At 44.4% G+C, this 72,089-nt stretch overlaps 1 protein-coding gene across 11 annotated transcripts; it reads left to right on the forward strand.

The window, feature by feature from the left end:
* Positions 1-46,180: 46,180 nt before the first annotated feature.
* LOC109763699 (uncharacterized) lies at positions 46,181-52,289 on the forward strand. Of its 11 annotated transcripts, XR_012190168.1 has the most exons (11): positions 46,808-46,955; positions 47,055-47,208; positions 47,583-47,717; positions 47,850-48,000; positions 48,198-48,260; positions 48,348-48,446; positions 48,592-48,684; positions 49,292-49,408; positions 49,789-49,881; positions 51,369-51,449; positions 51,903-52,289. XR_012190168.1 is itself a non-coding variant. In XM_073505815.1 (10 exons), the coding sequence occupies exons 2-6, from the start codon at positions 47,129-47,131 to the stop codon at positions 48,631-48,633; spliced, it is 435 nt and encodes a 144-aa protein (XP_073361916.1). In that variant the 5' UTR covers positions 46,200-46,955; positions 47,055-47,128; the 3' UTR covers positions 48,634-48,684; positions 49,292-49,408; positions 49,789-49,881; positions 51,369-51,449; positions 51,903-52,289. The 11 variants fall into 11 exon arrangements, 10 of the variants coding, with proteins under 10 accessions (XP_073361921.1, XP_020178148.2, XP_073361916.1 ...); XM_073505815.1 differs by lacking the exon at positions 47,583-47,717 and having other exon boundaries at positions 46,200-46,955; XM_073505816.1 differs by lacking the exon at positions 47,583-47,717 and having other exon boundaries at positions 46,200-46,955; positions 49,794-49,881.
* Positions 52,290-72,089: the final 19,800 nt, after the last annotated feature.

A 72,089-nucleotide genomic window follows, 5' to 3' on the forward strand; every position in this document is an offset into this window, starting at 1 on the left:
CTATTTGGCTGGTTTCCTTTTTCAGGACAAAAACAAGGAACGAGTTTTGGGATTATGCACCGGCACCGGCAAGAACGGAGTAGGACAGTTGGCAAGCAATACATTGAGCTCTTCTTATTGATAAAGCCAGTAATAATCAAACTAGAAAGGAAAAGAAAAAAGACAAAGAAAAATATCTGCACGAATCTTCGCGTAACATCAATGGCATAGGACCTAGATGTGCATTACTTAGAGCACATCTAGATGTGCTTTAGCAATACTGTCAAACAAAACCCCTAATCATCATTGCAAACAACGCATAGAACATGGCTAATGTGACAACCACAACTACACATGCTAGTTCCTTCTTGTCTCTTGCTTTCATCTGTTGCCTGTGATTGATTCTTTCTTGCTTCATCATACTGATTGTACATTCCAGATCAGCCAGTTTCTTCTTCAGCTTTATGTTATCTTCTGCGAGCTTGGTGATAACACTCTGAGCCCTGCCATGCCATTCTTCATCCAGCCAGCTAACAAAGGCACAAGCCTCATATCCCTGCCAATGTTAAATAGTATTCTGGATGAGCGGTGGCATTAACTGAAGTAAAATGATGAACTTAATTAGCACTAACCTCTAAGGGGCAACTGAGAAACCGCCTGCCAATGTCGAATCCCTCTGTGCATACACGTTGAGCGGGAGTGTGCCCGCGCGCACAACTCAGCTTTTGGTACTTCTCGGTGGCGCAATACTCGGAGTCAAACTCGTGTTGTGGGATTCTGGAGTCAAGCTCCAGATCCGGCGACAGATCGCTTTCCTTGGGGGGGGGGTCATATGTAACGCCCACGATGCGGCTATATCTCTCACGTGTCGAGGCACGACTTAGAGGCATAACCGCATTGTAGGTTTTGTCGCAAGAAGGGTCATCTTCACACAATCCCATGTAATGAACAAGAATGGGATAAAGAGTTGGCTTACAATCGCCACTTCACACAGTACATAAATAAATTCATACATCATTCAAGATGCACACATAGACCGACTACGGTCAAATCCAAATAAAAAGAAGATAACCCCAAATGCTAGATCCCTGATCGTCCCAACTGGGCTCCACTACTGATCATCAGGAAACGAAACATAGTAACGACCAAGTTCTTCATCGAGCTCTCACTTGAGCTGGGTAGCATCGCCCGCACTGGTATCATTGGCACCTGCAACTGTTTGGAAGCATCTGGTGAGTCACGAGGACTCAGCAATCTCACACCCGCGAGATCAAGACTATTTAAGCTTATGGGTAGGAGAAGGTAGTGAGGTGGAGCTGCAGCAAGCACTAAGCATATATGGTGGCGAACATACGCAAATAAGAGCGAGAAGAGGATCAACGCAACGGTCGCGAAGCTAGAAATGATCAAGAAGTGATCCTGAAACTGCTTACGCTCATACATAACCCAAACCGTGTTCACTTCCCAGACTCCGCCGAACAGAGGCCATCACGGCTACACACGCGGTTGATGCATTTTAATTATGTTAAGTTTCAAGTTCTCTACAATCGGACATTAACAAATTCCCATATGCCACATAACCGCGGGCACGGCTCTCAAAAGTTTATACCCTGTAGGGGTGTCCCAACTTAGCCCATTATAAGCTCTTACGGTCAACGAAGGATATTCCTTCTCCCGGGAAGACCCGATCAGTCTCGGAATCCCAGTTTACAAGACATTTCAACAATGGTAAAACAAGACCAGCAAAGCCACCCGATGTGCCGACAAATCCCGATAGGAGTTGCACATATCTCGTTCTCAGGGCACACCGGATGAGACATCCTACGAGTAAAACCAGACCTCAAGTTTCCCCAAGGTGGCCCGCAGTCTACTCGGTTCGGACCAGCATTCAGAGGAGCACTGGCCCAGGGGGGATAAAATAAAGATGACCCTCGGGCTCCGGAAACCCAAGGGAAAAAGGCTTAGGTAGGCAAATGGTAAAACCAAGGTTGGGCCTTGCTGGAGGAGTTTTATTCAAAGCGAACTGTCAAGGGGGTCCCATAAATCACCCAACCGCGTAAGGAACGCAAAATCAAGGAACATAACACCGGTATGACAGAAACTAGGGCGGCAAGAGTGGAACAAAACACCAGGCATAAGGCCGAGCCTTCCACCCTTTACCAAGTATATAGATGCATTAATTAAATAAGAGATATTGTGATATCCAACATAAACATGATCCAACATGGAGCAAACTTCATCTTCACCTGCAACTAGCAACGCTATAAGAGGGGCTGAGCAAAAGCGGTAACATAGCCAAACAACGGTTTGCTAGGAAGGGTGAAAAGGTTAGAGGCTGACATGGCAAATTTGGGAGGCATGGTAAACAGGTGATAGGTAGCGCAGCGTAGCGATAGAACGAAGCAACTAGCAAGCAAAGATAGAAGTGATATCGAGGGCAATGGTCATCTTGCCTGAGATCCCGCAAGGAACAAGAACGAGTCCATGAAGAAGACAAACGGACGTAGTCGAACGAATCCTCACAATCGCAACGTAACCGGAACTATCAAGGAGAAGCGCAACCGGAAAGAAGGAAACATCATGGTAAACAACCATCACATAAACATGGCATGATGCACAACCAAGTATGATGCATGTCCGGTTTAAATATGCATAGCATGGCAAAGTGCAACAAACAATACTACAAGTTAAGTGGAGCTCAATATGCAACGAGTTGCATATTGAAGAAACACCACATTTAATTATTTAGTTAACTCTCGGTTATGTACCCAACGATATTAAATGTTATTCAACATGGCAAGGGGTGAAGCATAAGAAAACTACCTATGTAGGCAAGTTTAAATGAGGCCGGAAATAACAAACAACAAGTCCGGAAAATCCCCATGTGCATATAGCAATTTAAATGCAAACACGATTTTAAACATTTAAATGTTGTTATCATGATGCGAATGACATATGCAAGTTTTAAGCAATTTTATGAAAATGTTGACATGAGCATGATATGAGACATTTGTCGCCATGGCGGAAGGGAAAGGGTGCCACGGCGGCGAAACGGAAATGGATCCACGGCAACATCCCGATGATCCGACAACTCATCGAGATGTCGGTGCGAACGAAAGTGTGGATGTGCAGAACATGCAAAAGATGGTGGGGTGATCCCGATTACCGGGTTCCCACGGGTCGACGCATGGCAACCGAGGATGACCGTGCAAGCGACAAATTCGAACACGGTGCAAAGGCGAGCATCTCATACAACATGCATGCATTCGTTCACGGGCGTCGTCTCGGGGTTATACCTTTGAAGCGTGCATTTCGGAACGGATCAAGTTCGGTACGATGTAGAGGAAGTACTCGTTCACGGGTCGTCGTGGGAAGTAGTTGTTCACATCGCGACGGTATTGGAAGTAGTCATTCTCATGATGGTAGTGGAAGTAGTGGTACACGGCCGTGGTGGAAGTAGTCGGGTTCCTTGTTGTACTTGCGTTTCGGTGTGGTACTTAGCGATTCCAGGATGTAGAGGTACACTTGTCGTAGCCGAGTGGTCGTTCACGTATCACCGTGGTGTAGTCGTACTTGGCGTCCGCATCAACATGTCCATGATGGACAAACAAACCAATAGAGACCGAAGGCAGCAGGGTGCGAGGCAAAGCTTGAGCGGTGGGAATGGCATGGGCGTGCAACAGAGCAAAGGGGGCGCCGGGGCTCGTGGGCAGCATGGACGGGCAGAAGGCGCTCGGGATCGAGCTCCACTCGATCCAGAGCATGGATGCGGGTGCGGGACGGAGGTGGAGGCCCAACGATGTCAGCGGCTTAGGCCTCCATGGGGCGGTGAAGGATGAAGTGGCCGGCGTCGGCCTTGGCACGAAGCAGGGGAGGCGGAGCTCCTGCTCGGGGAGGTGCGGCGAGGGGAACCGCGTGGACGAGGACGAGACGCAGACTAGGCGGCGAGAGCCCATCTCCGACGATGGTGGCGGCGCTGGAGCGGCTTGCGCGAGGGCGGAGATCAACCGAGGCGCTGCAGTAGTGGCGCCAGGGGACGAGAACGGCGGCGATCGGGCGCGAGCACTCCTTCTCTCTTCTTGGTGGCACAGGAGGGCATGAGAGGGTGAGAGCGAGGGGTCAGAGAGAGATGGTGGCGCTGCGGGGAAGCGAGAGGGAGAGATCGGGAGGAGGGATAGTGAGCGAGCGACGGGTTCGGGCGCTGCGTGTGTGAGTGGCGGCGGTGTGGGAGGACGACAGGGAGAGGAGGAGATCGGGTGAGGGCATCGGGCTAGGGTTAGCAGCGGGGGCTTGGCCTCTAGGAGCAAATGGGTCGGCCTGCTGGGAGGACCAAGTGGCCAGCTGGGCTTCTCTTCTCTCTCTCTTATTTCCTTTTAGCAGAAAAGTATTAGAGAGAAGAAAAAGAAAGATAGGGTTAGGGAAAGAATTTGCGCATGCGGGTAATTTTCCCGGACTCACAAAAATGTGCTTGTTCCGAGAAAATAGAAAAGGCCATGGTTGAAAGATTTAAATTCAAACTCATTTGATTTAAATACAAATGATTTGAACTAGGACAAGGTTTAGGAGTGGCCAACATGTTGAGATTTTTGGTGGAGCTCCGGAAAGTGAAGAAAGAATTTAGGGCAAAGTTTGGAGACCAAACTTGAAGCAGAAAAGGCACAGAATTATTTTGCAAGTGTGTTATGGTTAATTCCAAAGTTAATGGAATATTTTAATATAGCTCCCTAATAATATTGGGAGATTTTTATATGTTGTAAAGAGAAATCACCATGTGCATTTCCCTCGATTTAAATGGAGCGAAGATCCATGCAATTTATTTAGTTGAGTTTTTAAAAAGGGTTGCATGATGACATGATGCAATGCAAGAGATGCAACAAACAAAACAAATCACACGACGAAACTCAGAGCATCTGGAAGTCTTCTGGAGCGTCGGTCTCGGGGCGTTACATCATACTTTGATGAGTGCAGCTCTAGTTACCGCGAGTTACATGAATATTGCATGGATCAAATGTCAGAAGGTCATCATGGTTTGCTAGTCCACTACAACAGAGATCATTTCCGACACGATGCTGGTTCCATCAATGTGAGTTTTGAGGACTTACATCTCTTCTTCAACTTCAACGTGCTCGATGCCACTCTTGTTAGATGCCTGATTTTGTAAGTACTTCACAAACTCTGATCAACTTCTCCATACAAAGCTGTAAATGATAAACAGCTAACTGCATTTTATTCCTATCAGGGGATTGAACGCGCGGAGAAGAAAAAGGGAGAGTGTGTATTTCATAGATCCTGCATTAGCAAATGGCACAACATTAGATGGTAAGGACCGACGGGACTAGGACGTTAACACGGTCGTCCGTATCTTTGAAAACACGTCCCATGCAGAATCATTTCTATGACCATATCATGAACGGTAAGTCAAATAAACAACCACGCATACACTGATTATCTTTCAGATTTCGACATCACTTATAAGTTCACAGCTTTCCTAATATGTAGCAATCACTGGATATTGGTATTCATTGTTCCTCTCAGAGAGTCAACAAACGCTCAGGATCTGGCGGATGTTCAACAATTCTTGGATAGGTATTGAATTCTATAATGTTGAAATTAATTTAAATTCAAATCTAGTTCAATAATTGATGTTGTCAAAATTCATCATCATTTGCAGTGTGCTCGCATTGTGGAAAATAAAACCAGGGAACCTGTTCAAGAGGGAACTACCTCTGCAGCACGAGATTGTTTCTCCGGTAACACACCGAAATCCATTATTTTCGGAAAATTTATACAACAGTCTGCAAATACCTTTCCTTACGCTAGTCAAATGTTCAAGCTTCTAAATAAACCTCTTTCTATTTTGTCCAAAAGAAAAAATAATACATCTAACACCGGTTAGGTTGTTCCTAACAGGACAAATGCATGACTAATTTTGTACAAAAAATTTCAGTGTCCTCAGCAAGAAGCAGGGACCAACCTTTGTGGATACTATGTTTGCAGACACATGATCTCCATCTGCAAATCTGCTGATAGTTGTGATGATCCTCGCGAATTAGTACCAATAAGTCTATCTTAATTAATATCTTCTACTCCACTCATATGGCACATTCTGATCTTAAAAATACTGCAGCTCATCATAAAACCGAGAACCCCTGAACCGCTCCCGGCTGGTGAATTGCTGATGGTTCGGAGATTTATCAGCGACTTCTTACTGGATCACTACATCAATCCCACTGGTGATAATGAAGATTTCAGCATGCGTTCTCCTGAAACATTGAGTAAGAGTTAGCCGCTAAACATATAACGCATGGATCCATTGTTTTCCATATGATGAGGTCTTCGTATTTTGTACACTATGATTAATTATGTAATGCATATATATGTGTGGACAAATCATTCATATTTATCTACCATATGTTCAATTACAATTGTTGCGAAATCTGATGAATGTTCTTCCTATGGACACTATTTGTTCAATTGAATATTGTGGCGATTTTGCTTTTTGCATGCCGATTAAAAATGGGATATTTTTGTTTATTTGTTCAATTGAATATTGTGGCGAATTTGCTTTTTACGTGCCGATTCAAAATGGAATATTTTTGTTTTAACCTGGAAATTGCTCCACACAGGGTTCAACTAAATGAGTGTGTGCGATCCACATCGGAAAGCATACGTCAATCGTAGTGGAACCGTCGGTGATACACAGAAGATCGCAAACGATTTGCAACGCTACTACGTGTGTGTAGGGTCTCCGGGACCATTTGTGATATTGGGTTATCGCACACGAGAACTGGGAGTAAACCGTGCCCAATGCAAAATACAATCCCAGTCGTAATTTTTTCAGGAAACGTGTGGGATCCCAAACGAAAAGCACACGTCACTCTTGTGGCAACCGTCAGTGATACCAACAAATCATAAACTGCCTGCAGCACTTGTATGTGTGCGAAGGGGATCCTGAACCGTTTGTGATAGAACATTATCGCAGACGGTAATTAATTGTTGGCAAACGTGTGCGATGGAGTCTAGCATGGCAGACGGGTTACGCAGAAAACTCATGTGAGATGGGGCACAAATCGCACACAGTTCATATGTTGGCCCGTGTGCCTTACATACTGTTTCCCAAACGGTTCGTTACGATAGACCATATGGTTTCACTGCATCATTAGAAATACTTAATCACCGATACGACATGTGCGAAAGAATTTAGTGTGTGCGGCATCGCACACGATTACATTTTGGAAGGCCTCTGGATCACTGCTCCATATCCCCGACGGTTTCTGGGTCGTGTGGGATGGACACCCTATTGCACACACTCACTTGGCGACGGTCCCAAATGCCATCGCGGAAAGGGGTTAAAAACCATTTGTATAGCACCGACGCGTACCAGTGTGTATACATATATGCCGTGACTCTTTCCATAGCTCCCTAATGTATCATCGTTCTCAATCTCGAACGTTGTTCTCTACACCATCTATTCTTGATCTCTCATGAAGTCCCTATCACACACACACGATGACTCGCTTCCCTTGTGTCTCTGTACATAGGCCAATTTCGAACAACGTCAACATTGTCTCCCTATCTATATGCCACTTATGGACACAAACGACCCCTCTCTCCCCCTCTTTTCCTCTCTCTCTCTCCGTCGCTAGCTCTCTCTCTCTCTCTCTCTCGATCTCACACCCCTCTCCCACACACACTCGATGTCTCTTCCAAATAGTCTGCTCCCCGCCCGCACCCATGCTATCCCTCTACTACACATGCCTTTGTCTCTCTTTGACACACATGTCACACCATTCCCCCTTCCCTTATACTAGGTTTACATCATTAGTGGTCTCTCTACTCCACATACACACACTGCCTCTCACACACAAACGCGCGCACAAACACACACAGACACACACAAACACCCATCTATCTAGATCCTTCTTTTAAGACACACACACCTGCATCTTCTCTCCAGCTCTAGGTATGTATATATCCCCCCCCTCTCTAGCTCAGATGCACACCAAAATTCTCCCTCTCTCTAACTCACACATCTCTCCCCATATCCGCATGTGTATCTCACACACTCACTCTCTGATTATGTCTATGTGTCTCCACGTTACACAACACAAAGCCCCATGTACATGTCTCTCTCTATCCTCCACACACATAGACACAAAGAATCTCTTATCATTGCCTCAGTCTCTAGACATATCACACACGCACACTATCTCTCTCTCTCTCTCGCAAACAAGCTCAACAAGGGTTTCCCCGTGAATAACTTACCATCTATTCATCAATAGTCGTGGCAGTACGGCGAACATCAGACGTGAAAAAGAATAAATCTACACGTGTGTAGACAACCTAGTATGACTACTAGGACTAGAGCAAGCCGAAAGCGCGCCGCCGTCACCCCCTCCTTATCGGCGACGGGAAAACCTTTGTTTTACATAGTCGAGAAGTCATTGTGCTAAGCCCTCACATGCTGAGCCGTTGAATAGAATGTAGATCCTAGTTTATGGAAACAAGTATCGATAATACGTTTGTATCTCCATACTTATATTTCTTCTCTTATAAAAAACCGAGTTGGTGATGATGGTATGCGTGCCATCTTGCAATAGACCGTCTGATCTATATCTGACGGATGGAGATTAAACTAAAAGATACCCTCACCTCTCTCCACATTTGCAGACAAAGGCCTTCCCTCGTTCATCCTTACATCCAACAACCTCATTGTTGAGCAATTAAAAAAGGAAGCCTCTGGAACAAACTAGCCTGGTGGCCGCTGTCGGCGTCGTCCATCCCCTTGCCTCCGCTCAGTCTGACCACCAATCACCACCACGCCCCACTCCTCTTCACCGTATATCCTCTTTCTCGAGATATCATTAGTTTTTACACATGGGATTACCCCCGCATGGGTCAATCACAACAAGTGTTTTATAAAAAAAAGCATCTTGATGTTCCGTGCAATGCACGGACATCTTGCTAGTACTCCTATAGAAGACTAAGTTGGTGATGATGGTGTGTCTGCCATCCGTCATTTCTAACCATTAGATCTACATCTAACGACTGTGAGGTAAGTTGTTGCCTTTTCTCACCAACATCCCACTTCTCTATGAATTTGCAGAAAAACCCATAATTAGTATCTTAAAACCAACCACACCCCTCCCTCACCTCACCAAAATAGCCCAAGGAATATTTTCTGATTGAAACATAATATATCTCTAGTGATATATGTATATCAAAATTAGAGTGTTTTGTATCAAGTTTGTGAATAAGTATTATTCTAATTATGATCAGTTGCAACGCACGTGAACATTGCTAGTATTTCCAACCATGCAAAAATGGTAGTATTCCCATAGTTTTGAGTTTTCCATCAAGACATTAGTCACTCATGGTTGATATTTACTTTCAATCACGTACACATAGGCACTATGTAACTAGCCCTGCTTATTGGCTTCCAAAGCTTAACTTTCACTCATACTTACAATATGTAGAGTATTTAACAAAAAACTACCACTTTCAACCAGCCCTAGGAAGAAACTATTATACAAAAAATAGCAAAAAATACCCAAAATTTCTTAATCCCTGCCAAAAACTACTCCTAGTGCCGATTAGGCTCATTTAACCCTGTTTATGACAGGGTTGGCCCACACGTCCGTGCTGACGAGGCAGCTTAAACCAACACATTTTGTTTGACCATTGACACGAGGGACCCACATCTGACCTTCTATCCTGTTATATTCCCCCTCAAATCATTATTTTTCCTGAACATTACTTCAAACAGTACTGATGCGTGTCGTCGGTGGCGCCGGTGATGAGCAAGTTGGCCGCCACTCCGCCGGACAGGCCGGACGCCGTGCTGGCCTCCGCACGGGTTGGAAGGCTGGCCCGAGCATGACTCACGCGCGAGCAAGCCGTCGCGCCGCCATGCCAATCTAGCTAGCAAACCTTGCAGACAAGCAGCTGGAGGGAGCTATCTTGGCTACCTAGTGGCCGCGAGCGCCGGACGGAGCTGGCATCTGGGCTGCCGCAAGATGGGCTCCGCACCGCCGGCGGTTTTGACCTCGCCTTTTGCCGGCGGCGGTAGCTGCGTCTCATGGCCGAGGATGACTAGGTGGACGGGCCGGAAGTAGGAGTTCACTCGGGGATTTTTGTGCAGACTTACATGTAGGTACCACAAGTCATAACGCCTAACTTGCCGGTCGAATAGAAGGCGTTGACTTAAGAGGCGACATGGGTTGAAACGTGCCTATAACGACACTTTGTAGAGTAGTCGTTTCTTGGTAGGGCTGGTTTGTAAGGGCATGTATAATGGTTGATAAGGTAGTCTTATCTTAAGTCTGCCACGTATGCAAGTGGTAGTAGTTTCTTGGCAGTGGTTTCTTGTAAGGAACAATGTACTACTAGCGACAAAAGGAGATTCTAGGTTGCGTTGTACTCCAACGAGTACTACTAGTGGTCGCGGGAGTGTATACCTCGTTTTGTGGGTTCGATCCTGGCCGAACGCACGGCGGCCTTTTTTTAAATAGTACTCCACAAAACAAGGTAGTTTGATTTTTTAAGTCGAACGGACGTGTCGCACCACAATCTGGGTGCACTCGATAGCCCAGCCACGTGAACGGGGTTTCCTTCCCATCATCTCGTGGCTCGCGTGCTCGCCCTAGCCTCACCTCGTTTGCAGCTTCCTCATCAGCTAGTACTACCTTCATCCTGGTTTCTTGGTCCCCATTGTATATTGTGTCAAATTTTGACTATAGATTGAACTAAAAAAACGTTCATGCATGTTACCAAAAATTATATCATTGAAAACTATGTTGAAATACGAATCCAACGATATAATTTTTGTTGACATGCATTAACATTTTTTTAGCTAAATATTTGGTCAAAATGTGACACGAACTACAAAGGTGACCTATAAACCAGGACGGAGGTAGTAGCATATTTAAACTAGCGCCTTCCAATTAAGCTCGAGGAGCCGGAAAAGCCTGGCGTGGCATTGGGAACTGTGCAATATGGCTATGTACGTAAAGTGCTAGTACTCTACTACTCTGTAGCTTGTGGCATTGCACGCATGGACTTCACTCCATTATCGGCTCTATAAAAGAAATTCCTCTTGACGTGATTTTTTTGTTTTGAAACAGAGGCAAAAGCTTTGCCTCATATCATTCATAAAGAAGGAACTACTAACAAAGTTCGACGAGATCCATTACACCTCCACAAATGGAAGCGAAAAGCCTAGTCTCGCTGTATCAAATAACTCAAATGTTCTTCCCCCGCAGTGACCGTCGTTGATAAACAGGCTGCTAGTGTGTGCGTGAGAGGAGCGGTTGAGTTGGCAGCTACGCTCTTGAATAGAGCACCGAGAGAGTACCCACTACGCAGGTGTACTTTCCCTGCATTGATAGTACAGCAATGGTTCTAGAGAACAGTACTACCCTCCACTTCCAATAGTAGCTCCTTGGCCCTGAGATTCAAGAGTTCAAAACTAGTGCACGATACTAGAAGTACAGTACATCGCACTACTACTTGACAAAGTAGTACTAGTACTACTACAGTATGAGTATGTAGTAAATAATAGCCTCACCCCTTCGCTAATAAGGAATGATCGAGGAGCTACAGTTGGAAGGGACGAGGCCCTGTGGTTACTACACTCTTATCTCCTCCTCGCTAGTTCCCCTCCCCCCAAAGAGAAGGCAGTTCATCGCTGCTCCCATGGATTCGCCAGGCGGTTCTCCTCCTCGTCGGGGCTAGGAGAACTTGGACGATGATCCTTTGGGAGAAATCGCACGCCGCTCCGACGTCCTCACTGCCGCAAGACTCGGTGCTTCCTGCACCAACTTTTTCAAGACAGTGCTTAAACAGGCTTGGGAAAAGGCCATCCTTGTTGGTCTTCCATGCGTCCTCAAGGAGAAGGTTCTTCTATGGGACAATCCTTCGAACAGTCCACCGCTCCCTGGTCATGGTTGCACGTTGACTCCGCTAGAGTTGCCGACGTTGAGAGGTAGTCGGATTTTGTCCGATGAGCAGGTCAGTCATGGAGTTTGATCATGTAGTACTTAGTTATTCCATTTCCATCCCGTAATTTCTCCGCTGCCCATCGTCTTATATATAGGTCTGGGTCGGTGCCAACGAAGATTGGCTTGCATACCTCCGGCCGGATACAACCATCATTTTGCACAACATCCACAGCAGTGCGGCCGTTCCTGTAGACCCCTTCTCCACCATTGGGATCGGCCTTCCGGACTGGCTGGGCTTGAATACGTATGATGACGCCAACATGAGATTGAAGAAGATAGCAATTGCGGACTTGCCGACAAAGCGGCGTGGCTACAATGATTACTATCTCATCGCGGTGTTCGACATAAGGATTGCCATCAATACAAGAGGCAGTAACGGCAGACAGGGCAGAGGCTGGCGCATGTTGGCCGCGGCAAATTTGTACCCCTACACGTTTGAAGACGCCGTGTTCCATCTAGGCCGCATCTTCGCGGTGACAAGCCAGGGGGCTTGTTTCATCTGGTTGCCATTCTACGGTACAGGAGATTACAAATGGAATGCACAAACCATCATTTGCATCCCTAACGGTACTCCATTATTTTGCAGGGACCAGTCATCCCCCGATCCAAAATAAGATCGCCGATCCTGGATGTGCATTTGCATCCACGATTCGGTCTAACCTGGAACCTTCCAACTGACTTTGGCATATTGGGATCAACTATCTTAGCAGTCGTTACCCATGGTACCACTGATGTGCAACATGGTCACACAATCTACCATGATCGAACCTTCACCATCTACCCAGGTATTCCATTTAGTATTATATTTTTAACCCTCTCGCCTTCTCTTTCGTTGTTGTACTACTTACTAGTACTAGTAGGAGTACTTTTTACCTTGGAGGACGCGTATAGCTAACTAGGCCCTTGATGACCCACAAGTATAGGGGATCAATTGTATCTCTTTTCGATAAGTAAGAGTGTCGAACCCAATGAGGAGCACAAGGAAAGGACAAGTAGTTTTCAGTAAGGTAATGTTTGCAAGTGCTGAAACTATAAGTAGCGAGTAGCTTGATAACAAGAAAATTTGTAACGAGCAAGTAACGATAGTAGCAATAAGTATGCAGCAAGGTAGCCGAATACTTTTGAGGCAAAGGACAGGCCAAAACAGTCTCTTATGATAAGTAAAGCGTTCCTGAGGGTACACGGAAATTTCATCTAGTCACTTTCATCATGTTGGTTTGATTTGTGTTCGCTACTTTGATAATTTGATATGTGGGTGGACCGGTGCTTAGGTGCTGTTCTTACTTGAAAAAACCTCCTACTTATGATTAACCCTCCCGCAAGCATCCGCAACTACGAGAAAAGTATTAAGGATAAATCCTAACCATAGCATTGAACTCTAGGATCCAATCGGTCTCTTACGGAATAATGCATAAACTGGGGTTTAAGTTTCTGTCACTCTCGCAACCCACCATCTATTTACTACTCCACAATGCATTCCCTTAGGCCCAAATATGGTGAAGTGTCATGTAGTCGATGTTCACATGACACCACTAAGGGAATCACAACATACATACTATCAAAATATCGAACACATATCAAGTTCACATGATTACTTGCAACACAATTTATCCCGTGACCTCAAGAACAAAAGTAACTACTCACAAACAATAAACATGCTCATGATCAGAGGGGTATTAATATGCATAATGGATCTAAACATATAATCTTCCACCAAATAAACCATATAGTAATAACCTACAAGATGTAATCAACACTACTAGTCACCCCCTAGCAACAATCTATAGTTCCGGTAACAAGATTGAATACAAGAGATGAACTAGGGTTTGAGATGAGATGGTTCTGGTGAAGATGTTGATGGAGATTGCCCTCCCCAAGATGGGAGGGTTGTTGGTGATGATGATGATGATTTCCCCCTCCGAGAGGGAAGTTCCCTCGGAAGAATCGCTCCGCCGGAGGGCAAAAGTGCTCCTGCCCAAGTTCCGCCTCGAGACGGCGATGCTCCGTCCCGAAAGTCTTCCCTCTTTTTTTCTATGTCAAAATGACTTATATACCAGAAGATGGGCACCGGAGGTGGGCCGAGGAGGCCACAAGCCACCAAGGCGCCAGGGGGGCCTGGCGCGCCCAGGTGGGTTGTTGTCGGTGTCAAAACCGGCGGATCTCGGGTAGGGGGTCCCGAACTATGCGTCTAGGATTGATGGTAACAACAAACGGGGGACACGATGTTTACCCAGGTTCGGGCCCTCTCTATGGAGGTAATACCCTACTTCCTTCTTGATTGATCTTGATGAATATGAGTATTACAAGAGTTGATCTACCACGAGATCTTAATAGCTAAACCCTAGAAGTCTAGCCTATATGACTATGGTAACGTGTATATCCTTTCCGGAGTAACCCCTCCGATTTATATAGACACCGGGAGGATCTAGGGTTTACATAGAGTCTGTTACATAAGAAGGAATCTTCATAGTTGGTCGCCAAGCTTGCCTTCCATGCCAAATAGTGCCCAATCCGGACACAGGTACAGCCTTCGGCCTTCATGTCTTCACAGCCCATCAATCCGGCCCATGGATAACAGGCCGGACGCCCGAGGACCCCTTAGTCCAGGACTCCCTCACTAGCCCCTGAACCTGGCTTCAATGACGAGCAGTCCGGCGCGGAGATTGTCTTCGGCATTGCAAGGCGGGTTCCCCTTTCCAAACTCCAAGATAGTCTTCGGATGCGATGATTGTATCCGGACCTGTCACATACACACCATACATAACCGCAGAGAGAATATATATTTTTACATGAGTTCTATCCGCTGACAGCTTTTTACAACACGACATCACGTCTGTCCGGTCATAATTTCGAACCGTATTTCGTCTGCCGCTCCACGTTTTGAGACGTGGTTGTCAAAGCAGAGATCGTGTCCCCTTATCGCGGGATTCTCATCAATGCGGGCATGGGTAACCCAACCGTGCCGTTTATACAACCCTTGGGAAAAGGCGAGTTTTTAGGGCGAGCGGGGAGGCGCTTGATATTCACGGCCTTTATAATGGGATAAGGATTCTCTTCCTTCACCCACACCCTTTCTCTCCTTCAGTCCTTCCGTCCTTGAGCTCCCGCGCCCAAGCGTTAGCTTTTCCTCATTCGAGAAGGCACTCCAAACATGTCCGGATCTGGAGGTGGAGGCAAGTGGATGGCCTCCTCCGTCAAGAAGAAGGACATCACGGAGCTCCGGGAGGCCGGATATTTAGCCAAGGAGATTGCTCACCGACTCCCGGAGAAAGGGCAAATTGTCCCTACCCCCGAGCCCCATGAGAGGGTTGTTTTTCTCACACACTTTGTCCACGGGCTGGGATTCCCTCTTCATCCATTTGTCCACGGATTGATGTTTTACTATGGGTTGGACTTCCACGATCTGGCCCCCAATTTTATCCTCAATATCTCGGCATTTATCATCGTGTGCGAGGCCTTTCTCCGCATCCCACCTCACTTCGGCCTATGGCTGAAGACCTTCAATGTGAAACCGAAGGTGGTGAGCGGTCAACAAGCAGAGTGCGAAGGCGCCATGGTGGGCAAGATGCCCAATGTCACCTGGCCCGAAGGCTCCTTTGCGGAGACAGTGAAGGGATGGCAATCGGGGTGGTTTTACATCACTGAGCCGCGTGACACCGATTGGGTAGCGGCCCCCAAATTCCGATCCGGAGTTCCGATGCGGCTCACTTCCTGGCAAGAGAAGGGCCTGACCTGGGGATCTTCGAACGAGATAATTGGGCTCCAGACATGCGTCCAGAACATGATAACCAAGAAGATCAAGCTTGTCAATGTGATCCAGGTTATGCTCATTCGCCGGATCCTTCCGTGCCAACATCGGACTTGCTATTTGTGGGAGTACGACCCAGCCAAGCACCAGACACTACTAGAGCTCTTCGGCGCGACGCACGAAGGTATCTAGAAAGCGCTCTTCAAGGCTGGCGAGACGCCACCGCCCATGACTGAAGATCGCGGGCTTAGCTTAAAGCGCCAGGCCTATCCGGTAAGACTTTTAATGTTTTCAGGGTATACCCTTCACTGGCATATTTTGAGGATGGATTCTAAGCTCTCCTACCCACTTTGCCAGGCCTGGATCGAGGTGGCGGGGCAGATTAACTGTCCAGCTCTGCTTCCTGAGGAGCAAGAATTCCCACTTCTGACGAAGATGTTATTTCCGGCGCCTTATGACGTGCCGGAGAAGAAGGCCAAGAAAGCGGCCAAGGGGACCAGTAGTGGCCTTCGCCGGAAAGGAGCTTCGGACGTGATGTCCGAAGACGGGACTCACTCTTCGTCCACCGAAGACGACGACGAAGAGGAGGAAGAAGAAGATGACTCCCCACCTGAAGCGGGGAGGAAGAAGAGGACGGCCTCCAAGAACCTGGAGGCGAAGGCGCCCAAAAGGGGAAAAGGCTCCCCCACGGATAACTCCGCATGGGATGCAAATAGCAGTCCGGAGCGGCCTTTCCAGGACAAGCCTCGGGCTAAATCATAAGTATCAAAAATCCTTACGCACACCCGAACGTCCGTCCTTTCTGCCTTGCGATGTTTGAATCGTGTTATTGCAGTCCGGCTCGGGACAACTCTCCGCTATCTTTATCGGAAGGTTCGCTGGACCCAAAGGAGAGGGCCAGCATGTCGCCGCCGCCCGCTTACTTGGACCGGGGGAAGACTCCGGAGATCGTCAGGGCGGCACCCCAGGATGACTCCTGGACCGCCGGGTACATGGGGGAAAAAGCCCCTACGGAGACGGACGGTGCGGGTCGTGTTCTATTCGACCCTCAGCCGGATTCTATTCCGGAGACCTATACGGCTCCGGAATCTGGCAAACGGCCCTTCCCGAAAGGAGGGGGCGTGCTACCAGTGTCCTCTGTCCAACCAGAGGCGTCGGATCATCTACTGGAAGCGCTGCAAGGCGCCTCCATCGTGGATGAGCACCGTGCCCATATGGGTACGATGGTTGAAAAGGTTCGGTCCGTCAAAAATGGGCTGACTGAAGCCTGTGCTAGCCTTCTAGCAGGCTTTGAGGTGTGTACATGATTGTAAGAAGAATATCACAGCGTAGACAGTAGCCCCTGATGCTCTGTTTGGTGTCCGGAAAGAAAATTCAAACAGAGGATCAAAATTAATTTTCGCAGGAGTCTAACATAAAGTGTCTATGTGAATAAGCAGGCCTCGTTGCGGGCTACTACCGCTCAAACCGTGGAGGTCTCTGGACTGAAGCAGAAACTGGAGCGGACCGAGGAAGAGCTCGACCGCGTGAAGAAGCAGCTGGAGGATAGCCAAGGTATGCAGTAACCTGCGTGTATACTGAAGAGTAAATTGTTCAAGCTGACTAAAGTGTAATGAACTTTATTAGGGGCCACGACCAAAGTGGCGGCCCTCAAAAAGGCGTTAGCCGAGGCAGAGGACAAAGCGGCCAAGGAGCACGCCGCGCGCGAGAAGCACGAGGCCCAGGTGGGCGAGGTGCAGCAACAGCTCCAGGGCGCGATCGAGAGATTTGAGTCCTTGGAGCACGATTGTAAGGCACAAGAGTCCGAACTGGCGAAGGTCCGCCAGAGCGCACAGGATGCACGAGCCGAAGCCCAGAACACCCTCTAGGAAATTCAGGCGGCCAAGAAGATTGCGGCGGGTAAGTCTTTCACCGTGCCAAGCAAGTATTTAAAGAAACGTTCCTTGTACTTATCCGAATTTGGGTTTTCCAGGGGCGTTTACAGATCTGCCGCGCAGTATATCAGATGCTGCCGAGCATTATATAGCCGAAGAAGGGATGTCTATGGAGAAGCTATTCTGGTCCCAATATCTTGGACCCGAACATCCGGTGCCCTTCAGCGACCAGCTAAAGCAGTTGGTCGAGCTGCACAGGTCGGCAGAGCTAGCCATGAAGGACCTGATAGTCCGGCTGTGGCCTGCCGAGCCTATACCTAGCAGCTACTTCGGTCTTGTTAAGCGGCTTGTAAGTGCCTGTCCGCGGCTCGAAGCCGTGAAGTGGTCAGTCTGTATTGAAGGTGCGCGTATGGCATTTACCCGCGTCAAGACGCATTGGGAAAGCTGGTTGCCAAGAAGCTGATGACCGAGGGACCGCTGGAGGGCAAGGAGGATGGTCGACCCGAGCTCTATTTTGATGGTGTCCTGGAGGGGTCCCGCCTTGTGGCGGAGCAATGTTCGAAGGATGTCATATTCCCATGAGAACATTTGTATTATCCTGTCCTGTAATATGGAACAATGATGTTATGTATTATAATGCTTGCGATTTATATTTGACCTCATGTGCGGCCGTTTATGAAATCTGAGGGTTGACCAGTCGTCGACTTTTGCCCCCACGTAGATAGTACGTGGGTGTTCGGGATAAATCTAAACACTCTTTATTCAACATTCTGGTCATTAAAGGAGGTGTTTAGCGCAACGAACAAGGCAATCAGACTATGCGGCCTTTACTGCCCTCACTTAGCCATAGGAGTTTGACAATTAAGAAAGTTGGCGAAGCCCCTGGTATTCGGAAGGCCGAACTAGGGGCGTTGTACACGCCTAATCGGGGAAACCGATTCTTCGCGAGAAGCGGAAAAAATCTCTAACCATTTGGAACCACTCGAACAGCTGACCAGCTCTCGCCGCATCATGACAGTCAGTTTTCGGCTTTCTCTACTGAGGTGCTCATCCGGAAGAACCGGGACACAATCGCAGTAGTTCTCCCTTTACTACCCTAGCCGATATAGCGGAACGTAAGGTAGCAAGCACAGGAGCCGAGCAACCCAACTATTGACCCAAGACATGATTCGGAGCCGATGCATATAATGCTATCAGTTCGGGGTGCCGAACTATACTGTAAAAGTGTTCGGACTTTTATTGCCGTAATGCGGGGTGTGATGAAGCCCCTGGCGTAATGGTACGTACAATGGTGTACGCGTGCGATAAGCAATATATACAAAGGTGAGGAAACAGGAAAATTAAATAATAAGCTGACCCCACCATGTATTCACTATTTGTGATGTAATTAGTACGTCGAGGCGTACTTTGTGCAAGTAATGCGATAAGCAAGTAAAGCTATTTAACATGCCGCAACCAAGGGCGAGCTGCGTGCGGGTATGTAAAACAGGTATGGCAATCGTTTAATAGAGACCACCTGGGGATTCCCTTGTACGCCAGAGCTCCTCGTCTCCTTGGTGTGTTCTGCAAGCGGGTCATCCGCATAGACCTCGAAAAGAGAAAAAACCCGTAATAAAGAGAAAAAGTAAAGGTGTGCGAATCCCAGGGTCGGTCAAGCCGCACTATGGATCGCGAGCGAGTTATGCCTCCGTCAGTACCCGTGGGGTTTTGAGTGCATAATTATGTACGTGTGGTACGAATGCCATTTCCTCGGGGTTGGGACGGAGGCTGAATTATTAATTCAGCTCTTGACGAACCGAGCTGCCCTGTTGCAGTGTAGTCCGGACCTTCTTAACGATGTCCAGGGGCTCGGCGGCCGGATTATGGTGCCGCTTTAGAAGGCCGCTCTGTACTTTTGTTGCTAGGGCTGCGGTGTGCTCCTCTGTACGGAGGGAAGGTTTCGTGTTTCCATTTACTGTAATGACGCCGCGTGGACCGGGCATCTTGAGCTTGAGATAAGCATAATGTGGCACCGCGTTGAATCTAGCTAACACGGTTCATCCGAGCAGTGCGTGGTAGCCGCTGCAGAAGGGGACGATATCAAAGATTAGCTCTTCGCTTCGGAAGTTATCCGGGGAACCGAAGACCACCTCCAGCGTGATTGAGCCCGTACAACGGGCCTCTACACCTGGTGTGACTCCTTTAAAGGTAGTTATCATGGGCTTGATTCGTGAGGGATTAATGCCCATTTTGCGTACTGTATCCTGATAGAGCAGGTTGAGGCTGCTGCCACCGTCCATTAGGACTCGTGTCATATGAAATCCGTCGATAATTGGCTCGAGTACCAATGCGGCTGAACCGCCATGTCGGATACTAGTTGGATGATCTCGACGATCAAAGGTGATCGGGAATGACGACCATGGGTTGAATTTTCGGGCGACTGGCTCTACCGCATATACGTCCCTGAGTGCACGCTTGCGCTCCCTTTTGGGGATGTGTGTTGCATATATCATGTTCACCATTTTGACTTGAGGCGGGAATTTCTTCTGCCCCCCAGTGTTCGGCTGCCGGGGCTCCTCGTCATCGTCCTCGCTCTGCGATTCACCTTCCTTGTTTCTGCTATTTACCTTGCTGGATTGCTTAAAGACCCAGCAATCTCTGTTAGTATGGTTGGCCGGTTTGTCTGGGGTGCCATGTATCTGGCACGGACGATCGAGTATGCGTTCCAAGCTGGATGGTCCTCCGCCGTTCCTTTTATAGGGCTTCTTTCGATGGCCGGACTTGGAGCCACTGAATCCGGCGTGAACTGTAGTGTCATCGGTGTTATCGCCATTACTTCAGCGTTTGTGACTGTTGTGCCGGAGCTTGCCGGTGCTGTTTCTGGCCTCGGAGGGGCCTGCTTCGTTGGCTGTGTTTGTACTGCGTGCCAGCCAACTATCCTCTCCCGCGCAAAAGCGGGTCATAAGTGCCGTGAGGGCTGCCATGGACCTCGGCTTTTCTTGGCCGAGGTGGCGTGCTAGCCATTCGTCACAGATGTTGTGTTTAAAGGCCGCTAGGGCTTCGGCATCCGGACAGTCAATGATCTGGTTCTTTTTGGTTAGGAACCTAGTCCAGAATTTTCTGGCTGATTCTCCAGATTATTGAACTATGTGGCTTAAGTCATCGGTATCCGGTGGCCGGACATATGTACCTTGGAAGTTGTCAAGGAAGGCTTCTTCCAAGTCCTCCCAGCTGCCGATGGAGTTTTCAGGCAGGCTATTTAGCCAGTGTCGAGCTGGTCCTTTGAGCTTTAGTGGGAGGTATTTGATGGCGTGGAGGTCGTCTCCGCGGGCCATGTGGATGTGGAGAATAAAGTCCTCAATCCATACTGCGGGATCAATTGTTCCGTCGGATGATTCGATATTGACGGGCTTGAACCCCTCGGGGAATTCGTGAACCCGTCGGGCCGCGTCACGGAGCACCTCCGATGAAGTCCGTCTGCGGTTATCGGCCCGGGTGTGATTAAGTTTGTCACGTCCGAATAGGTAGCTGTCATCCCGAGTAGGGAAGCGTCCTCGCGATCCGTAGATTGATCTGGTGTGTCCTTCTCTACTGTCCAATTCCTGCCGAAGGTCGTATGTATGGTCCCGAGCTGGTCTGTCCCTGTGTTTGCGAGGCGGTGGGGCGGGATGTTGTTCGGCCTGAGTTGTCGTTTTATCCCGACCGCGGGGTGGTCGGTCTGCCGCACTATCCCAATCGCGTGGTGGTCGGTCCGCATTGCGCGAGGGAGGTATGGGATCTGGTGCCTCCTCATCGAACTGAGGTAGCAGTCTGCGTTTTGGGTAACTCTTGGCTGGGCACTTGAGGCCGTATTCTTCGGCTGCTAGGACATCTGTCCATCTATCGATGAGTAGGTCTTGATCTGCTTGGAGCTGTTGCTGCTTTTTCTTTAGGCTTCTTGCAGTAGCTATGAGCTGGCGCTTAAATCGCTCCTGCTCGAGGGGTGCCTCAGGCACGATGAAGTCCTCCTTGCCAAGGCTCTCATCATCCTCGGAGGGTGGACGATAACTATCATCATCCGGATCATTGGGCGTGGCCTGTTTATCAGGGTTAACTTGCTCGTTGTCTTGCTCCTCCTGTTCGGATGCGGCTCCAACAGGGCCTTCATTGTTTTCAGCGTCACCCGGAGTACTATTTTCTTTGGTGCCAGTGTTGCCATCTTTTGAGCGACGAGGCTTAGAGGGGCATTTAGGGTGCCGGCGCTTGTACTGTGTCTCAGATGGTTTATTCGCATCTGGCTCTTCTTTGTCGTCGCCAGATCATTTAGATGTATCAACCATGTACACGTCGTACGAAGAGATGGCTGTCCAACGTCCGGTGAATGGCGGGTCTTGGCCTTGCTCCTTGTCGGCAGCATCGTCCATACCATCAATGTCTTCGGAGCCATAATCGAGCTCGTCGGTTAAGTCCTCGACGGTAGCTATGAAGTGGGTGGTGGGTGGGAAGCAAAAGTCCCCATCATCAGCATCTAACTCGAACCGAACATAGTTCGGCTACGAGTCCTTCTCCAAGGAAAAATTCTTTAAAGAGTTCAGCACATCGCCCAAAGGTGAGTGCTGGAAAACGTCTGCGGCGCCGAATTCGAAGATCGATAACCGATCTAGCTCGGTGTCTGCAGGCGTACACGGTCCGGAACTTATAGCCGGAGACGAGTCCGAAGTTCCGTTGACGCAAATATTGCAGGGTGTTGAGTCCGTGTGCGGCTCCAACGCCGCGGACTCTATGGCTTTGGATGGCACGATCTGCTCTGGTTCTAAGGCCATTGCAGCAACAGGAACCATCTCCTCGATGTGATCCGATGACAGATTTAAGTCATGTTCATCGGAGTGAGGGGGAGCGATCTCCGCGGTCTCAAATCCATTAAAGATCAAGTCTCCACGGATATCCGCGACGTAGTTCAAGCTTCCAAATATGACCTGATGGCCAGGGGTGTAGCTATCGACCTGCTCCAGATGGCCAAGCGAGTTGACCCACAGTACGAAGCCGCCGAACACAAAATTCTGCCCTGGGAGGAAGGTTTCTCTTTGGACAACATCACTATCGACGATTGAAGGGGCCATCAAACCTTTCGTCGATGGCACAGTCGAACTCTCAATGAAAGCACCAATGTCGGTGTCAAAACCGGCGGATCTCGGGTAGGGGGTCCCGAACTATGCGTCTAGGATCGATGGTAACAGGAGACGGGGGACACGATGTTTACCCAGGTTCGGGCCCTCTCTATGGAGGTAATACCCTACTTCATGCTTGATTGATCTTGATGAATATGAGTATTACAAGAGTTGATCTACCACGAGATCGTAATAGCTAAACCCTAGAAGTCTAGCCTATATGACTATGGTAATGTGTATATCCTTTCCGGACTAACCCCTCCGGTTTATATAGACACCGGGAGGATCTAGGGTTTACATAGAGTCGGTTACATAAGAAGGAATCTTCATAGTTGGTTGCCAAGCTTGCCTTCCACACCAAATAGAGTCCAATCCAGACACGGGTACAGCCTTCGGCATTCATGTCTTCACAACCCATCAGTCTGGCCCATGGATAATAGGCCGGACGCCCGAGGACCCCTTAGTCCAGGACTCCCTCAGTTGTGCCCACCTGGTGGCCCCCTCTGGTAGTTATTGGCTCCAATATTTCTTATATATTCCATAAAAAATCTCCGTCAAGTTTCAGCTCATTTGGAGTTGTGCAGAATAGGTAGCCTGACGTAGCTTTTTGAGGTCCAGATTTCTAGCTCTTTGTGTGTACCTTGCAAATTATGAGAGAAAAGACATTAGAATCACTCCAAAAAGCATTATTATGGATAAAAAATTATAAATAAATGTAAGAAAACATGATGAAAAATGGACATATCAACTCCCCCAAGCTTAGACCTCGCTTGTCCTCAAGCAAAAACAGAAATCGAAAAACATGTCCACATGCTTTGAGAGAGAGGTGTCGATAAAAACAAAATACGAACATAGAAGCATCATGTTGACTATTATAACATCAACAAAATTAAACATAATACATTTATCATAGAACTTCTATCATACACTTCCCAAGAATAAGTAATAGTTCATCACATAATCGAAGTATAAAACAAAAAACTCTATTAGAAACCATCAAAATATGTTCTCAGTCAACTTTGCAACTACAATTCATTATCTTTTCAGGAAGGGTCACGTGTCGGAGCCTTTAGGCAAGTCCACATACTCAACCATCATATAGTCTTCTATGATTGCTAACACTCACCTTGTACACATGAGCAAAACGTTTCAACCGGACACATAGAAAGATAGGGGCTTATAGTTTCGCCTCCCAACATACTCACCTCAAGGGTGATGTCTGTCAGTGTCAAAACCGGCGGATCTCGGGTAGGGGGTCCCGAACTGTGCGTCTAAGGCGGATGGTAACAGGAGGCGGGGGACACGATGTTTACGCAGGTTCGGGCCCTCTCGATGGAGGTAATACCCTACTTCCTACTTGATTGATCTTGATGATATGAGTACTACAAGAGTTGATCTGCCACGAGATCGTAGAGGCTAAACCCTAGAAGCTAGCCTATGGTATGATTGTTCTCATCCTACGGACTAAACCCTCCGGTTTATATAGACACCGGAGGGGGCTAGGGTTACACAGAGTCGGTTACAAGGGAGGAGATCTACATATCCGTATTGCCAAGCTTGCCTTCCACGCCAAGGAGAGTCCCATCCGGATACGGGACGAAGTCTTGAGTCTTGTATCTTCATAGTCCAACAGTCCGGCCAACGGATATAGTCCGGCTGTCCGAGGACCCCCTAATCCAGGACTCCCTCAGTAGCCCCTGAACCAGGCTTCAATGACGATGAGTCCGGCGCGCAGATTGTCTTCGGCATTGCAAGGCGGGTTCCTCCTCCGAATACTCCACAGAAGTTTTTGAACACAAGGATAGTGTCCGGCTCTGCAAAACAAATTCCACATACCACCGTAGAGAGAATAATATTTCCACGAATCTAAACTGTTGACAACTTTTCATGACGTGGCATCACACCACGGCCCGGTCATTATTCGAACTGTTTTTCACAACCAGCCACTGCACATATCGCGAGGCGGTTTCCTTGGCACGTCTTGTCGAAGCAGAGATCGTGTCCCCTCACGGGATTCTCATCAATACGGGTGTCGGTAACCCAACCGCGCCTGTTGGTATGACTTCTCGATTTTAGGCAAGTCCCAAACGGCCACACGGAGGACGCTTGATATTCATCCTCTTTATAAAGGGGCCTAGGCATGTCCCCTTCTTCTCGCGCTCAATCGAATCCTTCCCCCACCTCGAGTTCCAACACCCAAGGCTCGGGCTAGGCGCTTCGGACCTACAATCATGTCCGGATCCAACCTTCAAGGTCGGTGGATGCCCTCCTCTGTCACAGAGGAGGTCATCAAGAAGCTAAGAGAAGCTAGGTATTTGACCGGCGAAATCTCGCACAGGCTGCCTGCCCGACGGCAGGTCATTCCCGCTCCCGAACCTGGCGAGAGTGTCATATTCGTCTCCCACTTCCTCCGAGGGCTAGGTTTTAGTCTAGATCCCTTTGTCAGAGGGCTCATGTTCTACTACGGGCTCGATTTCCATGATCTGGCTCCGGATTCCATCCTTCACATCTCGTCGTTCATCGTCGTGTGTGAATCCTTCCTCCGCATTACCCCACACTTCGGCTTATGGCTCAAGACCTTCAATGTGGAGCCAAAGATGATTGAGGGGCGGCACGTAGAGTGCGGAGGTGCCGTAATAAGCAAAGGCGCCGATGTTCCATGGCCAAAGGGTTCCTTCCCGGAGGTGTCCAGTTTATGGAAACGGGAGTGGTTTTATATCACAGCTCCCCGGGGTACTAAGTGGGTAGACGCCCCTGCCTTCCGCTCGGGCCCCCCGCCACAACTGGCGTCATGGGTCAACAAGGGGCTGGACTGGGGGCCAGTAAATGATGTGCCGACATTGCAGAGTCATATCCGAGATCTCCTCAAGAGAGATTTCAACCTTGTTAAGGTAATGCAAGTCATGCTAGTTCGTCGAGCCCTGCCTTGCAAATGTCGACCTCTCCGTATGTGGGAGTTCAACCCGGAAGGACCGCAAACTATTCAGCACTTCTTTGGCGTGACGCTCGAGGAGATGTACAGATCGTTCTTCGGATCACAAATAGAGTGTCCGGACACCTCCGAGGATGTGGGTCTGAACTGCAATCTTCCAGACACTCAAGTAAGTAATTCCGCGGCCGAACACGTTGTCTTTTAATTTATCACAACATCATTCTGAAAAGTCGCCTTTTGACCAGGATTGGATAAAAAAGGCGAAGATGATCAGGTGTCCGGCCCCCCTTCCCGAAGGCTCACCGGATCCTGCACTAGCCAGGATGCTTGAGCTTGCGCCTTATCAAGCACCATCAGGAGAAGATAAAGGGAGGAACAAAGAAGCCGAGAGTGAGCCTCACTCACTATTCATCCGAACCGGGGGAATTAGTGCCTCCGCGAAGGAGGATAACCGGGGGGAAGAGTCTAAAATTCCCTCTCCCCATGGAAGGAAGAGGACCGCCTTTGAAGACTTGGAAGTAATGGTCTCCAAGCGAAGGAAGAAACCTTTGTCAGGGGGTCCTACCCCGGAGGGCATCCTTACCGTACAGTACCCGCAAGGGGACCAGCCCTCCACCGAGCTGTGAGTAAACAAAAGTACTTTCGATAAATATATCCTGCTTCATCTCTGAGAATGATAACCGAGACATATGTCCTGCAGTCCGGATCGTAGCCCTTCTCGACAGAGTTCGTCTTCGGGGGATCTTCTTCCGGAGATGATGGAGAGCGAAACGCCTCCCCATGCCTCCCTGCCTCATGAAGCGGACGACCCTGAGGTGTCATCACGGAGGGTTTCTCCTGATCCGCCAAGGCCAGAAGGTAACCCTTCGGCCACCCGAAGTCCGAAGTATCCGGTTCCTAAGGAGAGCAACAGAAAGAGTCCGGGACCGTCCGGTGCGCGACCAGACGTACTGATGAATCTTCTAGAGAGAGCGGCTATCTCAGAAGCGCATCGTACGCTAATGGGTACGGTGGTTGAGAGGATTTCATCCGTCGAAAGCGGGTTGCATGAAGCTTTTATGAGCCTGCTGAGAGGCTTTGAGGTACGCAAAGTAATATATATTTTGACGGTACCGCACACGCTAGGTGTGCCCTATGCAGATAGTAGCCCCTGAGACTCTGGTTGCTGTCGAACAAGACGGCAACTAGAGGATCATAGTCCCAGGTAATAACCGTGCTGCCTTTACGTGCAGGCGACCGACGGTCCGGTGGCTAGCCGGACTGGCGAATTTGCCGAACTGAAGCGGCAACTTGATGCGGCAGATGCCGACATCGTGCTTGTAAACAAGCGGCTTGACGAGGCACAGGGTATGTATTCTCCTATGATCAACACATATTAGGAGGAGCATGATGCTAGTATCTATAATATGCTGTGACTGCAGATGGAGCTGTCGCCATGGAGACCCTTCGGGTGGAACTTGCCCGGGCCAAGGAACAAGCCAGGAAGAGTGATCCGGCCTCCCTGAAGGCGGTCGAAGAGCTAAGGGCCGAACAGGCTGCGCATTGCCAGAGCAAAGAGAAAATAGCCAAGATGGTTGTTGAGCTGAAAGATGCCGCCGGCCGGTATGAGCTTCTTGAAAAGGAAAGCCAAGCGAAGGCGGCGGACCTGAAGGAGGCCATGGAAGCGGCCAAGGAAACCCGCTCGCAAGTCAGAGCGGTGAAGGAGGAACTCCGTCAAGCCGGAGATATCGCGGCTGGGAAGCCCTTTTTGTTGCGGACGAGTTTGGAGACCCGAAGTATGCCCCTCTGGATAAATTATGGAGTTCTGAAGACGCGTACTTGGATTTAGCAGCGAGTGCCGCTGATGCGACCAAGTTTTTCAAAGATCAGAAAGATCATGTAGTGGAAAGGTTGTTCTGGTCACAGTTCAGCACTGCAACGCGTCCGCTGCTATTAAATGAACAAATGGCCGAGTGGGCCGAGCTCCATAGGTTGTCCGGACTTGCTATGAGGTCAGTCGTGGATCACCTTTGGCCGGAGGGACTGAGGCCGAATAGTTATTTTGGTCTAGTGCAACGATTACTTGGCGCTGTGCTGCAAATTGACGCTATAAAGAGGTCGGCGTGCATAGAGGGTGCGCGGATGGCTCTTGCCCGTGTTAAGACATACTGGGCGGAGATGGAGGCCACCGCTATTGCAACCCGAGGCCCGGCCGCAGGCCAGGTCCCGGCCGAGCACTATTTTGAAGAAGTCCTAAAAGGCGCTCGTGTAATAGAGGCTTAGTGCCCGGAGAGTATCATGTTCAAGTGACATGTATCCCGATTGTAAAAACAATGCTATTAAACTATAAAGGCTGTGTTTATACTTTTGCCTGAAAGTATTATGATGCCTCATGTGCGGCCGTTTATGTATATATGTATATAACCTGAAAGTTTGCAGTCATCGGCTTCAGCCCCCACGCATATAATGCGGGGGTGTTCGCAAAAACGCGTATTCACACTTGATCCAACGTCTTGGTCCATTAAGGAGGTGATAGCGCAGCGAACGAGGCAATCGGACTATATTGCTTTAACACTTTCACTTAGCCATAGGAGTTTGACGGTGGGACTACTATATAGCCCCTGGTACCTCCGCGCTCATCCGAATACGGGGCGCGTACATACATGACCGGGAAACGGCCCTTCGTTAATGCGGAGGAATCCCGAAGATTCCTCTAAGTCATCGAGTGGTTGACCAGTCTCGCGCTTTATCATGACAGTCAGTTTTCGGCTTTCTCTACTGAGGTGCTCGTCTGGATGAACCAGGGCACAATCGTAGTAGTTCTCCCAGTGCCACCTTAGCCGATAGAGCGGAACGTAAGGTGGCAAAACGCGGGAGCCGGGCAAACCCAACATTTGACCAAAGACATGATTCGGAGCTGATGCATATAAGGCCAAACTCGCAATGCCGAACACTCCCTAAGGTATTCGGTCTTTACGACATATACCGGGCTGAATAACGCCCTTGATAATGATTCTTTAGTGTCCAGGTACGTGCATCATTCTGACGTGGCGAAATGCCAATAACGTCAGCATCGCTCTCGGTTATGCTGAGTATCCGGAGGATGTGAAGCAACAAGAGACGGTAAAAAAGGTTTACGCGGGGTCTTAATCTAAAAAGAAACCTTTGAGCGGGGCCCTGCTGCACGTCTGCGCCTGTGTCTCCGTTGTGCCGTATCCTGGAAGGGTGTAGCACTATTACCATCTGTAAAAGAGAAGAACTTAGGCGAAAGTTGTCGTGCGAAAAATTGGTTATTCTCAATAAACCATTAAAAATCAAGATAAGTAAGGTCAAGCCGAACTGTAGTCCTTTTACATGCGGGAAGCCCCTGGTACCGCCTATGAGGGTAAATCCATCGAACCAATCTTAGGTATATCTAAGCTGTTACAGCTAATGATGCGCCGGACTCGTCTAGCCGTGTCCGCGGTCTTGACGACCGATCATTTATTCCGGTTGGAGAGGCCATTTAGTGTTCGGCTGCTAAAGCCACCACACGTTCTTTCGCGCGTAAGGAACGCTCGATATTTCCGCTAATTGTGATGATGCCACGTGGACCGGGCATCTTAAGCTTAAGAGACGCGTAATGCGGTACTGCATTAAAACGAGCAAAAGCTGCTCTTCCGAGTAGTGCTTGATAGCCACTTCGGAATGGAGCGATGTCGAAGGTTAACTTTTCGCTTTGGAAGTTGTCGGGAGAACCGAATACAACCTCTAGTACTAGAGAGCCCGTACAACGGGCCTCTGGGCCTGGTATTACTCCCTTAAAAGTAGTATTACTATGGCTGATTCTTGTCGGGTCTATCCCCATTTTGCGGACTGTGACCTGATATATCAGATTAAGACTACTGCCGCCGTCCATAAGGACTCGTCTGAGATGGTATCCGTTGATTATTGGGTCTAACACCAAGGCAGCCAATCCTCCATGCCAGATACTTGTCATGTGATCCCTGCGATCAAAAGTGATCGGGCAGGCCGACCAGGGGTTGAACTTAGGGGTGACGGGCTCTACGGCGCGTGTGTCTCGGAGTGCATGTTTGCTTCTCCTCTTCGTCACGTGAATCATGTTCACTGTTTTGACCTCTGGTGGGAATTTTTTCTGTCCCCCAGTGCTTTGCTGGCGAGGCTCGTCCTCGTCTTCACTTGGTGTCTCCCTCCCCTTGTGTTCGGCGTTTAGCTTACCGGCCTGCTTGAAGACCCAACATTCTCTGTGGGTGTGATTTGCAGGTTTATCGGGGGTGCCATGAATCTGACATAATTTGTCTAGAATCTTGTTTAGGCTAGACGGTCCATCTCTGCTGCCTTTGAAAGGCTTTTTCCACTGACCGGGTCGAGAGCCCCTGAATCTGGCGTCTACCGTCGTGTTGTCTGGGCTGTCTTCGTTATTTCGACGCTTGCTTTTACTGTGTCATGGTTTTCCATTGCCATCCCTGACTTCGGATGTGCCTGGGTCGCTGGTGCTACTACGGGCTAGCCAGCTATCTTCGCCCACGCAAAAGCGGGTGATGAGGCTTGTTAGGGCTGCCATTGTTCTCGGTTTTTCTTGGCCGAGCTGTCTGGCGAGCCATTCGTCTCGGACGCTATGTTTGAAAGCTGCGAAGGCTTCGGCGTCCGGGCAATCGACGATTTGGTTCTTCTTAGTGAGAAATCTGTTCCAAAGCTTTCGGGCTGACTCTCCGGGCTATTGAATTATATGACTTAAATCGTCTGCATCCGGAGGTCGGACATAGGTCCCTTGAAAATTAGCCCTAAAAGCATCCTCAAGCTCCTCCCAACTTCCAATTGAATTTTCGGGGAGGCTCTTCAGCCATTGCCGAGCTGGTCCTTTCAGCTTGAGGGGTAAGTACTTGATGGCGTGGAGATCGTCTCCGCGAGCCATATGGATATGGAGGATAAAGTCCTCAATCCAGACCCAGGGTATGTCGTTCCGTCGTACGCCTCTATGTTCACGGGTTTGAATCCTTCTGGAAATTCGTGATCCAGCACCTCATCTGTGAAACATAGGGGGTGTGCGGCACCCCTGTATTTGGATGTGTCACGGCGTTCTGACGTTTGTAGTGTTCGGTTTTGGTTGTGCGCTAGAGCGCGCTTCCTAGATCCGTAGATGGATCTGGTCACGCCGGCCTTCTGATGCAAGTCCTCACGTGAATCGTGTGCTGACTTATGTGCGGCCTTTTTTTGTTAGCCGCTCTATCGCGGCCACGAGGTGGTCGATCCGACCGGTCGGCCGTTTTGTTTTTCGGCTGTGTGGGCTCTAAGGCCTCATCATCGAATTCAGGCAACAGCTTGCGCTTTGGATAGCTCTTTGTGTGGTAACTACCACCATACTTTTCTTCAGTGTCGAGCACTTTGTTCCATCTACTGTTCAGCGTATTCTGTGCGGCCTTGAGCCTTTGCTTCTGCTTCTTCAGACTCCTCGCGGTGGCAATAAGCCTTCTGCGGAGGTTCTCTTGTTCCAGGTGCCCTTCCAGGATGATGTGTGCATCGTCGTCCGGACTGTTTTCCTCTCCGGAGAGAGGTGGATTAGCTTTATCCTCGGCGTCGCCCTGATCGGACAGCGGCTCCGTACTATGTTCGCCTTTCGCTGGTTCGTCCTGCTCTGTCGCTGGGCCTGTGTGGTCGTCGTTTCCTCTGGAGTCGACCGGGGTGTTATTTTTTCTTGCGCTGCTATCGCTGTTTTTTCCGAGGCGGGATTTGGAACGGCGCCTACGTCGTCGCTTTGGTTGCTTCTCGAGGGAGCTATCCTTCGCTGCATCCTTCCGTTCCTCGTCATTGTTTTCTTTGGGTGTATCCACCATGTATATGTCATGTGATGAAGTGGCTGTCCAGCGCCCTGTGGGCGATGGTTCCTGTTCCTCTCCTGCATCGTCGTCCATATCGTCGATGTCTTCGGAGTCGAAATCGAGCATGTCGGTTAAATCGTCGACAGTGGCTACTAAGTGGGTGGTGGGTGGGGAGCGAGTTTCTTCGTCGTCCGCATCCCATTCTAGCCGGATATAGTTCGGCCAAGGTTCTCCTGACAAGGAGAGAGACCTTAATGAATTTAGCACATCGCCAAAAGGAGAGTGCTGAAAGATATCCGCGGAGGTAAACTCCATGATCGGCGCCCAATCAGATTCGATAGGCACAGATGCGGGCAGCATGGAGCCCATGGCCGGGGACGAATCCAATGGTTCGGCAGCACGGGTCTCGTAGGAGGTGAAGTCGGTATTCGGCTCTATCGCCACCGAGTGTGCGGCCTCCATGGCGGGGTCCATCCACCCGTCCTCGGATGGCACAGTTTGTTCCGGATAGAGGGCCGAAGTAGTTGCAGGTGTGATCTCCCGAACACTGTCCGACGGCAGAGCTAAATCATGCTCGTCGTGATTGTGCGGCGCACCTGACATGGGCTCGAATCCGTCGAAGATCAAGTCTCCGCGGATGTTGGCAGTATAGTTCAAGTTTCCAAATCTGACCTGATGGCCAGGGGCGTAGCTCTCGATCTGCTCCAGATGGCCAAGCGAGTTGGCCCGCGGTAGGAAGCCGCCGAATACGAAGATCTGTCCGGCGAGGAAAACCTCACCCTGGATCGCATCGTTGTCGATGATCGAAGGAGCCATCAAGCCTTATGGTGACGGCACAGTGGAACTCTCAATGAAAGCACCAATGTCGGTGACAAAACCGGCAGATCTCGGGTAGGGGGTCCCGAACTGTGCGTCTAAGGCCGATGGTAACAGGAGGCGGGGGACGCGATGTTTACCCAGATTCGGGCCCTCTCAATGGAGGTAATACCCTACTTCCTGCTTGATTGATCTTGATGATATGAGTATTACAAGAGTTGATCTACCACGAGATCGTAGAGGCTAAACCCTAGAAGCTAGCCTATGGTATGATTGTTCTCGTCCTACGGACTAAACCCTCCGGTTTATATAGACACCGGAGGGGGCTAGGGTTACACAGAGTCGGTTACAAGGGAGGAGATCTACATATCCGTATTGCCAAGCTTGCCTTCCACGCCAAGGAGAGTCCCATCCGGACACGAGACGAAGTCTTGAGTCTTGTATCTTCATAGTCCAACAGTCTGGCCAACGGATATAGTACGGCTGTCCGAGGACCTCCTAATCCAGGACTCCCTCAATGTCAACAATAATAACTCATGCTATCTATATTCAACTGGACATATGTGCCTAGATCTTTCCTCACCACATGATGCTTGCTGAAAAATAAAAATAAAAAGGAATAGAGGGAAAACTTTGACTCTTTTCATAAAAGAAAATACATAAAAGTAAAAGATAGGCCCTTCGCAGAGGGAAGCAGAGGTTGTCATGCGCTTATTTGTTTGTATGCTCAATCCCTTGCAAAAGAATGTCACATTACATTGCCCCTTAAGATGAAAACCTTTATTATGCAGTCTGTCTCTTTTATTCTTTGTCATCCAAGTTCGTGCAACGCTCAATTTTCTCTTACACCAAACAATCTCGCACTTTTAGAAGCAATTTTTATTGCCTTTTTGCACCGATGACAACTTACTTGAGGGATCTTGTTCAATCCCTAGGTAGGTATGGTGGACACTTGAAAAATATTTGGGTTTAAGGGCTTTTGGATGCACAAGTAGTATCTCTACTTAGTGCGGAATTTTTGGCTAGCAAAGATAGGGGGCAAGCACCACATGTTAAAGGATCTATGACAATATGACTTCTATGTGAATATAAACGAACATAAACCATTAAGTTGTCTTCCTTGTCCAACGTCAACAATTTTGGCATATAATATTTTGATGAGGGCTCACAGTCACAAAAGATTTCTAGGATGGTATATTTATATGTGAATCTCCCTTCCCTTATTAATTCTTTCATGAGTTGCATCATTGACTAATGCTATGTTTGTCAATCTCTAATAAAATTTTCTTACTTATACTTTTCCTTATGTGGTGCTATCACCTACCATAGGATTAGTATATGATCTTATTGATTCATTTCCTTTCTTTCTCCTTTTCTTTTCTTTATTTGCAGCATGAAAGTAAAGAAAGTAAAAACACAAACTATCTTTATTATATAACTTGCACACGATTACAATGATATATCACTAAGCAAATTCTCAAAGAAGAAAGGATCGAACTAAACTTTATTTCATTTGAAGCAAAAGATTGAACTAAAATAAGTAAAAGCAAAAAGATAGTGGGATGATATGATACCGGGGCACCTCCCCCAAGCTTGGCGGAAGCCAAGGGGAGTGCTCCTTTGATGGTGAAGAAGATGGTGGTGGTGGAGAAGCAATCCTATCCTTGAGGATCAGGAGATTCTCCAACCGACGGATGATGCTCCGAAGATAGGTGATATACGCTTGATGTAGAATATTTTCGCGAGTGAGATACTTATTTTGTATGCGAACTATTTCAATAACGCGAAAAGCTTCAATCTCAGCAGGAGTAAGGTGAGTAAGATAGGGTTTAAGGATATCTTCCTCCTCCTCCTCGGCCAACAATGCTTGTGTTGCCACAGGGGATGGATCTACGGTAACTTCCTTTCCCTTGTCTCCCTTGATAGCGTCCATGGGCTCCTCCCTCTTCGTCTCGATCTTCATCAGCCAAGCATCTTCTTCCATGTGGTTGGAGGAGCTGGAAGACATGCTGCTTAGCTTGATAGATCTGACCGAAAACAGCAAGAAAAGAGAACAGAGGATTTTATTTGCCATACGGTGGTTAACAGGTTCTCGAAGTATATATAGATTTTTTTATCTTGGAGGACAAGCATATGGAATAAAAACAGAGTACGGGAGGTGTCCCAGGTGGGCACAACCCACCTGGGCGTACCAGGCAAGCCTGGCGCGCCTTGGTGTCTTGTGCCCACCAGGGGACGCTTCCTGGAAGTTTCTTTATTTCCAAAATTTTAAAATATTCCAAAACTGATAAAAATATTTTTGCAGATTTTTCGGAGTCCGTTTACTTACCATATCACGGAGCTCCTTATTTTGACGATTCTGGAGTGTTACGGACGGACTCATTTATGTGTTCTTCCGGTGTCAAAGTTTGGATAATATTGCTTTCAACATTAATAGGCGTACCTGAAATATAAAGCTTTATTCGTTGCCCATTGACAACCTTCGGGTTAGTACCTTCGAAGTTATTTATTTTGATGGCTCCAGACCAGTAAACCTCCTCGATGACATATGGGCCTTCCCATTTCGAGAGGAGCTTTCCTGCAAAGAATCTAAAATGAGAGTTGTACAGAAGAACATATTCTCCGACTCTAAACTCACGCTTGTGGATTCTTTTGTCATGCCATCTTTTAACCTTTTCTTTGAATAACTTTGCATTTTCATAAGCTTGGATTCTCCATTCATCTAATGAGCTTATATCAAATAACCTCTTTTCACCAGCAAGTTTGAAATCATAGTTGAGTTCTTTAACTGCCCAATAAGCTTTATGTTCTAACTCAAGAGGCAAATGACAAGATTTTCCATAAACCATTTTATAAGGAGACATACCCATAGGATTTTTATAAGCCGTTCTATAAGCCCAAAGTGCATCATCTAATTTCTTAGACCAATTCTTCCTGGACCTATTGACAGTCTTTTGCAAAATTAATTTTATTTCCCTATTGCTAAGTTCAACTTGACCACTAGACTAAGGATGATAGGGTGATGCAATTATATGGTTAACATCATACTTAGCAAGCATTTTACGAAAAGAACCATGAATAAAGTGCGAACCACCATCAGTCATTAAATATCTAGGGACTCCAAATCTTGGGAAAATAACTTCCTTAAGCATTTTAATAGAGGTGTTGTGATCATCACTATTGGTTGGAAAGTCTTCTACCAATTTAGTAACATAATCAACAACAACCAAAATGTGTGTATAGCCATTAGAGGAAGGAAAAGGTCCCATGTAATCAAATACCCAAACATCAAATGGTTCAATAGCAAGTAAATAATTCATAGGCATTTCTTGATGCTTCCCAATATTACCTATTCTTTGGCATTCATCACAAGATGATACATACTCACGAGCATCCTTGAAGAGAGTAGGCCAATAAAATCCAGATTGCAATACCTTATGAGCAGTTCTATCTCCAGCATGATGCCCTCCATAGGGTTCAGAGTGACATTTCCATAGGATTTGTCCTTATTCATGCTCAGGTACACAACGTCTAATAATACCATCTACTCCTTCTTTATAAAGATGTGGGTCATCCCAAAATAATGTTTTAAATCATAGAAGAATTTTTTTTCTTTGGTTGGTAAGTAAAGCTAGGTGGCAAATATTTAGCAACAATATAATTACCATAGTCAGCATACCAAGGAGTACTGTTAGCAACATATATTGCAGCTAACTGCTCATCAGGAAAACTATCATCAATAGGTAGTGGGTCATCAAGCACATTTTCAAGCCTAGACAAGTTATCAGCTACGGGTTCTCGGCTCCTTTTCTATCAATAATATGCAAATCAAATTCTTGTAACAAGAGAACCCAACGAATTAGTCTAGGTTTAGCATATTTCTTTTGCATAAGATATTTAATAGCAGCATGGTCTGTGTGAACATTTACTTTGGAATCAACAATATAAGGTCTAAATTTATCACAAGCAAACACCACTGCTAAGAATTCTTTTTCAGTAGTAGCATAATTTTTTTGAGCACTGTCTAGAGTTTTACTAGCATAATGAATAACATTCAATTTCTTATCAACTCTTTGTCCTAGAACAGCACCAACAGCATAGTCACTAGCATCACACATAATTTCAAAAGGCAAGTTCCAATCAGTTGGTTGGACAATAGGTGCAGAGATTAAAGCTTTCTTGAGTGTTTCAAAGGCTTCCAGACAATCATCATAAAAAACGAAAGGAATATCCTTTTGCGAAAGATTAGTAAGAGGCCTAGAAATTTTGGAAAAGTCTTTGATAAATCTCCTATAGAAACCAGCATGACCTAGGAAACAACGAATACCTTTGATGTCCTTGGGACATGGCATTTTCGTGATTGCATCAACTTTAGCTTGGTCCACTTAAATACCTCTTTCAGAAATTATATGACCCAAGATAATGCTTTCATGAACCATAAAGTGGCACTTCTCCCAATTCAAGATTGCTTAAATAATCATCAAAAGACTTCCCATAAAAAGAGAAGTCATCCATGAAAACCTCAACAATATTTTCACAAAAGTCTGAGAATATAGCCATCATGCATCTTTGAAATGTAGCATCTGCATTACATAAACCGAAAGGCATACGTCTATAAGCATAAGTTCCAAAAGGATAAGCAAAAGTGGTATTTTCTTGATCAGGTTGAGAAACAGGTATTTGTGAAAAGCCAGAATATCCATCAAGGAAGCAAAAGTGTGTTTGGTTAGATAATCTTTCAAGCATTTGATCAATAAAAGGCAAAGGGTAATGATCTTTTCTAGTTGCTTTATTTAATTTTCTAAAATCAATTACCATTCTGTAGCCTGTAACAATTCTTTGTGGAATAAGTTCATTCTTATCGTTAGGAACAATAGTTATACCTCCTTTCTTAGGGACACAATGAACAGGGCTTACCCATCTACTATCAGCTATAGGATAAATTATACCTGCTTCCAGAAGTTTTAGTATTTCCGTTCTTACCACCTCTTTCATCTTCGGATTTAACCGACGTTGGTGATCAACAACGGGTTTAGCATCAGGTTCCATATTAATTTTGTGCTAACATAGAGTGGGACTAATGCCCTTTAAATCATCAAGAGTGTATCCAGTAGCAGCTCGGTGCTTCCTTAGAACTTTCAATAATCTTTCTTCCTCATGTTCTGAAAGGTTAGCACTAATAATAACAGGATATATTTTCTTTTATTCAAGATAAGCATATTTCAAAGTGTCTGGCAATTGTTTTAATTCAGACACAAGATCACCCTTAGGTGGAGGAGGACCTCCTAGAGTTTCAATAGGAAAATTGTGTTTAAGTAGAGGACGTTGTTCAAAGAAAATATTATCTATTTCATTTCTTTCATGCATATGTAAATCATTTTCATGGTCTAGCAAGTATTGTTCTAAAGGATCAGTAGGTGGCACAGCAATAGAAGCAAGACCAATTAATTCATCCTTACTAGGCAATTCTTTTTCTTGATGATTTCTACTAAACTTGGAAAAAGTAAACTCATGAGACTCATCACCAAAGCAAACTTCCACAGTTTGTTTCTGGCAATCTATCTTAGCATTAACTGTGTTCAAGAAAGGTCTACCAAAGATAATGGGACAGAAATCATCTTGTGGGGAACCAAGAACAAGAAAATCAGTAGGGTATTTTATTTTCCCGCACAAGACTTCAACATCTCTAATAATCCCACAAGGTGATATGGTGTCTCTATTTGCAAGTTTAATAGTAGCATCTATGTCTTATAGCTCTGTAGGTGCTATGTCTTCCCTAATTTCTTGATACAACTTGTAAGGAATAGCACTCACACTAGCACCCATGTCACATAAACCATGATAACAGTGATCTCCTATTTTAACTGAAATGATAGGCAGGCCAACAACTAGTCTATTTTTATCCCTTTTATTAGGTTTAGTAATTCTAGCGGCTTCTTCACAGAAGTAAATAACATGCCCATCCACATCTTCTTCTAAGAGTTCTTTAACCATAGCAATATTAGGTTCAACTATAATTTGTTCATTAGGTTTAGGTGTTCTACCAGAGCTTTTGTTAACCACAGTTGAAACTTTAGCATGTTCCTTTATCATAACAGGAAAAGGAGGTTTCTCAATAAAAGCAGTAGGAACAACTGGATCAACATTATAGAGTATAGTTTCTTCTTTAATAGGTACCGGTTCTTTAATTTCTTCTTTAATAGGTGAGTGATATTTAAACCACTTTTCTTTAGGGAGTTCAACATGAGTAGAAAATGATTCACAAAAGGAGGCTACTATCTCAGAGTCAAGTCCATATTTAGTGCTAAACTTTTGAAAAGCATTGGTACCCACAAAAGATTTAACACAATCATACTTAAGCTTTATACCTAACTCTTTACCTTCATCAAGTTCCCAATCTTCAGAGTTGCATTTAATTCTTTCCAAAAGATCCCACCTGAATTCAATAGTTTTCTTCATAAAAGAACCAGTACAAGAAGTATCCAGCATGGTTTGATCATTACGAGAAAGCCGAGCATAAAAGTTCTGAATAATAGTTTCTCTTGAGAGCTCATGATTGGGGCATGAATATAACATTGACTTAAGCCTCCCCCAAGATAGAGCGATACTTTCTCCTTCACGAGGCCAAAAATTATGTATATAATTCCGATCACGATGAACTAGATGCATAGGATTTTTTTGGTGAAACTCCAATATTAAACGATTCCAATTCCATGATCCAATATCATCACATAGCCTATACCATGCCAATGCTTTTCCCTTCAAAGATAAAGGGAAAAACTTTTTCATCACCTCATCCCCGAGTAAACCTGCAAGCTTAAACAATCCACAAATTTGTTCCACATATATCAAGTGCATATCCGGATGTTCGGTTCCATCTCCTGCATAAGGATTAGCTAGCAGTTGTTCTACGATACCCGAAGGAATTTCATATTCAATATTCTCAGTAGGTGCAATAGGTTGAGGGGCAACTAATTGTGGTTTCAGACAAGGTGAAGATACCCCAAACTAACCCCTCAAAGGATTGTTTTCCATAGTAACAAGTGACAATAAATTTCAGCACACTATATATAAATGTTTCCTTACCGAATTCCACTTACCAAAGGCGCTTCACTCCCCGGCAACAGCGCCAGAAAATAACCTTGATGACCCACAAGTATAGGGGATCAATTGTAGCTCTTTTCGATAAGTAAGAGTGTCGAACCCAACGAGGAGCAGAAGGAAATGACAAGTAGTTTTCAGTAAGGTAATGTCTGCAAGTGCTGAAACTGTAAGTAGCGAGTAGTTTGATAGCAAGATAATTTGTAACGAGCAAGTAACGATAGTAGCAATAAGTATGCAGCAAGGTATCCCAATCCTTTTGAGGCAAATGACAGGCCAAAATGGTCTCTTATGATAAGCAAGGCGTTCTTGAGGGTACACAGGAATTTCATCTAGTCACTTTCATCATGTTGGTTTGATTTGTGCTCGCTACTTTGATAATTTGATATGTGGGTGGACGGGTGCTTAGGTGATGTTCTTACTTGAACAAACCTCCTAATTATGATTAACCCTCCCACAAGCATCCGCAACTACGAGAAAAGTATTAAGGATAAATCCTAACCATAGCATTAAACTCTAAGATCCAATCGGTCCCTTACGGAACAGTGCATAAACTGGGGTTTAAGTTTCTGTTACTCTCGCAACCCACCATCTATTTACTACTCCACAATGCATTCCCTTAGGCCCAAATATGGTGAAGTGTCATGTAGTCGACGTTCACATGACACCACTAAGGGAATCAGAACATACATACTATCAAAATATCGAACACATATCAAGTTCACATGATTACTTGCAACACGATTTATCCCGTGACCTCAAGAACAAAATTAACTACTCACAAACAATAAACATGCTCATGATCAGAGGGGTATTAATATGCATAATGGATCTGAACATATAATCTTCCACCAAATAAACCATATAGTAATCAACTACAAGATGTAATCAACACTACTAGTCACCCCCTAGCAACAATCTATAGTTTCGATAACAAGATTGAATACAAGAGATGAACTAGGGTTTGAGATGAGATGGTGCTGGTGAAGATGTTGATGGATATTGCCCTCCCCAAGATGGGAGGGTTGTTGGTGATGATGATGACGATGATTTCCCCCTCCGGGAGGGAAGTTCCCCCGGCAGAATCGCTCCGCCGGATGGCAAAAGTGCTCCTGCCCAAGTTCCGCCTCGAGACGGCAGCGCTCCGTCCCGAAAGTCTTCCCTCTTTTTTTCTATTTCAAAATGACTTATATACCAGAAGATGGGCACTGGAGTTGGGCCAAGGAGGCCACAACCAACCAGGGCGCGCCAGGGGGGCCTGGCGCGCCCAGGTGGGTTGTGCCCACCTGGTGGCCCCCTCTGGTAGTTATTGGCTCTAATATCTCTTATATATTCCATAAAAAATCTCTGTCAAGTTTCAGCTCATTTGGAGTTGTGCAGAATAGGTAGCCTGACGTAGCGTTTTCAGGTCCAGATTTCCAGCTGTCGGATTCTCCCTCTTTGTGTGTACCTTGCAAATTATGAGAGAAAAGGCATTAAAATCACTCCAAAAAGCATTATTATGGATAAAAACATTATAAGTAACAGTAAGAAAACATGATGCAAAATGGACGTATCGGCCCTTGAAGACTTGAACCCACTATCTGCCACCATTTTTCTTTTTCCGTGTCTTACTATCTCATCCATGTAGCCAAGAGTGGCTATATATAATAAGCCGGTTATTTTACTTCCTCTATACCGGAGTAGTACTATTTGCTGCACAGTATTACTGGCCGCCATATTTGAGCACAACATTATTATGCATGGACCTTGACTATGTACGCCACCATGTGTCCAGATCTGAGATGCCGCGTGTACCATATGAACGGCGCCGAGTTCGACCCCCGTGATGCTACGTGGGTGCCGAGGAACACTCTTGTAGAGTACTCGCTTTTCATTGGGGACACCTACCCCATTGTGAAGCGGATGCCATCTTCCGTGCACGAAACCAAAGGCCTGCCGTTCATGAAGCATGGTTCTCTCTTCAGTGCGCACCGCCAGATGAACGACATGCTGGGACACGCTATCCCTGATTTATGCCGCTTCAGCTTGGATGAGTATCCATCGTGTGGTACCGGACTAGAAAGCTACGACAATGATTCCCGTTGCCCACCGCTATGGATCGTGCAATCCATGAAGAACACCTAGTACTGGAACCTGGAGGAGGACATATAGCCCATCTATAACATGTAAGTGGGGTATGGTAAATTGTGAACGGTAGCGCTGTGAATATATGTAGACTGGTCGTGCACAAATTTATCACATGAATTGGAGATGAACTTGTGTGGCATATTGGCATTTGTCCTTTAGAAGTTATTACTAGTAAATGTGTTATGTGTACGTGCAACTTGTGTGGTTGTTGCACGGGCTCCAACACGCTCTTTGAGAAAAAAAGGTGGCACAGCTTTGGATATAGGTGACGTGGCGGCATCATAGAGTAGCATCGTTCGCTATAGTTGTAGTATACTCCTACTAGGACGACAACTCATATAAAACCTTGCGCTTGCTCTTTGCCTCTTCGGGAGGTTTAATAGTTCATACTCGTGTGAACCTCGCACTTGGCTCTTTGCCTCTTCGGAAGGTCCAACAATGATGATACTACAGTACAATATGCTTCTGGCAATCTGACACCGATTGGAATGCTGCATGTCCACCACGAGGGCGAGGGCGAGCGAGAGGGAGAGGGAGAGGGCGCTGTAGTCAAAACCCTCTCCTCGTCCTACGAGCCACCGCGCGCGTGGGCGAGGGAGAGGCGTAGTAAGCAAGCTTCTCCTCGTTCGGCGAGTTGACGGGACACATCAAAGCAGTACTAGTACTAGTCCATACCGCGTCCTTTCCGGGTAATATGGCTTAATTTGAAATAAGAAAAATACACTGGTGGTCAACGTATGTAACCATACCGCTCTTTACGGTCACTATATATAGTTTTGCGGTGATTATATGATCACTAGCTCATCGTAGAGTACTTGTATTGCACCCTACTGACCGGCCACATAGTCGACGCGGCACTTTGTTGACTGGTTAAATTGTCACCTGGTTTCTGGGTCCCACCTGTCAGTTGGCAGAGCAAAGAAATAAGTTAAACAAAACTTTACGCAGGCGTGACAGGAGTCCAACCCTTGCGCGCGAACCACCCTGGTTGTGTATGTTAGTTCATGCACGTGTACTCCCTCGGTCTTCCAACAAAGAGTGTACATCGGCTAAAAAACAAAGAGTGCACATCTACACTTCCAATGCATTTAGCCTTTAATCTAAATCGATATTGATTGACTAATGCATCAACTTGTGCTCTAGCTATAGGCAACATGTCTATCCTTAATTACAGCATGCAACAACCTTCATTTAATCTTTTTATCTCAATGGTTGCATGCACACATAAGTCTGCTACTTTTGGGCGTTAATTTTGCCCTAGTCAATGTGTAAATCTCTAAATGTACAGTCTTTCACGGACGTAGGGAGTAGGTTGAGCACTTGAGCGTGAGCGTGTGTGTTGCGTCGTGTGGTGTGTGCCGCATGGGTGCGTGCGTCCATGTGTACGTGTGAGTGTTGCATGTTGCATGCATGCATCCATGAGGCTTTTACTCCCTCCCATTGACATGTTCATATTTCAAGCTTCCTCTGTTCCCTCCATATGGTGATACTCCCTCTGTTCCCAAATACGGAGTAAACGCCTCCCTCTGTTCCCAAATACGGAGTATTTGTCTTTCTAGAGATTTCAACAAGTGACTATGTACAGAGGAAAATGAGTGAATCTACACTCTAAAATATGTCTACATACATCCGTATGTTGTATTACATTTCAATGTCTAAAAAGACTATATTTAGGAACGGAGGGAGTAGCAAATAAACATTAAGTTATTTTATTTTTCCCTGCTTGGTCACGGTGCACAACCAAAGATGACTTATTCACCTGGATGGAGGGAGTAGATGGTCAAAGTTTGACACAAAATTAATGCATTGGTAAACATATTTTTTTGATGAAAACGAATGCATTAATCAAGTGTTATTGCAAACTACAAAAATTATTCCACCACTCATCATCTACCTTGGTTGATGAGATTTTTGAATTGATCCCTATAAACCGGAAAGGAGGTAGTACTAGTACTCCTACATTATTGGCGTCGGGTGACTTGGCCAATGTTTCATCTTGTCGGACAGGATGAGGCTACTTCCAATGCATCAGTGCTTACATGGGGTGCTAAGCACATTAAAAACTTTAGCAACTAAAGCTCCCAATGCATAGGTGCTTAACTTGTTGGTGCTAAGGATCCTTTATTTAATGATTTTGTAACTAAAGTTCTTCATGCATTGGTGGGATTCTTCCATTTAAGTCTTTTGTCTAGGTTCTCGCGTTTAGTACTGGGGTCACCACACTTATCTCTCTCCTCTTAATTACCTTGCTACATCAGACTTTTTGTCTACATGGCAGCCTTAGCACCTGTACAAGGCGAAGCAATGGGAGGGGCCTGAGCGTACAAGCAGAGGGATACTGTAGATAGGAAGTCTTTGCGATCCATTATTCCCCATCTCGGTCAGAGAGAACTATTCAACTAGTCTTCACAGTGAAGTGACAATACACGCTGCAGCAGATGGGACACTTAATTGATAAGCTGAACCAGCGTGATGGTGTTACTAAATCAGCCTTACCCAGTACTGCCATCATGTTTGCCAGTGGAGCACACTTCCGCAAATACGACTACACACCTCTCTCCTCCATTAACTGACATATGGGCCCTCTTGAGGTAGACCCACATGTCATCGGCGTAACTATTTAAACTATGAAGGACGGTATATCCTGGTAGTAGTACTAGTAGAATTGAGATTTAATGCACTTTCTTCCCCGTCTTTCACTCTTCTTCCTCCTCTCTTCCCCATCATCGGCCGCACACCATTTCCCCCCGCTCACTGCTCGCCCGCCCGCGCCATCTTCCTTGGTAGCTCGTGCGTACCATATCCCCGTCTTTCACACTTCTTCCTCCTCTCTTCTTCGCTCGCCCGCCCGAATCCACTTCCCCGCTGGCTCGCAGGCACCGAAAACCCCAGTCACTCAGCGCCCTAAAAAACCCTATGGCAGAACCGACTGACACGCAGAGCAGCGGTTGAAATTCCCTCATCGATGTTCTTTTGGAGCAGATCTGTAATCGTATGGACCTGCTTAACCCCGTCCGTCCGGCCGCATGCCATCGTTGGATACCGCCGCCATCGAGCCTCGCGACCCGCCGGACAATCCTGCCTACTACGCATGAGACATGTCAAGCTTTTGGATCGACCTCTGTTTGCTGAAGGTTGTAATCTACGAAGTGCCCACACCATCAGAAGACTACATGGATTACAAGCTCATTGTCGTGTTCAACATGGGATTAGCCTATCTGGAATTCGGTCGCCATACATGGTTATGGCTCATCGTCAATCCTCTTCAACCAACATTTCTATCTGATGCTATAGTGCACGATGGCATCGTTTACGCGGTCGACACACATATTGGCTGCCTATACTGGTGGAATCTATCGTCTTGTAATTGTTCTATCTCATCTCATCTTTACCTTATAATATGATTGCCTGTTCATTGTTACAAATTTAGAATATATAGTATGTCTATAACCACATCATTGCTATATGTTCCTCTCATTTCCTATATTTTTTTGACCACACATGTTATTGTTAGAGTTGATATGAGAACAATTGGCATCTAATGATTGTTAGAATAGATATTATGAGTATAACCTCATGATTTCTATATGTTACTCTCATTTCCAGGATTTTTATAACAACACATGTTATTGCTTAGAGTTGATATGAGAACAGTAGTAAGTGCTATGGTAGAATATGAGTAGGCCCTGTCATATCTGTTTTCCTCTCATTGTTACATGATATTTGAACCATGATATATTGCTAGAATATGAAAGCCATTGGCTTATTTTTTCTAACTTGGGGTATGATTATGACCATGGCATTGCAATTCTCTGTCTATGATATGTGTCACTTTTATAATAATCTTAACTCCACACATACTTTGAACATGATTGTTTATTTTTGTACTTTTGGTCTTCAATTTGAATTGTTGCAGCAGACGCAAATGCGCTGGCCTTCATGATTCCAGGACCTGGAATCATACCAGCCGATGGGTGGTGGTTTATCGCTCGTTCAGCTGACGGCGGTCATTTGATGCTCATTTGCACGTACCAAATTGACCAAACCATTACATCAAACCACATGCAGTACAATGCCTGGGGCGTACGTGACATTGATGGATATGGCTGCTTTGTGTTCGAGAAACAACCCAGCTCCGTTGGGCCAAGCGTATTCAACTGGAGGTGGGTTTACAGCCTCGACAACCGCTCTATGTTCCTCGGGCTCAATTATCCGAGTATCCAACCAATCATCGATCATATCACCGGCGATGATTACCGTGCTATGCAACTTCCATTCGCCAGGGGGAACTGTGTTTACACATCATACCATGGGTTTCATGAATCACCATATCTAGGGATTCGTCGACACAACTTGTTGCCAGATAATCTTCAGTGTGTGAAAGGCATCAAGCTTTCATGCGATGGATGGCTTTTGCAAACCCGACATGCGGCGATGTGGTTCATGCTAACAACAAATATGCACAACTTGATTCGTACTGATATCTAGACTGAGCCATGTATCCTACTGATGTAGCATGACCCTCTTTTGTTGGATATTATATACTGTTGTTAGTTTGAAGCACTCCTCTGGTTCGAAGGATCGATAGTTTTTTGGGATCAAGGGCATCCTAACTCACCTGCGTAGGATGTACGGATAATGATGACGAAGATGTTGTGCGGGCTGGACTATAAGGACGCGACGCGCAGACCAGAGTAGAAACTTCCCGACCAGCCCCCAACCTACCCACCTCCTTCCGCAGGAGGCAGCCGTCGCGGGTGAGCGAGCGACGGTGAGGGAGCCCGCGGCGCCGTGACTGGCCGCAGACGGATCCACCTCCTTCCAATCTCTGATTCCCCACACCCGTCGCCGTACCTCTCATTTTCTCCCGACCAAGAGCGCCGGCGACCTTGCTCTTCTTCCTCCTCCAGACCAAATGTGTCACCAGTCCCGCTCCTCTTCCTCCTCCTGGCACGCGCGCCGCCATCCCCGCACCTCCTTCCTCTCCTCCTGGCACGTGCGCTACCGTCCCCGCGCCTCCTTCCTCCTCCTGGCACCCGTGCCTCCTTCCTCCTCCTAGCACCCGTGCCGCCGCCCCCGCACCTCCTTCCTCCTCCTAGCACGCGCGCCGCCGCCGCACCTCCTTACTCCTCCTGCCATGCGCGCCGCCGCCCCGACCTTCCCTGCCGCACTCTCCTCCCAGGCTCCTGCCGCCGCCCCGACCACATCTCCACCAGCTCCGGCCACCGCCGCGCCCCCATCTCCCCCGGCTCCCACACCGCGCATCTCGTCCTAGTGGGGCTCCATAACCACAGTACCGGACCACCCCAGGCCATTCAACGCCACCAACCCGGTCCGTTCATTGCAGCAACACCCAGGATCTGGCTACCACCATGTCATTCCCACGGTGACGTTCGATGGAGCACCTCGTCTCTCTCCTGCTGCAGGGAGGCCCAGCTACTGCACTGTGGAGGTAAGATTCTTTCCTCTAGATTTCTTCCGGCGTCCAAAAATGTTATTTGATTTTTCCATGAAAAAATGAGGCACCTAATATGTCTCTTTGTTCTGCAAGTGAGCTGTAAAAAATAAAAAATGTGGCAAATTAGGTAGAGATTAAACATCCCCCGGAGCACATCGTCGGTGTCCATGAGCGGGGCTCCCGTGGATGGCTGGATCCCGTCGTCGGCGTCGATAGCGTCCACGAGCGCGAGCACCCCACATCCGGCGTGAGCAGCTCCTGAAACTATTTCCTTAACATTGCTACAATTCCGCACTTATGGTTGAGTCCTACTAGTACTGATGAAATATAGAATTGAATGGAAAATTTAGTTGATTCCTGAGACCCTGACTAGATTTCCTACAGATACGGTTCAGGGTTTAGGATGCTGTAAAACAATTGTATACTTCTAGTTGCTGCTTCCTGCCACCAATGAATTGTGCAAGTTCAAAGAGTGCCGCATGACAAAATAAAAAAGTATTGTATGGCAAGTTCAGAATTTTGGTATCGTGAAAAGTGTGATTTTTGGATAGTATTTTGTACGATTCATTTGTTCATCTTCAGAACTTAGAAATATTAAGTCTACTTTTTTCTATGATGAAGGTACAAATAGCTCCACTAGAATTGGTAACTGGTGGAGATCATTCATGTTGATTACTTTTGACAAGAATAATAGTCCGCTAGAGAATTTGCTGAAGATTAGATAGGAGTGAAAAAACTAAAGGTTTGGAAGTGATGGTAAAAACTGATACGTCAAATTTAACATTCTCTTATTTCTGTTCTATTATTTTCTTTTAGTTTTGGTGTCTGAATTTGTGGATATATGAGCAGGCCCCAATATTTATTTCTTCAATTCTCTTCTGCCGTCAGGTCGCGGCCTCTTCCTTCTGTAGGTCACCGCCTCCTGCTTCTGCAGGCCGTGCCCCATCCCCCGATTCCCGCAGCAGACAGGCCGTTCACCGCCGGCACCACAGTCCCTTCACTGCCGACAACCGAGGCCGTTCAACGGCGCAACGACGAGGTCTGGCCTTCCCCCTTCCTCTTTACATGTATCTTTGTATTCTGTTTCAGTTCATCTACTTGTCGATCATAAGTTCGATTTCATCTGTGTTTCCATGTTATTCCTGTATAGTACAACGGGTATTTGTATTCATTTCAGTTCATCTACTTGCCGGTTGTAAGTCCAATTACATAAGTTTTTCCATGTTCTTCATACAGTATGAGAAGATTTGTAGATGCACAACAGAGTTTGCAGACTGCCATGTTAAACAATGTCAACAGGTTGGACAGACTCCCTCTTTTGTGCATAGAGGAACCTCTTTTGTCAATTAATTTAAGGTGCTTTGCTATTACAATTTTGGTGCACAGGCAACAAGCAGCAAGGGAAAAAGAAGAGCAAGATTGACATCAGTAGTCAAAAATAATAGAACATCAGTTCTAAAATTCCCCGCGCATCAGTACACCTATGTATTGCTTCTGGGATTTTCAAATATGGTTATAGTTGTTGCTTCGATTTTGCTGTTGATGTACATAGTTTGTGAAGAGACGATTTTGTAATTCATTTTGCCGATGGAATGAATTACTAAAAGTTCAAATTTGCTAATTTCTGCAGTTCTGGTTCTCTAGATTGGTCTTGGTACAGGATACATCTTAAGCTTGGTCTTGGTACAGGATACATCTTAAGCTGGAGTTCGTCGCTAAGCAGGTTTGATTATGTAAAGTTCAAGTTTTTTGTGTGTGATGCAGTATAGCTCAACTACATTTTGTTACCTCTTTACTTTTAAATTGCTGACTGGATGTTGAACTAATTCTCTGCCTTCTCCATCACTTACGTGGTTTCCTATTTGCTTGAGCTATTGTACTCATGTATATTTTAAAAATACTAAGAAATGTGGCTATCAATTATCTTATATACAAAAGTTTTGGGACTTGATCTATTGTACTCATGTATATGTCTAAATAGGACCAAATTTTGCATGTTTTCTGCTTGTATGTATGTGGTTGAACTATTTAGCTATTGAGCGAAGTTTAAACTTTCTATGTGTGAAGGTTCAATCAAATTCATTTTCGTAGCTATGAGGTTGAGCCAATTTTCTCGGCTACTGAAACCGATCATTTGATAGGGAACTCAAAAGAAATAGCATATATGAGCATACGTGAAGTTCAAAAGTTCTGGTTCAGGGAAGTAGACATCCTGCAATTTTTGGGAATTAGTAGTTCAGCTTTGCTAAGTGTAGCAAGTTCTCTGGTTGCAAAAATTAATTCACTTTGCAAAAACTCTGGAGGTCAACAATTTCTTTTGTTTGTTGTAGATGGAGATGTGTGTATGTATACATGTGTTCTGGAGATAGGAGAACTTATCTGGTGGTGTGTGCGTGCTGCTGCATCCTCTTCCGGCTGCTCTAATTCACACCTTCAGTACAACTTCTGTATGCCCTCGTGTTCACGAATCTTGTAGTACTTTTTTCCATAAAAATCTTGTAGTACTATGTAAAGCAAGCGTGGACAACACATAGTTTAGGTGTCGCGGTAGTACTCACTGTTGATGGTGGCCTTCTTTTGCGCCGCTACTACTTTGCCACCTAGAGTGGTACTGCTACTACTTATCATGTTGATAAAACCTCGCGAACAGTACATCTATTTGATTAACGATTCTGTAGGGAGAAAAAGTTCACCAATGTACAATCTCTAATCTCAATATACCAAAACTTTTTGTTTAGTAGTTGGTACTGCTCAAGTTTATTTCTTGATGTACACATGATGTCCAAATTCTTCTTTCAATTCGGTTCAATTTATAAATTTCATTCAGTTCAGCGAGGTGGAGATTGGGGCACGGTGGAGTGTGACCGTGTGTGTGCATACGGCCCACCGCAACGTCACCGGCCGGATCCCGCTCTTCAGTGTATGTTTTGTATGCTTTTCAGTTCACCTACTTAACAATTGCAAGTCCAATTTCCTCCTTGTTTCCATGTTATTCCTCTAGCACAACAGGTGTTATGCCTCTATGTATCAAAAGAAACCTATGTTCTTTTCTATTCTTGCAAATGAAGCTGCACTTCTGTTCTGTTTGAACTTACTTGGCATAAAAATTAGTATTTGTTCTACTGTAAAAAAACATAAAATGAAATGTCTTGGTGCATGATCGAAGGTGCATCTGGAAGCATCCCCATGTCAATTGCAAAGGTTTCCAGGATGTGGCGTCCGTACTAGTAGTCCAACCCGGCCGCCCCAGGCCGTTCACCGTCGCAGCTCCCAGGCCGATTGTGTCGAGCCTTGTGCCACTTCCTGTGGAGCTCCATCGTTGTACTGCCCATACCTTTCTTGGCCGCCACACCGGGTCGTTCAGCGACACAACCTGAAGCAATTTGACGCTGCGGCTCGGGAGGCACACACTTCGCTCGTTCATCCCAGGAGAGCAGTACACCACCTTGTGCGAGCAGACCGTTGCCGATGTACACTGATTCTCTAAGCTCCCTTGCCACTGCTCCAGTATGTCCAGCGCCGTCCCCAGTCCAGCCACGTGGCATCCGGACGGTCAAGTTCATGCCGAGCAGCAGTCCACGTCTGTCAGCTCCTATTTCCACTATAGTGATTGGGTTGCCGTTTTCCTCACCCTTCCCGATGCGCGACAACCCAGCCCACATGTTGCTGCCGTCCGCCACCCCAAAATAGTTTTGGCTCTTCCTCAAGCAGCCATTTAACCTTTTGGTGTTTTTTCTGTTGGTGATTGATTTTAGCAATTTGTAGCTATCTTGCATATGGAACCTGAAAGTCTAAGACTGTTGTAGATTCAGTTCTTGTAGCACAAATGTCCCAGAGTTCAGTGACATCTCTAATTGATGTACTGTGGTCTTGCATCTCCAATGTATGTTGCTCAGCTTCCTCCCGATCCGCTTGATCTCGTCTTGCTCCGAAGCATGCTTCAGTTCAACAAAAAGCTCCAGAAAAGTTCAGAGTTCAGCGTACTTTGCATTTATGGTTGGCTCTTTTTTATTCGTCTGTTTGGGTTAAGGCAGAGAGAGGGAGCAGAAGGTCATCACGAAAAAATGTCTCTCCTAGATCCGAGCTGGCGACCTGCGCCTCTACTAATTAGGACGATGTGCACCTTTCCATGGTCTAATGTATTCCTTCTTGTTAGTTCTCCAATTAAGTTTGCCCAAACTTCAGGATAAGCAGTTTGCTCATTTATTTTTCTTTTGTGTTTTGCATTCATTCTATGACAGAGGGTGATTGGATATATTTGTGTGTGCTACATGTGTAAAACCTCTAGTGATTAATTAGTTGTCTGGAGCCTGGAGGAATTCTAAAACATATATGTTCTGGTTATGATTTGATGCCCTCTACATCTTTTATGTTATTTACATGGGTATTGAAACTATTTGCGTTCAGGTACAGCAAGAAGTTCATGTATTGATGCCCCTGGAGTCCATGTAGCTCTGCTGCCGTGCTACCCTTATCGGCCTCGGCTATGTACGTCAGTCCAATACCGTCGCCCCAGGCCGTTCACTGTCGTAGTGACCAGGCCGTTCATAGAAAAATGTTGATTATATTGATACCAAATACTAGTCTTTGCTCACTTTTGAATTGAAAAAGAAAAAGGAGTCTCTAATAATAAGTTCATACAAAAACAGAAACAAAAATAAACAAAAACATGAAACACAAAAAACCCATGAAATTTGCAGGGAAAACATAACAAGTTCTAAGAAAATAACTATAGAAGTTCATATTTCGAAACGGATGAAGTATTTGGGAACTAAATGAAGTATTTCAAAGTACAGAACTTCTGTTTAGGTTTGTTTGTGTACTTCTAATGTTACTGTGCATGAACTTGTCGTTATTTTTACATGTTTTACATGATTACGGTCATTTCGACCTTGACAAATTTCATTTCACATTATATGGTTTTTTCCGTCCATCTTACAGGTCGAAGGAGCTCCCTTCTGTTCAGTGGATTCAACAAAAAAAAGTCCCTGCTGCCACTGCATCCTGAGTTCAAGGGATTCCTTAGGGGCCTTCTACACCATCTTGCTAATGATGCCATCGCTGGATGCCACAGCCATGCTCGTGTTCTTGTACTGCCATTCACATACTGCTCCCTGTTTTACTTCATTGAGATCCATAGAAATAAGTTATATTCAGTTCGCCACTTTTACAATTGATGGTCTTATGTTGACCGAAACAATAGTTCAAGCTCCTAAAAAAGCAATTATGTGTATGCTACATCACTTTGAGGAACTACAGCAAACAAAATAAGGAGAGCTTGGTACTACATGATTTTTTTATAGTACTACTTGAAGCCTTTCTGTTGTATACATTGTCTCCTATTTATTGTAACCTCGTCAGATTGTTGGATGCATGTGGTCCTTCTCTTGTGCATATTCAGTTTCAAAATAAACGTTGAATTGAATGGAAAAAATCATGCCATCTACACTGGAAGTTCAAGAAAAGAGGAGAGCTCATTTACAGGTAAAAAATTCATGTACATCTACAGGGGAAGTTCAACTAAAAATATAGTTCATTTACAGGTAATAAAAAATTGATGTACATACAATTGGTGGTCCGTTCTACAAAGAAAAATTGGTTTAATTAAAAATATTGATCAGTACAAGTTAAAAACGGTGGTCCGTTCGGAATAAAAGAAATGACAGAAATTCAAATTGTAAAAGTTCAAGCAAAAAGGAAACCCCATGCAATTCAAATGGTAAAAGTACTAGTCATAAAATAAGAGAAGCCCAGAACATCGTTGTAAAAAAATGTTTAGTTCAAAAAAATATTAAAAAAACATTTTCTTTTTGAAAAAAAATATCATTCAGTTCGATGATATAAACCATGCAAGCACAGGGCCAACGATACAATAACATTCAGTTCAACAATATAAACCATGCAAGTTCAGGGCTAGGATACAGTAAACCGTTGAAAATTTATGAGAAAAATATTACCTAAAAAATAGAGCAAAGTCTAGTTAGTGAACACACTTAGTACAAACCCATGCAAGCATCAGTACAAGTACCTTTCTTCGGAACCATTTAAAATTACTCTACAAAATAGCTCAGTACATACATACACATATATCAGTACGACTACTCTGTTTTTCAGACGAGAAAACAACAGGATCCGTCATGCTGTATTCAAGATTACTCTTAAACGGTTGCAAAGTGGAGAAAACGTCCAACATGACTAAGTTTCACATTTTCGATGGCTATCCAACGGTATATTATTTGCCCCATTTCGACAAACATTTTAAAAAATTGCGTTCAAAATCAATTTTAACCGTATTTGAATTCGTATTTAAACCGTAAAGAATTAGAAAAAACTTTATATACGCAAAAGTTGCGCATTTTTCATAGCTTTCCAACGCCGTATCATTTGCGTCAATCCGACAAACCGTTTGCAAAAAACAGTGAAAAAACATTTCGCCCAGAATTTCACTGTTTTTCAAATTACTTTTAAATCATATAGAATTTGAAAAAAAATAGTAGATATATGGAAGATGCGGATTTTCACAAGCTCTCCAACGCCATCTCATTTGCTCAATTCCGAAAATTGTTTGAAAATTAAGTCCAAAATACGATTCGCGTTTTCGGTTTTGAAAAAAACGATTTTTTTAAAACTGCTCTTAAATCATAATTTATTTGCAAAAACAAATTATAAGATTGTAATGTGGATGTCAAGAGCTTTCCAACGATATACTAGACGCCCCGTTTCGACAAAAAAAATGCAAAAAAATTTGAACTAAAGAAGACGATTTTTAACAGCAACAGAAAGCATCAGTTCAACCGCTCGAATTTCATGAGTTCAACCGCTTGAATTCATCAGTTCAAGTATTATTCTGTTACACGTAACAGAATAGCCCAGATGTATATATATATATATATGTATATATATATATATGTCAATTAGGCTTCAAGTGCGTACTTGTTGGTGAAAGTGTTGTGCAATGGGAATTATATTTTGTATTACTCATGTAGCCTACAAAGTCTGTCCCACAGCCTTGTAACTTCTTACTCCATTTCTAAATTTGTACTAGTCCTCTATACCGTATATTGCGCTACTCGTACTACTACCTCCCTCCTGGTTTATTGGCCCCCTTCGTAATTTGTGTCAAATTTTGACCATACATTTCACTAACTAAATGTTAATGCATGTCACAAAAAATTATATAGTTTTTTTTTCGTATTTGAACATAGTTTTCAATGGAATAATTTTCGATGACATGCATTGACATTTTGTTAGCTAAACCTATGATTAAAATGTGACACTAAATACGACTAGTAAGTACTCGTACAATAGCAGTCACATTTTAACCATAGGTTTAACTAACAAAATGTCAATACATGTCACCGAAAATTATTTCATTGAAAACTATGTTCAAATACGAATAAAATGATATAATTTTTTGTGACATGCATTAACATTTAGTTAGTGAAATTTATGGTCAAATTTGACACATATTACGAAGGGGACCAATAAACCAGGAGGGAGGTAGTAGTACGAGTAGCGCAATATACGGTATAGAGGACTAGTAAAAATTTAGAAATGGAGTAAGATGTTACAAGGCTCTGGGACAGACTTTGTAGGCTACATGAGTAATACAAAATATAATTCCCATTGGACAACACTTTCATCAAGAGCATCTCCATCATCATTATTAGTACATCCTACGCAGGTGAGTTAGGATGCACTTGATCCCAGAAAGGTATCTATCCTTAAAACTAACTACACCACATAGTATCCAACAAAAGAGTGTCATGCTACAGCAGCAGGATACATGGCTCAGTCTACATATCACTACGAATCAAGTTGTGCATATTTGTTGTTGGCATGAACCACATCGCCGCATGTCGGGTTTGCAAAAGCCATTCATCACATGGAAGCTTGGTGCCTTTCACACACTAAAGATTATCTGGCAACAAGCTGTGTCGACGAATCTCTGGATATGGTGATTCATGATACCCATGGTACGATGTGTAAACACAGTCCCCCCCTGGCGAATGGAAGTTGCATAGCACGGTAATCATCGACGGTGAAATGGTCGATGATTGGTTGGATGATCGGATAATTGAGCCCGAGGAACCTGGAGTGGTCCCCGAGGTTGTAAACCGCCTCCAGTTGAACACGCCTAGCCCAACGGAGCTGGGATCTTTCTCCAACACGAGGCAGCCATAGCCATCATACTCACGAAAGCCCCAGGCATTGTACTGCATGTGGTTTGATGAAATGGTTTGGTCAATTTGGTACGTGCGAATGAGCATCAAATGACCTCCATCAGTTGAACGAGCGATAAACCTCCACCCATTGACTTGTATATTTCCATGTCATGCAATCATGAAGGCCAGCGCATTTGCGTTTGCTGCAACAAATCAAATTGGAGACCAAAAGGAAAAAAATATACAATCATGTTCAGAGTATGTGTGGAATTAAGATTATTATAACAGTGACACATATCATAGACAGAGAATTGCAATGCTATGGTCATAATCATACCCCAAGTTTAAAAAAATTAAGCCAATGGCTTTCATATTCTAGCAATATGTCATGGTTCAAACATCATGTAAAAATGAGAGGAAAACAGCTATGACAGGGCCTACTCATATTCTACCATAGCAGTTACTACTGTTATCATATCAACTCTAACAATAACATGTGTGGTTATAAAAATCTTGGAAATGAGAGTAACATATAGCAATCATGAGGTTATACTCATAATATCTATTCTAACAATCATTAGATGCCAATTGTTCTCATATTAACTCTAACAATAACATGTGTGGTCATACAAAACTAGGAAATGAGAGGAACATATGGCAATGATGTGGTTATAGACATACTATCTATTCTAAATTTCTAACAATTAACAGCCAGTCGTATTCATAAGGTAAAGATGAGTTGAGATAGAAAAATTACACGATGATAGGTTCCACCATAGGCAGCCAATCTGTGCGTCGACCGCGTAAACGATGCCATCATGCACTATAGCATCAGACAGAAATGGAGGCTCAATAGGATTGATGATGAGCCTTAACCATCTATGGCGACTGGATTCCAGATAGACTAATCCCATGTCGAACAAGGCAATGAGCTTATAATCCATGTAGTCTTCTGATGGTGTGGGCACGTTGCAGATTACAACCTTAAGCAAACGGAGGTCGCACCAAAAGCTTGACGCGTCTCGTGCATAGTAGGCAGGAGTGTCCGGCGGGCCGCGAGGCTCGATGGCGGCGGTATCCAACGATGGAAGGGTGATCTCTTGCTGGGTGTAGATATCCACGAGATGCCACGGACTACCGAATTGGTGGATGAGGATGATCCAGTTGGCCTTCATGCCCGCCCAGTAGTGGCCGCGCATGAAGGACAAGTGGACGGGTAGTGGCAGCATGTCGGGGGGCACCATGACAACCTCCGTAGGATCGTCAAGTCGGTGTATGGGCCACCTGCGAGGATTGGGCATCAGCAATCAGGGTGTCTTGAAAAGGGCCGGCCGGTTGTAGACGAGTAGACGGTACAAAGACACCGAGCTTGCGGCCAGACACACGGTGCTGAGTAGGTCCATACGATTACAGATCTGCTCCAAGAGAACATCGGGGAGGGAATTCCAATCGCGGCTCTACGTGTCAGTCGGTTCTGCCAGAGGTTTTTTTAGGGCGCTGAGTGATTGGGGTTTTCGGTGCCTGTGAGCGAGCGGGGAAGTGGATTCTGGCGGGCGAGCAAATAAGATGGTGTGTGTGACCGAGCAGTGAGTGGGGGGGGGATATGGTACGCGCGAGCTACCAAGGAAGATGGTGTGGGCGGGCGAGCAGTGAGCCTGGGGAAATGGTGTGCGGCCGACGATGGGGAAGATAGGAGGAAGAAGAGGGAAAGACAGGGAAGAAAGTGCATTAAATCCCAATTCTACTATTATTACTACTAGGATATACCGTCCATATGTTAGTTAAAGGAAGAGAGAGGTGCGTAGGCGTATTTGCGAAAGCGTGCTCCACTGGCATACATGATGGCAGTACTAGGTAAGGCTGATTTAGTAACACCAACACGCTGGTTCAGCATATTAATTAAGTGTGCCATCTACTGCAGCATGTATTGTCACTTCACCATGAAGACTAATTGAATAGTTCTCTCTGACCGAGATGTGGAATAATGGATCGTGAAGACTTCCTATCTACATTAGCCCTATGCCTCTACTCTCATCCTGTCAAACAAGATGAAACATTGGCCAAGGCACCCGGGGCCTATACTGTAGGAGTACTAGTAGTTTTTTGTGTCAAATTTTAACCATCTATTTAACTAATAAAATGTTGATGCATGTCACCAACAATCATATCACTGGATTCGTATTTGAACATAGTTTTTAATGGTATAGTTTTTTATGACATGCATTGACACTTTGTTAGTTAAATTTACGGTCAAAATTTTACTCTAAGTACGAAGGGTACCATTAAACCAGGACGGAGGTTTATATATAGGTCAAAAAAATCATCAACCAAGGTAGTAGTAAATGATGAGTGCCCGAAGATTTTTTTCTGAAAGTACTCAATAATGGGTTCGCTTTCCTCAAGAAAATTGTGTTTACGAACGTATTAATTAGAATACATGCGTGAGGAACAAATGACCAGAACTTTTACACGCATTGGTGAGTTTTCTCTTAATTCTTGCATGCAACGTTTTAATGAAGCTTGAAATATGAACATGTCATGCATGCATGCAACATGCAACACTCACACGTACACATGCACGCACGCAACACTCACACATCCATGCGGCACACAGTACACGAGCAACACACACACTCACGCTCAAGAGATCAACCTACTCCCTCCGTCCGTGAAAGACTGTACATATAGAGATTTACACATTGACCAAGAGGAACCAGAACTTCATGGCATAATTAACGCCCAAAAGTAGCAGACTTAGGCTGGTCGTAATGGGAGTATCATGCATGCCAACTAGGCAATTTTGATGAGGTGTTATAGAATTAAATGAAGAAAGAGATGGTTGAGTATCATATCATGATACCATATCATAATAAATGCTATGCTATTATGAATCATGCATGGCAATAAATAAAGTACTACATGATATTAGTATATGATACTATGCATTAGGAAGGTGGTATCATACACTAGTATCATATGCACGATACTAGTATATGATACTCTCCATTACAACCAGCCTTATGTGTGCATGCGACCATTGAGAGAAGAAGATTAAATGAAGGTTGTTGCGTGCTGTAATTAAGGATAAACATGTACTCCCTCGGTCCTTGGAGTGTATTTCCAACTTTGTTGGAGAGTCAAACTATCTCAAAGTTTGACCGAGTTTGTGCAAAAAAATGTCAATGCTTGTGAAACCAAATAGGTATATGACGATAATATATTTTATCATGAATCTAATGCTACTAATTTGATGGTATAAATGTTGCTCTGTTATTGTGTAAATGTGGTCAAACATAAAAAAGTTTGACTTTCCAACAAAGTTGGAAGTACACTCTTTTAAGGACGGAGGGAGTAGCCTATAGCTAGAGGACAAGTTGGTGCATTAGATATCGATTAGATTAAAGGATAAGTGCATTGGAAGTGTAAATGTACACTCTTTGTTGGAAAATTTTCTAATGCTGGATGGAGTACAATTTTTCACTGACCGAGGGAGTACACGTGCATGCACTCACATACACAGCCAAGGTGGTTCGCGCGCAAGGGTTGGACTCTAGTCGCGCCTGCGTAAAGTTTTGTTTAACTGATTTCTTTCTCTGACAACTGACAGGTGGGACCCAGAAACCAGGTGTCAAGTTAACCAGTCAACAAAGTGCCACGTAGACTATGTGGCCGGTCAGTACGGTGCAATACGGTGAGCTAGTGACTGTATAATCACCGCAAAACTATATAGTGACCATAATGAGCGTATTGTTACATACGTTGACCGCTAGTCTATTTTTCTCGTTTCAAATTAAGCCATATTAACCAGAAAGGACGCAGTATGGACTAGTACTACTACTTTGATGTGTCCCGTCAACTCGCCGAACAAGGAGAAGCTTGCTTACTATGCCCTCTCCCTCGCGCACGCGCGGTGGCTCACATGACGAGGAGAAGCTTGCTTACTACATACGCCTACGCCCTCTCCCTCGCCCACGCGCGCGGTGGCTCGCAGGACGAGGATAGGGTTTTGACTACAACGCCCTCTCCCTCGCCCTCGCGGTGGATGTGCAACAGTTCAATCGGTGTCAGATTCCCAGAAGCATATTATATTATAGTATCATCATTGTTGGACCTTCCGAAGAGGTGAAGAGCCTAGTGCAAGGTATATATATCCTTACCAGAAAACTTCAATGCATATGTTAGTAGACAATTGAAATGTAATGCTTATATGCTTGACTGCTTGGACTATATGTGTAGAACTGTTAATGATCTTAGGATTATTAGTAAACATGCTTCCATGGTAAAAAATCAAGTAGAACAAGTTCTCAAGGCACAAAATGATTTGTTGAATGAGTTGAATAATAGGAACAATGATCACCCTGTTAGAGTTATGAATAGAGGTGGTGAAATGACTCAGGAACCTTTTTATCCTGAGGGCCATCCTAAGAGAATTAAACAAGATTCTCAGAGAATTAATATTGATGCACCTAGTCCTAGTAATAAAAAGAAAAATAATGATGATAGGACTTTGCATGCTTCTAGTGAACCGGTTGTAGACACACCTGAAAATCCAAATGAAATTTCCATTTCTGATGTTGAAACACAATCTGGTGATAAACATGAACCTAGTGATTATATTAATGATGATGTAGATGTTGATGCTCAACCTAGCAATGATAATGATGTGGAGATAGAACGTGTTGTTGATCTTGATAACCAACACCCTAAGAACAAAAGATATGACAAGAGTGACTTTGTTGCTAGGAAACATGGTAGAGAAAGAGAACCATGGGTTCAGAAACCCATGCCCTTTCCTCCTAAACCATCCAAGAAAAAGGATGATGAGGATTTTGAGTGCTTTGTTGAAATGCTTAGACTTGTCTCTTTGCGTATGCATTTGACTGATATTCTGAAAATGTCTCCTTATGCTAAGTATATGAAAGATATTGTTACAAATAAAAGAAATATACAGGAAGCTGAAATTTCCACCATGCTTACTAATTACACATTTAAGGGTGGAATACCAAATAAACTAGGAGATCCAGGAATACCTACTTTACCATGCTCTATTAAAAGAAATTATGTTAAAACTGCTTTATGTTATCTTGGAGCCGGTGTTAGTGTTATGCCTTTCTCTTGGTATCGTAGACCTGATTTGAATAAGTTGACACCAACTGAAATCTCTTTCCAAATGGCTAATAAATCAACTGATATACCCATCGGGTATTTGCGAGGATGTGCCTGTCGTAGTTGCAAATGTTACTATTTTAACGGACTTCGTTATTCTTGATATACCCGAGGACGACAGTATGTCGATCATCCTTGGTAGACCCTTCTTGAATACTATAGGGGATGTTATTGATTGCAATAAAGGCAATATCACTTTTCATGTTAATGGTAATGAGCATATGGTACACTTTCCGAAGAAACGACCTCAAGTGAATAGTATTAACTCCATTGGAAAAATTTCAACAATTACTATTGGAGGTTTTGAATTCCCTCTTCCTACTATCAAAAAGAAATATGATATGCTTATTGTTGGGGACATGCATATCCCCGTTGAGGTAACCTAGTGTTATACAAAGATTCTCCGGTTTCATGTCATTCGAAAGAAGTTTGTTAATAAGACTTGATCAACCTTGTTAATGGATTCCTTTTGACGGGCATGAGATGGATGAATTTATTAAAGACAACTCTCTGTAGCCACTTTATACTTTCTATTATTTAGAATAAATTAAGAAAAAATACTATTATTTGTCTATGTTCTGAATTATCCGTGCAATAAAAAATGTCCCAAAAAAAGTTCTCCAAATGCCCTGAAAATTTAGTATGATTTTTTCCACAATATTTAAGAATTTTTGGCACTGAATACACATCAGGGGGGGGGGGTGCACCAGTGGGCCACAAGCCCACATGGCGTGCCTACATGGCTTGTGGATCCCACGTGGGCCCCCCTCACTTATTCCAGCACCCATCCACTTTGTCTTCCTCCATAAAAAATCCCACCATTGCTCAAACCCGTGTTCTAGCTCATTTTGCTGCCATTTTTAATATCCTTGCTCAAAACTCCATTTGCAAAACTGTTTTGGGGGATTGTTCTTCGGTATGTGACTCCTCCAATGGTCCAATTAGTTTTTGTTCTAGTGCTTTATATATTGAATTTTTTTGCTGCTATGGTGACCTTGCTTTTTAGCTTGCATGTCAAATTTATATGGTCCAAAGTAGTTTTGTTGCATGATTTAGCCTCTAGACAGTTGTGGGAGTAGTTGCTATCATTCTTGTTGAGTCTTGTTCACTTTTATTTTGAGTCACTAAAAAATTTAGAAATTTTTCAGAGGGAGAAAATGTTGAAGAAAGTGTTCCAAGGTGGTTGCTCAAAGAAGAAGGATCCAAGGCTCGCGATACGTGAGCCGGATCTCGAACCACCGAGAAATGCTCCAGTACAACCTTGCAAATGGCCGTCAGATAATTTCATGACCGGTGCCAGTTTCAAGGATGCGTATGTGCATAACGCCGAGCTGATAGACTTCATGTAGATAAGTGTCCTCAATACTACAACCTTACCGATTCCTTTGTGAGGAGATTTAAGTATTCTATTCAACGCAATACACATTCTGTTTTGTTTGATCTATATAATAAATCATTTACCATGTAACTAGAAGATTTTAATGAAGCATGTAAAATTCCACAATGGGGCAGTTGTACTAAACCACGTAAATCTGACTATTTTGAGTTCCTTGATAGCATTACTGTAGGAGAAACCAGAACCATAACACAAGCCCTTAGTGTGGTGGATTTTGTAGTACGGTCGATCTGACTTCCCAGCTTGCAATCACAGCTGCCGGGTGGATCTCTGGAATGTTCCTGTGTACTCGGCTAAACCTCTGCATATACTTCCGCAAACTCTCCTCTTCCTTCTATGGAAGGACATGCAAATCACTTGGTCGTCCTGGTTCTTGATGGCTGCCCGTGAAGGCGCTAACAAATTCAATGCACAAGTCAACCCATGATGAAATGGAATTCTCTGGCAGGTGCATCAGCCACGACCTCACATTTGGCTTGAGAGCCAAAGGGAAGTAGTTGGCGAACACCTTCTCATCCCTGCCTCCGGCAGCTTGAACAACAATTGTATAAATTCTCAAGAATTCTGCCGGGTTCAGCTTTCCACCGTACTTCTTTGGTAGCTCAGGCTTGAAGACGTGGGAAGATGGCCAACGGACTTGCCACAGCTCGCGAGTGAAGGTAGGGCACCCAACCTCGAAAGGTAAGTACCCGCCATCACTGGGCGTGGGTTCATCGGGGTCTGGGCCATTGCGCCTGTCAGATTAACGGCGAGTCTCCCGGTGCCGTTCTATGGTGACACGCGCATCTTTCCTCCACCGATCCTCCAGGACTTGCCGTTGATCTCGACGGGATCGTGAATCTGACGAGGCCATTGATGCTTCGTCGGGGTCGTAGTTGTGTTGCTCTTTTTGCTACCTTTGGGTTTGCTGTCATGGAGGGGACTGCACCGTCAGTCTGGCCCCCTCAACACGGCCAGCAGTCCGAGCTGTTGTTGTTGTTGTCCGCGGGTACTGTGATGGCTCTGCCTACTGAGATTTTTTAGCCTCAGCGAAGCTGATCAAACTCTAGATGGTGGCTCTCCACTCATCCATTTGATCAGCTGCTGGTGGGAATCTTAGCAGGAGTTGGGCCCGAGCCATGGCTTCCGAAGTTGCGCTTGGCATAGACAACGAGGCAGATCGTGATGTCGCTCGACTCCTGGTAACACCAGCAGGAGCATCGCCGCGTTCTTGCCGTCGTGAGTTGGTCGCCAAGGCAGTTGGGTGATGAGTGGAGCGCGCTCGGGCCGGGATCGGCGACCCCATTCGACACTCTTTCTTGTTCGTCTTGCTTTGGGCATGGTTTGTGTCCAGTGATACATCCATTTTGCATCATGTTTACCTACTGTTATTTACTATCTTTTTGTGCATAATAATGCTTTTTGGAGTAATCCTAATGCCTTTTCTCTCATAATATGCAAGGTTTACACAAAGAGGGAGAATACCGGCAGCTGGAATTCTGGACCTGGAAAAGCTACGTCAGAGTTACCTATTCTGCACATCTCCAAATAAGCTGAAACTTTACGGAGAATTATTTTGGAATAAAGGAAAAATACTAGAGCAAATAACTACCGAAGGAGGCCCACCAGGTGGGCACAACCCACCTGGACGCGCCAGGCCCCTCAGGCACGCCCTGGCAGGTTGTGCCCTCCTCGGCCGACCTCCGGTGCCCCTCTTCTGGTATATAAGTCATTTTGACCTAGAAAAAATAAATGGAGTACTTTCGAGACGAAGCGTCGCCATCTCAAGGCGGAACTTGGGTAGGAGCACTTTTGCCCTCCGACGGAGCGATTCCGCCGGGGGAACTTTGCTCCCGGAGGGGGAAATCATCGGCATCATCATCACCAACAACTCTCCCATCTCAGGGAGGGCAATCTGCATCAACATCTCCAACAACACCATCTCCTCTCAAACCCTAGTTCATCTCTTGTGTTCAATCTTAGTACCCGGACTCTAGATTGGTGCTTGTGGGTGACTAGTAGTGTTGATTACATCTTGTAGTTGATTACTATATGGTTTATTTGGTGGAAGATTATATGTTCAGTTCCATTATGATATTTAATACCCCTCTAATCTTGAGCATGATTATCATTTGTGAGTAGTTACTTTTGTTCTTGAGGTCACGGGAGAAATCTTGTTGCAAGTAATCACGTGAACTTGATAAGCGTTCGATATTTTGATGATATGTATGTTGTGATTCCCTTAGTGGTGCCATGTGAACGTCGACTACATGACACTTCACCATATTTGGGCCTAAGGGAATGAATTGTGGAGTAGTTATTAGATGATGGGTTGCTAGAGTGACAGAAGCTTAAACCCTAGTTTATGCGCTATTCCGTAAGGGACCGATTTGGATCCAAAAGTTAAATACTATGCATGGTTAGATTTTATCTTAATACTTTTCTCGTAGTTGTGGATGCTTGCGAGGGGGTTAATCATAAGTAGGAGTTTTGTTCAAGTAAGAACAGCACCTAAGCACCAGTCCACCCACATATCAAATTAGCAAAGTAGCGAGCACGAATCAAACCAACATGATGAAAGTGACTAGATGAAATTCACGTGTACCCTCAAGAACACTTTGCCTATTATAAGAAACCATTTTGGCCTATCATTTGCCACAAAAGGATTGGGATACCTTTCTGCACTTTATTTACCATTATCGTTACTTTCTCGTTACAAATTATCTTGCTATCAAACTATCTGTTAGCGACAATTTCAGTGCTTGCCAAATTACCTTGCTTAAAACCACTTGTCATTTCCTTCTGCTCCTCGTTGGGTTCGACATGCTTACTTATCTAAATGACTACGATTGATCACCTATACTTGTGAGTCATCAAGGCTCTTTTCTAGCGCCGTTGCCGGGGAGTGAAGCGCTCTTGGTAAGGAAAAATTATTACTACGTGCTGAAATTTATTGTCACTTGTTACTATGGAGAACAATCCTTTGAGGGGTTTGTTCGGGGTATCTTCACCTCGACCGGAACCACAATTAGTTGCCCCTCAACCTACTGCACCTACTGAAAATATTGGTTATGAAATTCCTTCGGGTATGATAGAACAACTGCTAGCTAATCCTAATGCAGGAGATGGAACCGAGCATCCTGATATGCACTGAGATATGTAGATGAAATTTGTGGATTATTTAAGCTTGTAGGTTTACTTGGTGATGAAGCAAAGAAGAAGTTTTTCCCTTTATCTTTGAAGGGAAAAGTGTTGGCATGGTATAGGCTATGCAATGATATTGGATCTTGAATTGGAATCAATTAAAATTGGAATTTCACCAAAAAAAATTATCCAATGCATCTAGTTCATCGTGATCAGAACTACAGATATAATTTTTGGCCTCGTGATGGAGAAAATATCGCTCTAGGTTGGGGGAGGCTTAAGTCGATTTTATATTCATGCCCCAATTATGAGCTGTCAAGAGAAATTATCATCCAGAATTTTTATGCTCGGCTTTCTCATGATGATTGATCCATGCTCGATACTTCTTGTGCTGGTTCTTTTGTGAAGAAGACTATTGAATTCAGTTGGGATCTTTTAGAAATAGTTAAACACAACTCTGAAGATTGGGAACTTGACGAAGGTAAAGAGTCAGTTATTAAGTAAGCTTAAGTTTGATTGAGTTAAAACTTTTATGAATATCGATTCTTTTCACAAGTTTAGCACTAAATATGGACTTGACTCTAAGATAGTAGCCTTTTTCTGTGATGCATTTGCTACTCATGTTGATCTCCCTAAGGAGAAGTGGTTCAAATATAATCCACCTATCAAAGAAGAAATTAAAGAACCAGTAGTAGCTAAAGAAGAAACTATCATTTATAGTGTTGATCCAGTTGTTCCTACTGCTTATATTGAAAAACCACCTTTCCGTGTAAGGATAAAGGAGCATGCTAAGGTTTCAAACGTGGTCAATAAAAGTAATATTAGAGCACCTAAACCTTCAAAACAAATCAAAGTAGATTCTAGTGTTGCTATGGTCAAAGTTATCTTAGTATAAAATATCAATGGGCATGTTTATTTACTTATGTGATGAAGCTACTATAATTGCCAAACCCGATGAGGAAGATAAACGTAGACCTGTTGTTGGCATGCCTGTTGTCTCAGTCAAAATAGGATAACACCGTTATCATGGTTTATGTGATTTAGGTGCTAGTGTGAGTGCTATTACTTTTACCTTATACCAAGAAATTATGAATGATATAGCACCCGCTGAAATAGAAGACATAGATGTTACATTAAACTTGCTAATAGAGACACCATCACACCACTTGGGATTGTTAGAGATGTTGAAGTGTTGTGTGGGAAAATAAAATGTCCTATTGATTTTCTTGTTCTTGGTTCCCCACAAGATGACTTTTGTCCCATTATCTTTCATAGACCTTTCTTGAACATCGTTAATGCTAAAATAGATTGTAAGAAACAAACCGTCGATGTTAGATTTGGTGATGAGTCTCATGAGTTTAATTTTTCCAAGTTTAGTAGAAAACATCATAGGAAAGAATTACCTAGCAAGGATGAAATAATTGGTCTTGCTTCTATTGCCGTGCGTCCTACTGATCCACTAGAACAATATTTGCTAGACCACGAAAATGATATGCATATGCATGAAAGAGATGAAATAGATAAAATATTCTTTGAACAACGACCTCTTCTTAAACACAATTTGCCTATTGAAACTCTAGGAGGTCCTCCTCCACCTAAGAGTGATCCTGTGTTCGAATTAAAACAATTGCCAGACACTTTGAAATAAGCTTATCTTGATGAGAAAAGGATATACCATGTTATTATTAGTGCTAACCTTTCAAAACATGAAGAAGAAATATTATTGAAAATTCTAAAGAAGCACCGAGATGCTATTGGATATACTCTTGATGATCTTAAGCGCATTAGTCCCACTCTATGTCAGCACAAGATTAATATGGAACCTGATGCTAAACCCGTTGTTGATCACCAATGACGTTTGAATCCTAAGATGAAAGAAGTGGCAAGAACTGAAATATTAAAGCTTCTTGAAGCAGGTATAATCTATCCCATAACTGACAGTAGATGGGTAAGTCTCGTTCATTGTGTCCCTAAGAAGGGAGGTATTATTATTGTTCCTAATGATAAAAATGAACTTGTCCCACAAAGAATTGTTACTGGCTATAGAACGGTGATTGAGTTTAGAAAATTAAATAAATCAACTAGAAAAGATCATTAGCCTCTGCCTTTTATTGATCAAATGTTAGAAAGACTATCTAAGCACAAACACTTTTCTTTCCTTGATGGATATTCTGGGTTTTCTTAGATACCTGTTTCACAACCTGATCAAGAGAAAACTACCTTTACTTGCCCTTTTGGAACTTATGCTTATAGGCGTATGGCTTTTGGTTTATGCAATGCACCTGCTACCTTTCAACGTTGTATGACTGCTATGTTCTCTGATTTTTGTGAAAAGATTGTTGAGGTTTTCACAGATGAGTTTTCCATTTATGGAACTTCTTGTGATGATTTCTTAAGCAACCTTGATTGAGTTTTGCAGAGATGTGAGCAAACTAATCTTGTATTGAATTGGGAGAAGTGCCACTTTATTATTAATGAAGGTATTGTTTTGGGGCATAAAATTTCTGAACGAGCTATTGAGGTGGATAAAGCTAACGTTGATGCAATTGAGAAAATGCCATGTCCTAAATATATTAAAGGTATTCGTAGTTTCCTTGGTCATGCTGGTTTCCATATGAGGTTTATTAAAGACTTCTCTAAAATTTCTAGGCCTTTTACAAATCTTTTACAAAAGGATGTTCCATTTGTTTTGATGATGATTGTGTAGAAGCCTTTGAAACACTCAAGAAAGCCTTAACTACTGCCCCTATTGTTCAACAACCTGATTGTAATTTGCCTTTTGAAATAATGTGTGATGCTAGTGATTATGCTGCTGGTATTGTTCTAGGACAAAGAGTTGATAAGAAATTAAATGTTATCAATTATGCTAGTAAAATCCTAGACAGTGCTCAACGAAATTATGCTACTACTAAAAAGGAATTTTTAGCAGTTGTGTTTGCTTGTGATAAATTCAGATCTTATATTGTCCATTCTAAAGTAACCGTTCACACTGATCATGCTTCTATTAAAATATCTTATGGAAAAGAAAGATGCTAAACCTAGACTCATTAGGTGGGTTCTCTAGCTTCAAGAATTTTATTAACATATTACTGATAGAAAAGGAGCTGAGAACCCCGTAGCTGATAACTTCTCTAGGCTAGAAAATGTTCTTGATGACCCACTACCTATTGATGATAGGTTTCCCGATGAACAACTAGCTACAATAAATGTCTCTCATAACACCCATTGGTATGTTGACTATGCTAATTACATTGTTTCTTAATATTTACCACCTAGTTTCACATACGTACCAACAAAAGAAAAACGTCTTCTATGATTTAAGACATTACTTTTGGGATGACCCACATCTTTATGAAGAAGGAGTAGATGGTATTATTAGACGGTGTGTACCTGAGCATGAACAGGAACAAATGCTAAGGAAATGTGACTCCGAAGCATATGGAGGACATCATGCAGGAGATAGAACTGCTCATAAGGTATTGCAATCTGGTTTTTACTGGCTTGCTCTCTTCAATGATTCCCGTAAGTTTGTTTCATCTTGTGATGAATGCCAAAGAATTGGTAATATCGGTAATCGTCAAGAAATGCCTATGAATTATTCTCTTGCTGTTGAACCATTTGATGTTTGGGGTTTTGATTGCATGGGACCTTTTCTTTCCTCTAATGGGTATACACATATTTTGGTTGTTGTTTATTATGTTACTAAGTGGGTAGAAGCTATTCCAACTAGTAGTGTTGATCACAACCCCTCTATGAAAATGCTTAAGGAAGTTATTTTCCCAAGGTTTGGAGTCCCTAGATATTTAATGACTGATGGTGGTTCACACTTTATTGATGGTGCTTTCCGTAAAATGCTTGCTAAGTATGATGTTAACCATAGAATTGTATCACCCTATCATCCTCACTCTATTGGTCAAGTTGAACTTAGCAATAGAGAAATAAAATTATTTTTACAAAAAACTATCAATAGGTCCCGAAAGAATTGGACTAAGAAATTAGATGATGCACTTTGGCTTACAAAACAGCTTATAAAAATCCTATGAGTATGTCTCCTTATAAAATGATTTATGGAAAAGCTTGTCATTTGCCTCTTGAGTTAGAACTAAAGCATATTGGGCAATTAAAGAACTCAACTATGATTTGAAACTTGCCGGCGAAAAGAGGTTATTTGATATTAGCTCATTACATGAATGGAGAACCCAAGCTTATGAAAATACCAAATTATTTAAAAAGAAAATTAAAAGATGGCAGGACAAAAGAATTCAAAAGCGGGAGTTCAAAGTAGGTGAATATGTCCTTTTCTAAAACTCCCGTTTCAGATTCTTTGCAGGAAAACTTCTCTCCAAATGGGAAGGACCATATATTATCGAAGAGGTTTATCGTTGTGGAGCTATCAAAATAAATAATGCCGAAGGTACTAACCCGAATGTTGTCAACGGGCAAAGAATTAAACACTGTATCGCAGGTACACCTGTTAATGTTGAAAGCAATATTATTCAAACCATAACAGCGGAGGAACACATAAAAGAAACCTTCCAGAACACTCCAGAATCATAAAAAAGAGGAGGTATACGCGATACGGTAAGTAAACGGACTCCGAAAAATCTGCAAAAATATTCTTTGTCAGTTTTGGAAAATTAGAAAAATTACAAAAATAAGAAACAACCAGGAAGGCAACCCTGGTGGGCACATAACACCAGGCGTGGCAAGCCAGGCGCGCCCAGGTGGGTTGTGCCCACCTCGGGTACCTTCCGGACTCCGTTTTTCTCCCGTTTGCTTGTTTCTCAACATAAATAATATTTATATACCCCCCGGACCTATTGACCACCATATCATTGAGAAACCTTCTGTTCTTCTTTCTCGCTGTTTTTCCGACATATATGAAAATATGTCATCCCAAGACCCGGAGGGTGAGAGATATGTTGCTGATTATATTGCAAACCCCAAGGTTACGGGGAGGTGGAACACTATGGTTGGACTTCGGAGGAGGAAGAAGACTATGTTCCTAAAGGGAAGAAAGAGACAAGCTCAGATGAAGATGATGTTCCATTGCCCCAACCCAGGGACATGCATGTGGAATTCAAGAAGTCAAGTCTCCCCAATGAAGCAAAGAAACCTAAGACACAATTTATTTCCTTTCATCTCTTGCAGGAAAACAAGAAGGAATTATGCAAAAAGGTATTAGAGCTTGAGCTGGCGATCAGTGACCCGAGGGAGGAAAATTCCATCCTCAAGCATAAGCTGAGGAAGAAGGATAAGATCGCTACTACCTCGTCACCACCACCACCTTCTTCGTCACCAAAGGAGACTTGAGTATCGGGTATGGGCACTCTCCTTGGCTTGTGCCAAGCTTGGGGGAGGTGCCCCGGTATCGTATCATCATCACTATCTTTTGCCTTTATTTATCTTAGTTCTATCTTTAGTTGTCTTATGATTTAGTTGAATAAAAATTTAGTTTGATCTTTCTTTGAGTGTTTGCTCAGTGATCTATCTTTCCTTGTAATCGTGTGTGAGATATATAATTAAGTTTAGTTTGAGTTTTGCTTTCTTTACTTTCTTGTTCCAATAAAAAGAAAGGAAAATAAATGAAAAGGATCATATGCTAATCTTATGGTGAGTAATGACATCACATAAGGAAAAGTATAAGTAGTAAAATTTATTGGAGATTGACAAACATAACATTGGTCAATGATGCAATTCATGAAAGAATTAATTATGGAAGAGAAGATTCACATGTAAATACACTATCTTGGACATCTTTTATGATTGTGAGCCCCCATCAAAATATTATATGCCAAAATTGTTGACGTTGGACAAGGAAGACAACGTAATGATTTATGTTTGTTCATATGCACAAAGAAGTTATATTTTCATAGATCCTTCAACATGTGGTGCTTGCCCCCCATCTTTGCTAGCCAAAATTTCTGCACTAAGTAGAGATACTACTTGTGCATCCAAAAAACCTTAAACCCAAATCTTTCTTTGAGAGTCCACCATACCTACCTATGGATTGAGTAAGATCCTTCAAGTAAGTTGTCATCGGTGCAATAAGGCAATAAAAATTGCTCCTAAATGTGTTAGATCATAGAAAATTAAGCATTGTACTAACTTGTGATTGCAAAATAATAAAGGCGACATACTGCGTAATAAAGGTTGCTATCACAAGGGGCAATATAACGTGACATTCTTTTGCACTAAGAGATTGAGCATACAACCAAAAAAGCGCATGGCAACCTCTGCTTCCCTCTGCGAAGGGTCTATCTTTTACTTTTATGTATTTACTTTTATGCAAGATTCAAAGTATTCTTCCCTATTCCTTTTTATTTTCTCTTTTGCAAGCATCATGTGGTGAGGAAAGATCTAGGCACATATATCCAGTTGAATGTGGGTGGGCATGAGTTATTATTGTTGACATCACCTTAGAGGTGAATACGTTGGGAGGCGAAACTATAAGCCCCTATCTTCCTATGTGTCTGGTTGAAACTTTTTGTTCATGGGTATGCGGTGAGTGTTAGTAATAATAGAAGACTATATGATGGTTGACTATGTGGACTTGCCAAAAGGCTCCGATACATGATCCTTGCTGAAAAGATGATGAATTGTAGGTGCAAAGTTAACTGAGAACATAGTTTGTTGGTTTTCAATAGAGTTTATGCTTTATACTTCGATGTTGTGATGAATTGTTACTTGTTCATGAGAAGTTTATGACAAAAGTTATATGTTAAAAGTTCTATGATAAAGTGTGTTGCTATTATAATAGTATACATGAAGCTTCTATGTTCGTATTTTGTTTTTATCAACACCTCTATGTGGACATGTTTTTTGATATCGGTGTTTCGCTTGAGAACAAGCCATGTCTAAGCTTGGGGGAGTTGATATGTCCATTTTGCATCATGTTTACCTACTGTTATTTACTATGTTTTTGTGCATAATAATGCTTTTTGGAGTAATCCTAATGCCTTTTCTCTCATAATATGCAAGATTTACACAAAGAGGGGAATACCGGCAGCTGGAATTCTGGACCTGGAAAAGCTACGTCAGAGTTACCAATTCTGCACATCTCCAAATGAGCTAAAACTTTACGGAGAACTATTTTGGAATAAAATAAAAATACTAGAGCAAATAACTATCGGAGGAGGCCCACCAGGTGGGCACAACCGACCTGGGCGCGCCAGGCCCTCCAGGCGCACCCTGGCGGGTTGTGCCCTCCTCGGCCCACCTCCGGTTCCCCTCTTCTGGTATATATGTCAATTTGACCTAGAAAAATAAAGGGATGAC

Source organism: Aegilops tauschii, chromosome 7 (genome assembly GCF_002575655.3).
Source record: "Aegilops tauschii subsp. strangulata cultivar AL8/78 chromosome 7, Aet v6.0, whole genome shotgun sequence".
NCBI lineage: Eukaryota > Viridiplantae > Streptophyta > Magnoliopsida > Poales > Poaceae > Aegilops > Aegilops tauschii.

Bases quoted from the DNA above. Each gene is read 5' to 3' on its own strand.
- LOC109763699 (XM_073505813.1), top strand. From the start codon at position 47,129: ATGAGCGGGGCTCCCGTGGATGGCTGGATCCCGTCGTCGGCGTCGATA. The intron at 48,001-48,197 runs GTCTGGCCTTCC...TTCTTCATACAG, and splicing joins TTCAACGGCGCAACGACGAG to TATGAGAAGATTTGTAGATG. The intron at 48,261-48,347 runs GTTGGACAGACT...TTTGGTGCACAG, and splicing joins ATGTTAAACAATGTCAACAG to GCAACAAGCAGCAAGGGAAA.